General features: G+C 44.5%; 6 protein-coding genes, 3 non-coding genes and 1 pseudogene across 12 annotated transcripts in view; 3 read left to right on the top strand and 7 right to left on the bottom strand.

The window, feature by feature from the left end:
* The first annotated feature begins 8,455 nt into the window (after positions 1 to 8,455).
* LOC109748115 (uncharacterized) lies at positions 8,456 to 9,536 on the top strand. The gene is made up of 3 exons (XM_020307163.4): positions 8,456 to 8,777; positions 8,869 to 9,059; positions 9,163 to 9,536. Exons 1-3 carry the CDS (start codon positions 8,666 to 8,668, stop codon positions 9,325 to 9,327), a joined length of 468 nt encoding a protein of 155 aa, XP_020162752.1. The 5' UTR covers positions 8,456 to 8,665; the 3' UTR covers positions 9,328 to 9,536.
* Positions 9,537 to 9,553: 17 nt separating this feature from the next.
* Positions 9,554 to 13,545, top strand: LOC109748114 (uncharacterized). Its single transcript, XM_040400037.3, has 2 exons — positions 9,554 to 9,655; positions 9,748 to 13,545. The coding sequence occupies exon 2, from the start codon at positions 9,956 to 9,958 to the stop codon at positions 11,885 to 11,887; it is 1,932 nt and encodes a 643-aa protein (XP_040255971.1). The 5' UTR covers positions 9,554 to 9,655; positions 9,748 to 9,955; the 3' UTR covers positions 11,888 to 13,545.
* A 2,772-nt stretch (positions 13,546 to 16,317) lies between these two features.
* On the bottom strand, positions 16,318 to 20,440 carry LOC109748107 (N-terminal acetyltransferase A complex catalytic subunit NAA10). Its single transcript, XM_020307155.4, has 2 exons — positions 19,713 to 20,440; positions 16,318 to 16,630 (listed from the first exon to the last, which is right to left on the bottom strand). The coding sequence occupies exon 1, from the start codon at positions 20,305 to 20,307 to the stop codon at positions 19,717 to 19,719; it is 591 nt and encodes a 196-aa protein (XP_020162744.1). The 5' UTR covers positions 20,308 to 20,440; the 3' UTR covers positions 16,318 to 16,630; positions 19,713 to 19,716.
* LOC120975100 (small nucleolar RNA Z221/R21b) lies at positions 17,257 to 17,348 on the bottom strand. Its single transcript, XR_005770938.1, has one exon. It is a non-coding gene; the product is annotated as a small nucleolar RNA Z221/R21b (small nucleolar RNA).
* LOC120975102 (small nucleolar RNA Z221/R21b) lies at positions 17,585 to 17,676 on the bottom strand. The gene has a single exon (XR_005770940.1). It is a non-coding gene; the product is annotated as a small nucleolar RNA Z221/R21b (small nucleolar RNA).
* Positions 17,996 to 18,087, bottom strand: LOC120975101 (small nucleolar RNA Z221/R21b). The gene has a single exon (XR_005770939.1). It is a non-coding gene; the product is annotated as a small nucleolar RNA Z221/R21b (small nucleolar RNA).
* Positions 20,441 to 34,973: 14,533 nt separating the features above from the next.
* Positions 34,974 to 37,102, bottom strand: LOC109748116 (sm-like protein LSM7). The gene is made up of 5 exons (XM_020307164.4): positions 36,942 to 37,102; positions 36,774 to 36,855; positions 36,040 to 36,111; positions 35,672 to 35,724; positions 34,974 to 35,382 (listed from the first exon to the last, which is right to left on the bottom strand). The coding sequence occupies exons 1-5, from the start codon at positions 36,942 to 36,944 to the stop codon at positions 35,290 to 35,292; spliced, it is 303 nt and encodes a 100-aa protein (XP_020162753.1). The 5' UTR covers positions 36,945 to 37,102; the 3' UTR covers positions 34,974 to 35,289.
* A 120-nt stretch (positions 37,103 to 37,222) lies between these two features.
* On the top strand, positions 37,223 to 43,171 carry LOC109748112 (double-strand break repair protein MRE11). Of its 4 annotated transcripts, none has more exons than XM_020307159.4 (23): positions 37,223 to 37,499; positions 37,747 to 37,802; positions 38,019 to 38,154; positions 38,262 to 38,419; positions 38,661 to 38,751; positions 38,862 to 38,981; positions 39,053 to 39,121; positions 39,241 to 39,332; positions 39,445 to 39,547; positions 39,632 to 39,739; positions 39,824 to 39,886; positions 39,958 to 40,029; positions 40,195 to 40,272; positions 40,350 to 40,412; positions 40,500 to 40,566; positions 40,648 to 40,730; positions 41,208 to 41,321; positions 41,435 to 41,512; positions 41,662 to 41,730; positions 41,838 to 42,061; positions 42,293 to 42,380; positions 42,501 to 42,686; positions 42,775 to 43,171. In XM_020307159.4, coding segments are annotated over exons 2-23 (2,100 nt in total). In that variant the 5' UTR covers positions 37,223 to 37,499; positions 37,747 to 37,800; the 3' UTR covers positions 42,811 to 43,171. The 4 variants fall into 4 exon arrangements, with proteins under 4 accessions (XP_020162748.1, XP_073365397.1, XP_040255968.1 ...); XM_073509296.1 differs by having other exon boundaries at positions 37,236 to 37,655; XM_040400034.3 differs by having other exon boundaries at positions 37,236 to 37,655; positions 41,835 to 42,061.
* On the bottom strand, positions 43,142 to 45,956 carry LOC109748113 (uncharacterized; annotated as a pseudogene).
* Positions 45,957 to 67,572: 21,616 nt separating this feature from the next.
* The window catches only part of LOC141041829 (uncharacterized), a 10,596-nt gene continuing 9,076 nt past the window's right edge, over positions 67,573 to 69,092 (bottom strand). The window contains exons 3-6 of the mRNA XM_073509295.1: positions 68,822 to 68,962; positions 68,431 to 68,724; positions 68,138 to 68,352; positions 67,573 to 68,037 (exon numbers count right to left, since the gene is read on the bottom strand). Coding sequence (XP_073365396.1) covers positions 68,314 to 68,352; positions 68,431 to 68,724; positions 68,822 to 68,962 — 474 coding nt within the window. The 3' untranslated portion in view covers positions 67,573 to 68,037; positions 68,138 to 68,313. The remainder of the gene's footprint in view (positions 68,038 to 68,137; positions 68,353 to 68,430; positions 68,725 to 68,821; positions 68,963 to 69,092) is intronic.

The following is a 69,092-nucleotide window of genomic DNA, read 5'->3' as shown; positions in this document are numbered from 1 at the left end:
TGCGTGTGGAGGACGAAGGGATCGTGTGCGTGATGTCTTTGTTTGCTCGTAATATGTAACCTGGTGGAGGCACTATGCTTTCAGGAGGAGTCATGCCCGTGCTCTCTCCTTCGAGGCCCAATACAATCCTGGTGGCCCAATCGATCGAATCGTCATCTTTCTGCGACACTTATCATTATTATTAGAACCACCTCACGTATTAGTACCACCTCACGTATATGTTTTAAATTCAAACTGAAAGCGTAAATTCATAGAAAGAAAGCGTATTGTGACGGTGAACCCGACAAAGTCAATATGTGCTTTATTATTAGGAAAAGATATATATATATATATATATATATATATATATATATATATATATATATATATATATATATATATAAGGGAGAGATAAGAATCCTAGTACATACTGACCTGACAAAACTAAAATAATAATAAAACACTAGCCTTTACACAAATGAACACCGGTGGCTTGTGCATTTGTACATGACACTCCAAACTTTGGAGCTTACCTGTATGGATCTGAAAACGTATCTAATTCATTATTATTATTTTTCTCATGTCCAAATTGCAATTACTTGGTCCATTGCGCTCTCGATTCGAAGAAGCACTTTAACATTGCATGCTCTGGCTATCGCAAGCCAAAAGCAGTGCAAGCTAGTTGACCATCAATTTATTATTATTATTATTATTATTATTATTTGTTAGTCCTCTAACCTATTAATAATATGCAGAGCCATGCAAAGCTCCCTACAAGTAACAAAAATCACAACTGAGGTCCATTGACCACTTAGCGATGATCATAAGCACTAGAACAAACCTGAGGCATGCCACCATCGCCATCCTCCCTCGCTGGAGCCGAGCAAACCCTTTTGTAGAAGACGGTCAGGAAGTCGTAGTGCTAAGTCCACAAAGGGCTAGGGCATCAGAGCAACATCTGTCACTATGACAAGAACGTACTCCCTCCGTTCCTAATTAAATATTTGTCTTTTTAGAGATTTCAAATGGACTATTACATACAGATGTATATATACTACATACATGGTCCTTACTCACTCCCGTGGACTCCAGGGAGCCTTTGGTTACTGGGTGCAATCAGTGGAAGATGGTAGCACGGGCTATATTCAACCGGTTCGGATGGCGGTCGCATAACCGGATAGGAGTCTAGGGGGCTTATCCTTAACCGGTTGTAATTTGGAGCTTATACTTTCATTTTCTTTGTTTTGCTCCGCTTGCGAGCTGTAATACCTTTATGACTTCGTGCTATTTGAAGACTTTTTAATAAGATGGCTGCATGCATCATTATGATGCAGAGGCCGGGGGTATGCCTCCATTTCCAAAAAAACTCATTTTGCTCCATATGTAGCCACTTGTTGAAATCTCTAGAAAGACAAATATTTAGGAACGGAGGGAGTAGGAAAGAAGGGCCATGCCTACAACCACACTAATGTACACGCCAGCCTAATCCATTGTGATGTATATCTGAATTATGTCTGTTTCTTTATTTCCCTGGTCAAAGATTTGACATTGTTCTATCCACATTAGATCTCCAGTGTGCTTGTTTGTTCTCTACACACCAAAATGCAGAAATTTGGTCCATATGGTAAAGATCCAAATTGGCTCATCAATGCTTTTGGTTCGTGCCATGATTTTTTAATTATTTGATTTGGATACCACAATTTTGAACTTGAGCTTTTTCATATTATTGGTGCCGCGTATAACAAAGGTACACATTGTTTCAGCTATGAAAAAGATGTGGAATATGAAAGATTTATGAACTTTCGAATGTGCAAAAGATTTAAATGCGAAATTATGAACATTGAAGATGATAATTCTCATGACGACGAATTATGAACAATGAAGTTTTAGAATCTTTGAGTGGCGTATATATTCTGTTGTGAAAAATATACATGTCTGATTTTCCTCCTCTGAGAACAATTACTATTGTTCGAACACAATACTTAAGGTGTAAAGGTGAAATCGCCATATTAAGTTAACCATTTGTCTTCTCTTTAAGGCTCTCAATAGTACTCATTGGATGATCATCCACCATCCACCGCATGCGAATGAAATGTTGTATTTTTTTCAGTAATGCATTTACTTTTTTTGCAACATGGTGTTATACAAACCTGAAAAGTTAATCTGGGTGGCTAGGATGGCATGTATGAATACCTTTGTAGGATCAACAACTTTGTAACACATCATATCTCCCCGCAAAAACAACATATCATTCAACTTGTACACTCCGAGGAAGTCAAGTTTTTTAAAAGAATTATTTTAACTATGACATAAATAACGGTATAAATTCCATGGGTGATACATTTGGATTATTACATATTAAAACATTAAGCAGTCTTACTAGGGACACATTTTGTTTGTAATTCAAATCGGTGTTGGTACAATACGAAGAGCGGGGCGCACCTGCTCTAAAATATATTTTCGCTATGCACTGCTCTCCTTTCTCTGTGGCCATGTGAATTAATCATCACAGGTTTCATCATGCCCTGAAATCTCAGTGGGATTCAGGTTCCACGCTAATAAGCTTAGTCGAGTTCCATCAGTGCTAAGAAATCAAGGTGCCATTTACTGAACCTCTTCATCCCCTTTTTGAAATAAAAGCTTCCTTCTTAACAATTTACACAATGTCTGTGTATTCCAGGTGAAATACGAGAAGTTGGTGATTGAGAAGGAAGGCGCTACGTCCGCTCTTGTAGTTGAAGCCGCCGCAGACAAGCACTACACGAGGTATGATATACTCTGTTTCTTGCAAATACAGACATCACAGGTATGAGACGTTGCGGCTCGTCTCGTCGAGCAAGTAGGAAGCTGATGCCAAGCTAGATGGTCGATGTGTTTCGCCGTGTAGTGTCTACGTCAGATCGATCGCTGGATTACCTAGCTCGCTTTATGTCCTTGTCATGCAGCCGACGTACTAATTGATCAGAGGTTTTGCTGGTACAGCCGGCCGAAAAGTATTCGTCCGGATCCGAACTACTTTGTTATGACGTATTGGCATGTGATGTCGTCCAACAAATTGCTGTCATACGCTATCCATCGTGTTTCAATTTTTTTCTCTTGCATCGCCCAAACTGCTTGAGGGAAGCTCCTCTAAGCTAACCTTCCGGCTGCTGTGGCAAGCATGTCCATGTTCGGTGCTTTCAACAGCAAACAATCTTCTAACGGGTAGGTCTTGTAAGTGGGAGCATAGTAAATAAATACTCCCTCCGTCCCACAATATAGGAGCCTTTTTGACACTACATTTGTGTAAAAAATGCTCTTATATTATGGGACAGAGGGAGTATGATTTATCTAATCCATTGTATTAAGGAGTTCTATACTTCTGCTTCATGCAAAGACTATTCTGTTATTAATTTGGCTATATATAGTGGAAAAGTCAAAAAGTATCCTACTTAAGTAGTTGCCTTATTTGTAATAACAACACTAACCTGAAAGTTAAGCACACCAACTAAGCTTGATTTTTTCTCTAGACGCAGTTCAAAGAGCTCAAAGGGATATTTTCCTACGTAATCAAACTGTAAAATGTACACTGTCAAATTGTTGTTATCTTCGTCATCTCCTCCAAATTGCACAATATTTCTTTATTATTAATTTCACCACAACAGAATTATTGTACTTTTCTTACTTGAGAATTATTTCACCACAACCGAATTATTGTACTTAGTATGCTAAACAATACGTTATTTCTAATCCTCAAACCAGAGTTCGGGTAGTTCCTAAAACTTTACTTCTCGCGTGGTCATGGCTTTTAGTAAGATGTCATCTTGTAGTTAGTTTCACAATAAAAGAAAAAGTTGTTATCCTGAAATTTATTTTACTTTATTTTTGTTCAGCAGTGATTATTTTATTTTTGTTCAGGGGTATCTCTCGTGTGTCTCAAAATATTTTTTTAAAGGTCTAGGGGCTATTTTTAGTCACCACTAATCTATCTAGAAGTGAGTCAATATGTGTTCATGAGTGATTATGCTGTAGGCGCTTCCCCTCTATCGAGGCTGGTATGTATAAATGGAGTATTGACCTTAACTTTGAGTGTGGGTTCCGGTTTTGAGTGAATGGACTAATTGCATTGTTGTTAAGAGTGGGCTGGCCTGCTTGAAACACCAATGTGCTATAGATACAAGTACCCTTCCCTTGGGGATCAATTAACGGATTACTCAGTATCGGATGGGTGAAAGCCTCGATCCCCCACCCTTGTCGTTGATCCTTGCCGAGCTTCAAAGATCCTACCACAAAACGCCAGTTCACTAAAGTATTCTATTCTCTTTTCTGCTTTTGTGTCTATACTGTAATCACATGCCATACAATTCCTCTCAAAAAATTACTCCCTCCGTTCCTAAATATAAGTCTTTTTAGAGATTCCACTATGAACTACATGCGAAGTAAAATGAATGAATCTACACTCTAAAATGTGTCTATATACATCCGTATATAGTTTGTAGTAGAATCTCTAAAAAAGACTTATAATTAGGAATGGAGGGAGTAGATAATAACACGCACCTTCTTATTTTTATATGTTTTGTTATCTGGTTGCTCTGGTTGATAAAGGGGAATTTGCATAGGTGCACTTAAAATGATTACTGTTATAGCTGATGTATGACTTGCATGATTTAATTTGGTACATTTTTTTTGCGCCTAAACATTAGGTATATAAACATGCTCATCGAGGTTGAGAAGTCATTATCGAATTTGAAATTATCAGGATCTCATGCATTGTCAGGTTGTTGTACGTCATATAGAGCAAGAAGAGTGCCAACCAGGACATGACAAGATCAAAACAAGCATAACCCTTTCGGGTTTTCTTCCTTGCTCAGTTCGATGCCACAAAAAAAAATTAACACTGTATTCCCGTTGCAACGCACGGGGAATTTTCTTATTGGATTTAAGTACACAGCAGTTTTATCTCCCGTTGCAACGCACGGGCATGTGTGCTAGTACATTTCTAAGACGAGGATGGGGTCGATAAATTTAGTTGATGGAAATGGTAAGTATGCAAAAATAGGGTCAATTCTAGGCTTAAAGGCCACCCCAAAAATGGCAGGGCAAAATAATATTGACAGACTAATTTCACTCGGCATTTGGGATACACGGCAAACAAGATGGTGCACACTTAAAAGAGATTTTCTAGTGTTTTGAGGAGAACAAAATTAACATTCATTTACTCGAATAGCAGGAGATGTATTTCTACAATTGAATCTTGGGATCTCTGGCGGTGCCGAATTCAACGTCATTACATTTCCTACAAAATGAAGTGCGAGATAAAATGTTATGATGGCATATGATGCTATTCTGACCAACGTTGATTATTTTCATGTGTTATTTATGAATATGGATTAAGCATCTCTTTGATTCATCTCATTGCATGGATAATACATGCTTGATGTTTTTGTGATGCTCATAATGTTGTCTCCTTAATGTTGAGACTTAACAATTACCCTGTGATTGATAATGTGTGTGAATGATCATCTTAGAGGCTTGCGTGATAACGAGCTCTAATGACATATGAAACTCAATAGATTTTCCTTGGCGAGTTATTGTGATGCTTGGGTTATCATTATAACATGCTATTGTGTTGACTAAGTTAAGAATGTATGTATGACTGAACCGTAAGGTTTCGTCAAATATATGAAGTTAACATAAGGTATGTTGCCTCAAGAAATTCAATTATGAAATAAGAAGAGCATTGGGGCACTCATACTATAAAACGAGGGGGATTAAGTTTACTACCTTGCGAAGATGGAATTTTTTTGGCAGGTCAAGAAATTTCTATCTTCTCTTTACGACATAAAGGATCATGGTGATGCCTTATACTTTGTTTGTATCGAGTTTCCCCAAGATATAGGTCCAGAAGGAGTCAAAGTTCTATTATGACGACATACGTCAATAGAGTACGAAAGAAAATATTCCGTGGTATTACTCTATCGCACCTGCTACTAAAGTTAAGGGCAACAAAGGTGGACATTTTAGTGTCCAAGGAACCATTATGTACTAATTAGATAATGTTTGTTCCTTATGCTTCAGCTATCAGAAGCAATGTGTGTATTTAAATATGAACGTGCCCTTGTTTGTGATCGGGATAATTGGTAAATATACAAGTAAGTCCAGAAATGGACCACTAGAAAAGCCGCTAAAAGTCTTGCAAATATGTACACAAGACATAATGTCATAATTGTATACCTTAATGCCATAAGAGCACTAATGTACCTCGCAAATTGTACTAGAAAAGACATTGCCTTTGCAGTAAATTTGTTGGCTAGACATATCGCAGGTCCAACAAAATGACATTTGGTAGGAGTAAAGAATATCTCAGATATTGCATGGTACTAAAGTTATTAGTTTATTCTATAGGGAAAAAAACAAGAAATGGCCCCGATTGGTTATACTGATGATGGTTATCTTTTTGATCCCCATAATTAATGTCATCTCACAAACAGGGTTTGCATTTTTATATGGTGAAACTGCAATTTCATGGAAGTCAACAATACAGACTTTAGTAGCAACTTCCACTAACCACTCTAAAATAATTGTATTATATGAAGAATCGTGTGAATGTGCATGGCTTCGCGGAGTAATCAATGATATTCAAACATCATGCGTATCGGCTCATTAGAATCACCAACCATTATCTATGAGGATAATGTTGTACATGTGTTACTCAAATGCATCTGGGGTATATTAAAAGTAGTATCACAAAACATGTTGCTCCAAAACTGTTTTTTCCTCATGAATTATTAGAAAATGAAGAAATTGATATTTTGCAAACAAAATCGTGTGATAATCTTACAGATTTGTTCACTAAGTCTTTACCAACAACAACATTTCAAAAATGCATCATGGCATTGGCATGAGCCGACTACAGAATTTGCAAAGTTCGGGGGGAGAAATCTCCTGGAACTTAACTTATTAATTATCATCTCGTCAATAAAGTATTGTACTATTTTCCTTATGAGTTTTCCAAAGGGTTTCTCATATAGGTTTTAATATGACAATTGATTATACACTAATGGTATATTAAATTTCTGTAGTTCTCCTTATACTTTTCCCACATGATTTTGAAGGACATTACTAGTACAAGATCAAAGATTCGTGAAGTTTCAAGAGCAAGGACTATCAATAAAAAGGCAAGACGATCCAGCACTCTCAAGACAGTGAAGCTAAGAAACATCGTTGTCCAAGGGGAGTGTTAGGAAATATTAATAGTTAGAAGTCAGCGTTACTTTTATGCTAACATAGCAGTTAGGATTTCCTATGTACTGACTACTTATAAGTCAGCTTTGCCAAAGGTTGTTGATGTTGAAGGGGCATCATGCCTCTTAGAACAGATGGAATCATTGTAACCAACGTATGTACATGCCTGTCGGGGAGATATAGATACCCAACTCGACATTAATATAAGTCACTTGATTTACTTAAATCTCTATTTCTCTTCAACACTTAGCCCTTAGTGACATTTCACATTGAGTCGAATATCCCGAGGAGAAACTGAACTGGCGCGGAGAAGGATGGGGAGGGGAGCATCGTGGCGCCGAGGGTTATTTTTTCACCCACGAGCATCTCCGTTGAAATCAGCAACTACAGGAGTGTTGTCGACGTCGGTGTACACGCATATATCATGCCACCTTGCATTTGCGCTAAGGGCATTGCCAACCGCAGATCACCAAATTGCCCGCAAATGTCCAGACCGAAGTGTCCGGACACCTTTGGCCACCCAACGAGGGACACCTAATTTGTCCGAAAAAGTTTGGACGTTCGAAATCCCACGATCTGGCACCAAACTGGGGGGGGGGGGGAACGGTGACATTTGAAGTTTTCTCCAAATGCATTACCAAATTCGCCATCGAGGAACTTATGCGCAACTTCGAAATGATCAAATTGAGCATATGTGAGCATTGCAAGGAGACAACTAGAACATATGTTCGAATAAGTTGAATTCAAATCTGGAATAATTCCCGAACTTTATGTTTGGATTGCAATATTTACATTTGAATTATTGTTGCATCGGAATATTTATCTTCGAATCACCGAAGAATCGTGCTATTTATGTTTGGTTATTTTCAATACTCCAGGCATAGGAAAAAAGATCGAGCAGGCGGACATTTCGTGCCTATGGTTGGATGGCCGATCGGACCCCCGCGCGCTGTCCATGGACACGTCCGGACGTGTTCACAACCATTTGGTGCCGTCCGTTTGGTGATTCGTGTTGGAGCTGCCCTGATGCGCCGCACACCCGATGTATAGCAAACCCTCCGGCCCCTTTTCTCTCCGACAAATTTCTTTCTGTTTGCGTTTGGTTTCGCCGATTTGTTCTGTAAAAAAAAATACGATTCATTTGTGAGTTCGTGAAAGTAGGTGTTCACATTGGACTAGTTGTTGCAAACGGTGTCTGTCACCCGTTACCTAGCTTCGTTTGGTAAAACTGAGGGTTGCATGGCTCGGGGTCAGGGCCAGCGGCTGGCTGGCTGGCTGCTAGCCTTGTGTTGTGGATCAAGCATTCTGGTTCAGGATTTGTTGTTTTCTTCCGGAGCGTTCTCGGTCAGAGGGGTAGGAAATCCGGACGTGGCGATGGAACGTTATCTGCTCGCACCGGACACCCATCGTCGTCGTCTTCCAACTCCCTCGGCTCGCCTCGCCAGGAACCTCGTGAGCTATCATGCAGCAGCAGCAGCACCACATGGTGGCGCCGTGCAAGCCCCACGCAGCGCGGCGGGCGGCGCTCCCGCTGCCCGGGCCGTCGCTCCGACGAGCTTTCCTTTGCAGTCCAGGTTAGTCGACCACCCGCCGCTCTGCACCGGCTTAAATTCGTGCCTGCAAGTACGTGCCCGTGACTGACTGCGTGCACCACCGCGCTCGCAGCGAGGGCGGGAGCGGCGGCGTCAAAGCGGACGGCGGTGAGGACGAGGTGCCAGGAAGAGAAGCAGCAGAGCGGTGACGGCGAGAAGAAGCAGCAGGAGAAGGAGAAGAGGACGTTCCTGAGCCTGGAGGAGGCCGGGCTGGTGGAGATGTCCGGGCTCAGCACCCACGAGCGCTTCCTCTGCCGCCTCACCGTGAGTTGTTTGCAGTTTGCAGCCATGTGTTTACCTGGATTTTATTAAGAACATCATGGTTAGCATGTGTTGATACGAATGATTCTTGGGAGGAATTGGTCAGATCTCGTCGCTGAACCTGCTGCGGGTGATCTCGGAGCAGGAGGGGGTGGCGATCGAGGAGCTCAACGCCGGGCGGGTGTGCGACTGGTTCCTCAAGGACAAGCTCAAGCGGGAGCAGAACCTCGACACCGCCGTCCTGCAGTGGGACGACCCGCCGCCCATCTGACCCCGCCGTCTTTGGTTTGGGTGCTGCTCTTTCCTTTCCTGTAGTTGAGACAAGTATGTAGTGCAGTTGCACGATTGCATCATCGCGCCTGAATGCCTGATGACCATCTGTAATGCTTCCATACACGCATGACAGATGATGCTTCATTGCCTTTTTTGTGGATTGCACTGAAGCTACGGATATACTCTACTTACATTATGTTCTTGGCATGAAAATTCTCTTGCAGTAGGTCGATTTCGCCAGGGTAGGAAGATGGAGCTTTCAGGACGTATCCTGCTAACCGGCGAACGTTCGTCAGGGAGGGTGGCATTTGCAAACATTTTAGATGGTATTTTTAGTTGGTGACAGATTCTTCAGACATTTTCTTCATGGAGGGCATTTTTCGATTTAAAACTGCCGTCGTTTGATCGCTCCTCACAGATACAACTGCTATCAAATGGCGTTCGCTTGCCACCCCTCTCCCAGCGAACGTCAGATGGGTCCCCTTACAAAATTTTCAATCTAGCAAAGTTGTCGCTGCGATTATGTGCGAAAATTCCCTGGGAAAAGTAAGCGTGACAACTGACAAAGAGCAAAATCTAGCCTCAAGAACGCCTCCACGCTCTCTTCGTCCAACACCTCTGCAGCGATGCGAAGGTTCTGCAGCGTCCCGCGCGGCCGGCGGGCGTCGGGCCCCCACGGCGGCGGCCACCCTCCGCCGGAGTGGATCGAGCCGTACACCGACCTCGCCGACCCGAGCCCGTACACCGCCTCCTCGGCCGCGCCGCCCACCCCGTCGCCGTGGCTGCCGCGCGTCGTCTCCCTGGTCCTCCGCGCGCCGCCTGCCACGCTCGCCGCCGACCTGCGCGCCTTCTGCCGCACCTTCCTCCTGCGCCTCTCCCCGGCCTTCGTCGCCGCCGCGCTGCGCTCCCCGCAGCTCCTGCCCCACCCGCTCCCGTCGCTCCGCTTCTTCCGCGCCCTGCCCGGCGGCACCGACGACCTCGCCGCCCACCCGCAGCACCTCCTCGGCTGCTACGTCTCGCTGCTCCACTCCTTCGCGCGCGCCAGGGAGGCCACCCCCGACGCCGCCGGCCACGCGGGGCGGCTCGTCGCCGAGCTGCGCGCCCGCGGGGACGGGGACGGCCTGCTGCGGCACCTCACGCCGCCGTCGGCCGCGTCGCTGGTCCGTAGCCTCGCGGCCCTCGGCCTCGCCGACGAGCTGCTGTGGGCGTGGAACGGCATGCGCCTCGCCGGCGTCGAGCCGTCCAGGGTCACCTACAACTGCCTCCTCGACGGCCTCGTCAACGCGGGCCTCCTTGACACCGCCGTCAACGTGTTCGACGCAATGTCCACGGAAGACCCGGTTCGCCCTGACGTGGTCTCCTACAACATTCTCATCAAGGGGTACTGCCGCGCCGGGAGGGTGCAGGATGCGATGGCTCGGCTCGATCACATGAGGGAACAGGAGGAGCTGTCGCCCGACAAGATAACGTACCTTACACTGATGCAGTGCCATTACAGCGAGGGCACGTTTTCACAGTGCGTGGCATTGTTCCAAGAAATGGAAGAGAGGGGAATTGGCAAGGACATTCCGCAGCATGCATATGTGCTGGTGATCGGCGCGCTCTGCAAGGATGGGAAGCCGTTTGAGGGGATGGCCGTGTTCGAGAGAATGCTGAAGCGTGGTTGCCCAGCCAAAGCAGCCATGTACACTGCGCTCATTGATTCAATGGGTAAATTTGGAAGGGAGACCGAGGCAATGTCACTCTTTGAGAGGATGAAGAGTAGCGGGCTTGAGCTCGACGCCGTCACATATGGAGTGATTGTTAACTGCTTGTGCCGGTTTGGGAGGCTGGATGAGGCCATTTCATGTTTCAGGAGTTGTGTGGAGAAAGGTATTGCAGTGAACCCTATCTTCTATACAAGCCTGATTGATGGCTTTGGGAAAGCTGGAATGGTCGACCAAGCACAGGAGCTCTTCGAGGAGATGAAAGTTAAAGGTTTTGTGCCGGACTCATATTGCTACAACGTGCTGATTGATGGTTTAGCTAAAGCAGGAAGGACGGATGATGCTTGTGCCTTGTACAAGAGAATGGAAGATGATGGCTGTGATCAGACTGTTTACACGTATACCATACTGATCGATGGTTTGTTCAAGGAACACAAGAATGAGGAGGCACTGAAGTTGTGGGATGCGATGATCGACAAGGGGATCACTCCCACAGCTGCAGCTTTCAGGGCCCTTGCCAACGGGCTATGTCTTTCTGGCAAATACAGCCGAGCATGCAGGATATTGGATGAACTGGCTCCAATGGGTGTGATTCCTGAGACGGCACACGAGGACATGATCAATGCTCTGTGCAGGGCCGGCAGATTCAAGCAGGCCTGCAAATTGGCAGATGGCATCGTAGGAAAGGGCCGTGAGATACCTGGCAGGGTTCGAACAATGATGATCAACGCACTCAGGAAAGCGGGGAATACTGATCTAGCTGTCAAGCTGGTGCATAGTAAGATAGGCATTGGGTATGAAAGATCTGGCAGCATCAAGAGAAGAGTGAAGTTTCAGACGCTGTTTGCCTGAGCCGCTGATGTTTGTTCTCACTTCTCAGTGGTGCAAAGACATGAAGAGGTGCGAAAGATTTACTGGAAGTGCGAAGACATGCCATAGGCTACACCGAGGCATCGCATCATGCTCTAGACCATGTTCTGAAAAGGCTCCACGCCAACAGGAATGAATTTTGACATTGTTCTGGAGCCAAAAAGCTTAAAACTCTTCCAGATTTGAGCAGTCAAGGGGAAACAAAATTGCTTGGTACATGAGTCTCGCACACGAGAGATCTTGTGTGCTACTAGATTCCAGGAAATGTGGGCCGCCCATTGTTGTTCAAGGGACAGGATCAAAACATAAGTCCCAGACTACTAAATCAAGCGGTCAGGGTGTTGCTGGAAAAATGTGCAGTTGCAGAGGCTGCAACTTATCTGGCTAAACTTGATGCAAAACAGCTGTCACTTGATGTTTCGACGATTTTGTTAATCGTGTCTCCCTTCTCGGGGAAAGGGAAATTAAGGGAGCACATAAAATTGCTTCCGGTAAAGTACCAGCCTTGTGAGAATTTCAGCTGACAATTGATACAGTATGCTTTAAACTTCGTACTGAAAAACAAGGTGGTATTCACTCATAGCTGCTGTTTGATGATGCCACATTCAAAATTAAAATGACAAGTTTGAGGCCTGAGGGTCAGATGAGTTTCCCCCTTTTTTGTTACACATCACATATTCAGGCCTATTCAGAGTATCCAAGTTTGTGGCCAAGTACTTGGCTGCTTGCCTCTGGGAATACCCAATCTCAGCGTTTATGCATTTATGCAACAAGAAGGCGTGACCAAGGAGTGCAACACAAACCAGATATAAAATAGTTTGTTTAATAACTGTGAGATAGTTGATGCACTGCATTTTCTCTCTGTCGATGATACTTAATATTTTGTTCACTCTTAAAATTTCAACTAACCTATGATCTCTCTCTCTCTCTCTTCATAATGTTACAGAAAACTAGGATTGCTCTTAGTTAAATGCTTGCATCTGCATTTTGAAAATTTAGCGACCATTGCAAGAAAACCCTATTTGATTTTACTTCAGGGCTATTAAGCATGTTTTGTGCCTCTCCCAGGAACTGCTGACTGTAAAAATACATTGCACATGCCTCGATCTCTCCTGTAAAAAAATATTTACCTTAATTCATCGTCTATGTTTTTTTTTCTGCTCCAGCTAGAGCCATCAAAAGAAAGATGAACAGAGCGTGAAGGATCAGTGCTATACTGCTGTTGGGATTCTCATCCAGAAACATTTACCATGATGCATTCCAGGGCGTTGTGCAGTTATTGTGAAGACAAATTTTAGATAAAAAGTTCTGCAATCTGGAGGCCACCGATGAATACTTGGAAGTACCAGTATGCGGGAAAGTGGCTGCTTTGGTTGAAACACAATGCTTGTCAATGAGACCAAACAAATGCTGCAATATTTGAAAGAAGTAGGTAAGGAACTATCTAACAAAGTATGCATTTCCAAGAGAACATGATCGAGCTTCCTTCTCGGGCTCGCTGTGAGCAAAGAAATATTCTGATGAAACCGAGAAGAATGTTGTGCGTCTATGTTAAAACTTTCAGTTGGCTATGTGCACAACCAAATAAAGGTCTACATAAAATAATTTTGATTTTTAATGTATGAGTAACATTTCTGCAATGCTGCTTGCTTTACTCGGAAAAGGTTCATCTAATTTTTTGTCCAGTTGGATTTCTTTTTGAGAGATGTTCACTTGAAATTTTATGTGCAAGCCACACAGATTTGTTTGTACTACATCATTATTATGCATCCCTATTGTCTTTGCAGGGCAACCATATGCTTCTCTCAGACATGACAGTCACAGAACATGACAAGTGCCAGGATGACTTTCATCAAATCACGTAGGCAATTACAATTTGCATCCATCAGAAACAAAGGGCTCCGGCCATGAAAAACAGGAAGCAAAAGAAGAGAACAATCTCGCATCTTCAACAAAAGCTATACCAATATATTCATCTTTTGATGCAGAGTAATACAAGATGTCAATATGTTTCTCTCCTATTACAGTTTACAAGATGCCAACATCCCAAGGCTCGCCGACGTCCGCCGCGGTTGATCTCCTCTGGTGGCTGCGACGCGGTGCCGACGTGGGCGACAAGGCTTCTAATTAACACCATGGGCAACAGAGGCAGCATGCTGGGCGTGTAGTCCGGCGACGCGGCGCCGCCAGAAGGAGGCGGCGGTGTGTGATACGGCGGCGCGCGCGACTCGGCGCCGGAGAGCAGCACCAGCACCAGGGGGGCGGAGACGGCGTATTGGGCGTGTAATCCGGAGAAGAAGCGTGCGGAGGAGGAGTTGACCAAGTGTAGTAAGGTGATGCAGCAGCAGCGTGCTCTGACGGCGTGTACTCTGGGTCTGGGGACGCGGGTCGCGGAGAAGGCGTCGTCGCCGGGGAAGCGAACCGAGCAGCAGGCTCTGGTGACCAAGTGTAATCCGGCGACGGCGGAGGGCACGAGGGAGCGTAATCCGGCGACGGCGGACGGCCCGAGGCAGCGTAATCCGGCGACGCCGGAGGGCCCGAGGGAGCGTAATCCGGCGACGGCGGAGGGCACGAGGGAGCGTAGTCGGGCGACGGCGGAGGGCACGAGGGAGCGTAGTCGGGCGACGGCGGAGGGCCCGGCGAAGTGTAATCCTGCGATGTGTACTCCTCGTAGTGCCCGCCATACGGCCGGCTGCAGCGCTCGTCGCCCACGCCGAAGCCACGGAAGAAGGGGTGGTCTGCCAGCATGATGCCGCAGCGGGACGGAGGCGAGCGCGCGCCCGGGGTGTACGACGGCGGCGGCGGCGAGGGCGAGCAGGACCGGGATGCGAGCGCCGTCGTCGCCGGCCGTCGGGAACTTGGGCGCGCGCGTAGGCACGTACGATGTGGCGCCATCTGGAAGCGGGGAGAGGCGGAGGAAAATCGTTGGGGGGCGGGGAGAACTCGGTTCAAAACGCAACTCGGATGATTGATGAAGCTTCCATGCATTGCATTCCCTAGCTAGCCTCGTGCATCCGCTTGTGCTGGTGGATCGTCGCTTTTATTTATTGTTGAGCAGCTGAAGAGAAGCATATTGTTCTTGCTAAATCAACGCGCATCCGGCGTTTGTCCATTTAAATAACTAAGAAGAAAAATATTGCACGGTTAATTACAAAAAATCTGGCGAAAAACGATACAAACATGACCAAACCTACTCGAGCAAAGACTCCGCATGGCCGCACCCGCTCTCGGCACATGGCGAAAGCCCACTCAAAAACAGACATAATGGGGCCACACCCACTCTCATCAACGGCGGGACAAAACATCACAGAAACACGCCAACAAATTACAATCAAACCAACGGTGACCCACTCCACCAAGCTAGTCGGCCTCCCACCGCTGTCAAAGAGCAGACACGAGACACCCCTGCAGCGGTGAAGATGCAAGCCCATTCACAGGACTCTGCCAAATGCGACGACCAATGTCGGGAGCAACCTCGCCACCCACGCGACATGAGGTCAACACAATCGATGTTGCTGAACTCTCGGGGCTACTGCCCCCACTTCCATCCACTACGTCCTGCGCGGTTCACCAACACCGTCTTCCGGGGCCACCACCCCGACATGCCGCCGCTCGACCTCGAGCTGCAACTCCGCACGACCTAACCACCCCAGCACAAGCCGCTCAGGGCAACCCCCGCAGACACGACCGCTACCCCACCACATCTGGAGCCATCGCCCGGACATAAAGTCAAACCGGGTGCGTCGACTGAGCCGAAAAACCTACCACCCAAGTAACGAAGGGTGCCACCCAAGCGAAGGTTGAGTCTTTACCCCGCCTCGTCGAGCCGTCTCCCCACATCATTGCCCGAGGCCATAGCCTGGACGCACATCAGCCTCCCGGGGTCCCCGACATCCTTCAAACTCGACGAAGGAGAAACCGCGCGCAACAAGCAAACTAGCTCTCCCAAGCAACTCCTCTAAGGGGGAGACGATGAAGACACCGCCGCCGCCCGCTCTGAAAACTATCCAGAGCTTAGGTTTTTACCCAAAGAGCCGCAATGCCTCCAAAGGGAAAAACGATTGCCTCCAAAGGGAAAAACGATTGCCTCCAAAGGGAAAAACGACATCCAAAGGCACCACCAAAGAAGGCACTGACACGAGTCGGTTCAAAGCTTGCGCACAGAACTCATCAATCCCCCGAGCACGGTTTCTCCATCCCCTTCGGTCCCAAACAATCACCGCACCGACGATGTCACCAAGCGGAGTGGGAGTTCAATGCAGGGCTCCAGGTCCAACATTACATTCGAAGAGGCGACAACTCAGTTTTGGGTTCAAGGCGTGCTCTGTTTTGTTATTTAAGCACCATATACGTTCAAGGAGATGACCATTGCATGTATGTTCAACAAATGTGATCTTACACCACAATGCTCATTTTGATCATAGAAGAGGGCATCAAAACAAATTTTATTGAGTGCTCGTCTAACCGTCCACACTTCAGGCATGGTTGCCCCCAAAATTTCAGGCACAACAACAAATGGGAGGTAGTTAAAATATGTGCATGTCAATAATTCTCACAAGAATTACAAGAGACTATGGCCAACATGACCAGGCAAGCCTACAGATCACAGTACAATGTTCCCTCTGTATCATTGGTACAAGGCTACAATCATGAACCAGAAGGAGAGCACCATATGCTTCATATCATCCAGTAGGTTCAGCAGCTCTTTGCGCATGAAATGGCTTTCTGCAATCAGGAGAAAGAAAATACATTTGAGAAACCACATGTAAGCAAAGCTGATACATGATTGGCGTGTACAATTGTCAAAAAAAGAAGAGATGAAACACTTAATTAGGAAATACAAGCTCCAGTAGAAGTTTTTTGGTTTTACAATGCCTCAGGTTTGTCGATTGATGTCATTTTCTCGAGAGGTTCTCCCTGGAAACAGGGGCTCGAGCGTCCATTTTGCAGACAGAAACATCATTGGCAAAACCGCAAGTAATTCAGTGAAAACAGGGACTTGAGCATTCCTCTACAATGCAACAAGGTTGTCAAAACTAGAGGGCACTCCATTTGTTTTGAACCAAATTCCCAGTACATTCATAACAATGAGGAAAAACCATTGAAAGATATGGAGGATTGGGAAGAAGAACCATCAGCGGCAAATGTTTTGACCTCAATGTAATTCAGTCCGCATCATGGTACGATCGCTCACAGGCAACCCTCATCATCTGGTTCTATACATTATTCCTCCAAATCCAGTTAATATCCAAGACTTACAGTTTCAAAACTACAGTATTCTCACAAAGGCAAAAGCTGAAAACAGTTTCTCAAAACCAATAAACAAATCAGAAAATACGAAAGTCATGAGATGGCTCAGAATTAAAATGGGTTGTAAGTTTGTTTATCAGCACAAAGAGATAAATCTCTTCAGAGTGGTGCATGACTTTTCTCATCATAGCCATTATCATCACTGGAAAACCAAGGGGAAAATCCATTCAAGATTTGGGGGATTGGAAAGAACCATCAGCGGCAAATGTATTTGACCTCAATGTAAATTCAGTCCGCATCATGGTAGGATCGCTCATAGGCAATCCTCATCATCTGGTTCTGTTATTATCCCTCCAATCCAGTTATTACCTTAAAATACTTGGTTTCTCAAAAACCAATAGACAAATCAGAAAATACAAACACGTAAGGCGGCTCAGATGTAAAATGGGTTGTAAGTTTGTTTATCAGCACAAGGAGATAAATCTCTTCAGAGTGGTGCATGACTTTTCTCATCATAGCCTTTGCTTCTACAAAGCACCTATTTTGCAGACATAAATATCAACAGAAAACAAAGTAATTCACATGCAATGCAACAAGGTTCACGAAAGAAGTTACCAAGAACTGCGCTGGCATTCAAAATATGCGGGATTGTAAAGTAAGAACCATCAGCGGCAAATGTATTTGACCTCAATGAAATTTCAGTCCGCATCATGGTAGGATTGCACTTGGGCAACCCTCATCATCTGGTACTGTACATTATTTCCCCAAACTGGTTTATAAAAACTACCATCTATGGCATGAAAAGCAAATGAAGAAATACGAAAGTAGGTATCCAAGAGGTGGCTCAGATGTAAAATGGGTTGTAAGTTTGTTTATCAGCACAAAGAGATGAATCTCTTCAGAGTGGTGCATGACTTTTCTCATCATAGCCTTTTGCTTCAGCAGGAAGCACAATGTCATGGAATACCTCAGATTTGTCGATTGATGTCATAATACTAGGAAGCACAATATGGAATACCTCAGATTTGTCATTTGATGTCATTTTACATCTGCTTTCTCAAGAGGTTCTCCCTGAAACAGGGGCTTGAGTCCACAGGGCATCCATTTTGCAGACAGAATCATCATAGGAAAACGATATATAATTTATACATATCATGCAACAAAGGAAGCTAAATAAAAACTCAAATCTCAATTAAATTAACTAGCACAAACTAATGTCTCAGATTTGTCAATTGATGTCACATTATATCTGCTTCATCAAGAGGTTCTCCCTGAAACAGGGGCTTGAATCCACAGAGCATACATTTTGCAGACAAAATCATCATTGGCAAAACTTATGAAAATGATGGTTAAGGCAACAAAGATAGTTGCAAAATCAGAAGTCACACCTCAATACATTCTAACTACAAAAATAACAAGGCAATAAGCAGAACAATGCTATACTATTGTCTCAGATTTGTCAATTGATGTCATATTATATCTGCTTCATCAAGAGGTTCTCCCTGAAACAGGGGCTTGAATCCACAGAGCATACATTTTGCAGACAGAATCATCATTGTCATAACTTCAGAAAATGATGTTTAAGGTATCAGGCAATAAAGATAGTTGCAAAATCAGAAGTCACAAACCTCAAATACATTTAACAACTAAAATAACGAGGCAATAAGCAAAACAATGCTACAAGATGTCTCAGATTTGTCAATTGATGTCATATTATATCTGCTTCATCAAGAGGTTCTCCCTGAAACAGGGGCTTGAATCCACAGAGCATACATTTTGCAGACAGAATCATCACTGACAAAACTTGGCAAGATGCAACAAATTCAAGCAACAATAGTTTTACGTAACTTAATTGCACATAACCACTATATTCACAATACAATGAGAAGAAAAGTGATTTAATCCAACAGATGTAGCGAGAGATTTTGGAAGCATAACCATAAAGAGTAAACTCCCACGTTAAACTCACCAAGAATTACTATGTGCCACTATGACTGGGCAACTTTGAGAAAGAACAATCTCAAGATGCCAAAGGTGAGAGAGGCACCAGAGCACGTTATAGCTCCAGTTAGCACAAGGTCAGAACTGAAAAACGTATATCAAACCGCATGAGATGTGGCGAGAGATTTTGGAAGCCTGGCAACAAACTGCTAGCTCCCACGTTAAACCGGCCAGTGATTACTATGCGCCTCCATGACTGGGCAACTTTGAGAAAGGACAATCTCAAGAAGCCAAAGGTGAGAGAGGCGCCGCACACACAAGATCCAACAGAAAGATTTGGGTATGATGGTAATCGCACGGCACTATTCAATTCATCAGTAGGAAAGCAGAGTTGCCACAAGCATCAACTTAATTTTCCTAGCAAAATCCAAGATCCAGCAGAGAGATTTGGCTATGATATTTTCCTAGTAAAATCGCCACTAAATAACAGGGAACACGCTCATCACATAGCAGTATTCAATTCAGTATGATAAAAGAGTTACCACAAGCATCAATTTAACTTTCTACAGTTTATATTGTGCAAAAATTAACAGATCGAGAGGAGGCAACAGCTTACCATCTCACGAGTCGGCCTTCTTCTCCGGCGAAGCAGAAGTCGGGGACGAGCCGGCCGCCGCGGCAGCGGGGGCGTCGTGGGAGCAGCAGCCCCCGCCGGCGTGGTGGTGGTGATGGTGCTTCTTGGGCACGGGCTGGCGCAGCATCTTGCGCATGTCGTAGGCGTCCTCGCCGTCGGCGTAGTACTTGGCCTCGATGTCATGGATCTGGTAGCCGAGGGTGGAGGTGTAGAGGTTGAAGGCGGCGCGGTTGGAGCGGCGGACGTGGAGCGACACGTACTCGGCGCCGAAGACCTGGTCCATGGCGGCCTGCGCGGCCGACATGAGCTTGGTGGCGAGGCCGAGCTTGCGGTGGGATCGGAGGACCGCGAGCGAGGTGATGTGGCCGTGGCAGGGCTCCGAGGGGTCCTCCTCCATCTTTGCCAGCACGTAGCCGACGATGCGGCCGCCGTAGTCCTCGGCGACGAACAGCAGCTGCGGCCACGACAGCATGTGGTAGAAGTAGTACTTCATCTGGTAGTTCTCCGGCAGGCACATCAGGTTGCACGCCTGCATCGCCAGCAGGTCGTCGATCGTCGCCTGCCGGATGCACACCATCTTCGCCGCCGCCGCCGCCGGCGCTCGAGATCGGATCTGACTGGTGGAATCTAGGGTTCGGTGGTGGGGAGGCTTCGCCGGCGGGATGGGATGAGGTGATGGTGATGGAATCGGCGGCGGTGGAGGGTATTAATAGAGGTGAGGTGGGGAACGGAGGAGAGACCTTGACCTAACCGGCTAACCCTAGAGGAAAAGGGCCGAAATTGGCCCATGGGCCAAGGCAAGTTAGCCCAAGACAGAACCGTATTATAACAAAAAAAGTCCATCCCCTAAAAAAAGTCCAAACTCTTAAAAAAACTAAATAAATAGAGTAAAAAACGATGTGAGTTGGCAAAAACTTTATGACCAAGCGAAAGCTTTTAAAAACTCTTCAAGATTGACAAGTGGTGGTGAAGGTACATTATATGACTATGCAAAATGTTACTCTCTTAGTTAAATAGTATGTAGTATTTGGTATTATATATGTACATACATTTTTGTATAAAGTTGATCAAAGGCCGCGGAGTTGACTCTAAAAAAAATTATATTAGCATTGTATTTTGTAATGGAGGGACCTAGCACACACACTATCCCCCATATGGTTTTTGTTTTTCGGCTTTTTTAGTTAACTTATATATTCCCCTAATATTTCTTCAAGCGAATACAAGATGGATGAAGCACAATACAGGTGCAGATTCTCCAAAATGAAGATACATGCAACCATTTTTGCTCTCAGAGGATGTTTGGAGTACCTCAATAGAAATTACAAGTTCATCGACACATGTCAAATACGGGCATAATTACTTCTTCCAAAAGAATATAAGCTCGTTTGGAACATGTTTTGTGTAACACAGTTTTGAACCAATCGACCAGTACAAAGCTTATGACACCCCGTCCGCCGCGAGGAAGGGGTTGGCAATCTCATCGGTTCCATCAATTGGTGACACCAACATGACAACAGTGCCTCTACATTTTGATTCATCATGTTGGTTGGACACGGTTCGGAAGATGAATTTCATTTTCGCATGTTCCAATGTTGAATTGCGGTTCACTTTGCTTTTTGTTGCATTGATGAATTGTCAAACTGGTGATGAATTTGTGCTATCTAATCAACGTTCATGGATTTGAGGGTTTTGAAATGAGGAGTGTGGTTGTCTGGCAGGACTTTTGAGGGGTTGTTCGGCGCTGTCCAAGATCGCACCCGCCTGCCTCCGTGAAATTTTCCGGGGGGGGGGGCAGATTTGCCAAGTCAGTCTGTAGATGCTCTAACTGTGCAAAATGTTACTACTTTTGTTCCATAATGTAGTGCTTAAGGATATTTTTAGAAGTCAAACTTTATAAAGTTTAACCAAATTTATTGATAAAATTATACTATGTATTTTCAATTAATTATGTAAATATATTATGAAATAAATGTCTCATTACGCGTCTATATATTTGGCATTCGGTATTGCAAATGAAGATAACCTTTTAAACGACCAAGTTTTCAAAGTTCGACTTAAATTCAAAATCAAATTTCAGGGACAAAAAAGTGACACAGTACATGTACTGAGATCCAGCCGCCGTGCCTCTCTGCCACGGTCATTCGAGCACGAATTGATCATGCCTGAGCACTGTACTGAGATTCGGGAGCTCCCGCGAGGCCATCTAGCGGCTTAGCTCGCTCGCTTGCAAGTTGTAACTCGGCGCTCGCGCAAGCCCGAGCTCCGACACCGCCCAACTCGCCATCGTCAACGCTACTGGCCACCCTAGCACCTTAACGTCGGCGGTCCCTTCCCGCTCCTCCCCCCTTTCCCCTCGAAGGCCATCTCCCGCCAACATGCCCGTGTGCTTGCCTCCGGTCCGGACCAACCGCCGAAGGGCAGAGTAAGAGAGGAGGAAGAAGAAGGTAAGAGGAGTAAGACGATGAGTGGTTGGCTGGTGGGTCCTCCGTCCACCTCAGCGGGGCAAACATTGACTTGGATTAGTCATTTCCACGTCGGCTCGACAAGCGGGGCCCACCTATCAATTTTGTTGTTTCCGTGACCAAATTACAGCATCAGTGCTCCACGTTACGCATTAGGCGCGGGTTTGGTGTTTTTTTGTGCCATGGTTTAAATATGGTACTAAGTTGTTACCCTAGCCTCAAGTGTGGTGGTTTGGGGTAAATAACTCTCGGATGTCATTTGACCACGAAAATTTGCAAGCATCTCTAACATTTGTTGATGATTATTCCCAGAAAGTTTTAGATTTTTTCAAAATGTTTTGGTATGTTTTATTACGTGGGTGTGATACGTCTCCAACGTATCTATAATTTTTGATTATTCCATGCTATAATATATTATGTTTTGGACATTATTGGGCTTTATTATACACTTTTATATTATTTTTGGGACTAACCTATTAACTGGAGGCCCAGCCCAGAATTGTCGTTTTTTGCCTATTTCAGAGTTTCATAGAAAAAGAATATCAAACGGAGTCCAAACGAAATGAAACCTTCGGGAACGTGATTTTTGGAACGAACGTGATCCAGAGGACTTGGACCCTACGTCAAGACATCAAACAGGAGGCCACGAGGTAGGGGGGCGCGCCTACCCCCCCCCCCCCCCCGGCGCGCCCTCCACCCTCGCGGGCCCCCTGTTGCTCCACCGACGTACTTCTTCCTCCTATATATACCTACGTACCCCCAAACTACCAGATACGGAGCCAAAAACCTAATTCCACCGCCGCAACCTTCTGTACCCGTGAGATCCCATCTTGGGGCCTGTTCCAGAGCTCCGCCGGAGGGGGCATCGATCACGGAGGGCTTCTACATCAACACCATAGCCTCTCCGATGATGTGTGAGTAGTTTATCTCAGACCTTCGGGTCCATAGTTATTAGCTAGATGGCTTCTTCTCTCTTTTTGGATCTCAATACAATGTTCTCCCCCTCTCTCGTGGAGATCTATTCGATGTAATGTTCTTTTGCGGTGTGTTTGTTGAGACCGATGAATTGTGGGTTTATGATCAAGTTTATCTATGAACAATATTTGAATCTTCTGAATTCTTTTATGTATGATTGGTTATCTTTGCAAGTCTCTTCGAATTATCAGTTTGGTTTGGCCTACTAGATTGATATTTCTTGCAATGGGAGAAGTGCTTAGCTTTGGGTTCAATCTTGCGGTGTCCTTTCCCAGTGACAGTAGGGGCGGCAAGGCACGTATTGTATTGTTGCCATCGAGGATAACAAGATGGGGTTTATATCATATTGCATGAATTTATCCCTCTACATCATGTCATGTTGCTTAAAGCGTTACTCTGTTCTTATGAACTTAATACTCTAGATGCATGCTGGATAGCGGTCGATGTGTGGAGTAATAGTAGTAGATGCAGGCAGGAGTCGGTCTACTTGTCTCGGACGTGATGCCTATATACATGATCATACCTAGATATTCTCATAACTATGCTCAATTCTGTCAATTGCTCAACAGTAATTTGTTCACCCACCGTAAATACTTATGCTCTTGAGAGAAGCCACTAGTGAAACCTATGGCCCACGGGTCTATTTTCCATCATATTAATCTTCCAACACTTAGCTATTTCTGGCGCCTTTTTCATTTTACTTTCTTTACTTTGCATCTTTATCATAAAAATACCAAAAATATTATCTTATCATATCTATCAGATCTCACTCTCGTAAGTGACCGTGTAGGGATTGACAACCCCTTATCGCGTTGGTTGCGAGGATTTATTTGTTTGTGTAGGTGCGAGGGACTCGTGTGTGGTCTCCTACTTGATTGATACCTTGGTTCTCAAAAACTGAGGGAAATACTTACGCTACTTTGCTGCATCACCCTTTCCTCTTCAAGGGAAAACCAACGCAGTGCTCAAGAGGTAGCAAGAAGGATTTCTGGCGCCGTTGCCGGGGAGTCTACGCAAAAGTCAACATACCAAGTACCCATCACAAACCCTTATCTCCCGCATTACATTATTTGTCATTTGCCTCTCGTTTTCCTCTCCCCACTTCACCCTTGTCGTTTTATTCGCCCTCTCCTTTTTCCGTTCGCCTCTTTTTTCGCTTGCTTCTTGTTTGCTCGTGTGTTGGATTGCTTGCTTGTCACGATGGCTCAAGATAATACCAAATTATGTGACTTTACCAATACCAACAACAATGATTTCCTTAGCACTCCGATTGCTCCTCTTACCGATACTGAATCTTGTGAAATCAATGTTGCTTTGTTGAATCTTGTCATGAAAGATCAATTTGCCGACCTTCCTAGTGAAGATGCTGCTACTCATCTAAATAGCTTCGTTGATTTGTGTGATATGCAAAAGAAGAAAGATGTGGACAATGATATTGTTAAATTGAAGCTATTTCCTTTTTCGCTTAGAGATCGTGCTAAAGCTTGGTTTTCGTCTTTGCCTAAAAATAGTATTGATTCTTGGAATAAGTGCAAAGATGCTTTTATCTCTAAGTATTTTCCTCCCGCTAAGATCATCTCTCTTAGAAACGATATTATGAATTTTAAGCAACTTGATCATGAACATGTTGCACAAGCTTGGGAGAGGATGAAATTAATGATACGTAATTGCCCTACGCATGGTTTGAATTTGTGGATGATTATACAAAATTTCTATGCCGGATTGAATTTTGCTTCTAGAAATCTTTTAGATTCGGCCGCGGGAGGCATTTTTATGGAAATCACTTTAGGAGAAGCTACTAAACTCCAAGATAATACTATGGTTAATTATTCTCAATGGCACACTGAAAGATCTACTAATAAAAAAGTGCATGCGATAGAAGAAATTAATGTTTTGAGTGGAAAGATGGATGAACTTATGAAATTATTTGCTAATAAAAGTGTTTCTTCTTATCCTAATGATATGCCTTTGTCTACTTTGATCGAGAATAATAATGAATCTTTGGATGTGAATTTTGTTGGTAGGAATAATTTTGGTAACAACGCGTATAGAGGAAACTTTAATCCTAGGCCTTATCCCAGTAATTCCTCAATTAATTATGGTAATTCCTACAAAAATTATTATGGAATTTTAATAAGATGCCCTATGAATTTGAGACTAGTGTTAAGGAATTTATGAATTTGCAAAAGAATTTCAATGCTTTGCTTGAAGAGAAATTGCTTAAAGTTGAGTGAATTGGCTAGGAACGTTGATAGAATTTCTCTTGATGTTGATTCTTTAAAACTTATATCTATTCCTCCTAAGCATGATATCAATGAGTCTCTCAAAGCTATGAGAATTTCCATTGATGAGTGCAAAGAAAGAACCGCTAGGATGCGTGCTAAGAAAGATTGCTTTGTGAGAGCGTGTTCTTCAAATCTCTATGAAAATAAAGATGAAGATCTAAAAGTTATTGATGTGTCCCCTATTGAATCTTTGTTTTGCAATATGAATCTTGATAATGATGGGACTGAATATGATCCAACTTTACCTAGAAGGCGTTCCAGAAATTCGGAGTTTTTAGATCTTGATGCTAAAATTGATAAAAGTGGGATTGAAGAGATCAAAACTCTAGATATTAATGAACCTACTATTTTGGATTTCAAGGAATTTAATTATGATAATTGCTCTTTGATAGATTGTATTTCCTTGCTGCAATCCGTGCTAAATTCTCCTCATGCTTATAGTCGAAATAAAGCTTTTACTAAACATATCGTTGATGCTTTGATGCAATCTTATGAAGAAAAACTTGAGTTGGAAGTTTCTATCCCTAGAAAACTTTATGATGAGTGGGAACCTACTATTAAAATTAAAATTAAAGATCATGAATGATATGCTTTGTGTGATTTGGGTGCTAGTGTTTCCACGATTTCAAAGACTTTATGTGATTTATTAGGTTTCCGTGATTTTGATGATTGTTCTCTAAACTTGCACCTTGCGGATTCCACTATTAAGAAACCTATGGGAAGCATTAATGATGTTCTTATTGTTTCAAATAGGAACTATGTGCCCGTATATTTTATTGTTCTTGATATAGATTGCAATCCTTCATGTCCTATTATTCTTGGTAGACCTTTCCTTAGAACGATTGGTGCAACTATTGATATGAAGGAAGGGAATATTAGATTCCAATTTCCATTAAAGAAAGGCTTGGAACACTTCCCTAGAAAGAAAATAAAATTACCTTATGAATCTATTATGAGAGCCACTTATGGATTGCCTACCAAAGATGGCAATACCTAGATCTATCCTTGCTTTTATGCCTAGCTAGGGGCGTTAGACGATAGCGCTTGTTGGGAGGCAACCCAATTTTATTTTTAGTTTTTGCTTTTTGCTTCTGTTTAGGAATAAATCTTTGATCTAGCCTCTGGTTAGATGTCTTTTTATGTTTTGATTAGTGTTTGTGCCAAGTTAAACCTATAGGATCTTCTTGGATGATAGTTATTTGATCTTGCAGAAATTTCCAGAAACTTTCTGTTCACGAAAATAATTGTTAAAAATCACCAGAACGTGATAAAATATTGATTTCAATTGCTGCTGATCAATAAACAAATTGTTTAAGTCGTCCTATTTTGGCTGAATTTTTGGAGTTCCAGAAGTTCGCGTTAGTTACAGATTACTACAGACTGTTCTGTTTTTGACAGATTCTGTTTTTCGTGTGTTGTTTGCTTATTTTGATGAATCTATGGCTAGTAAAATAGTTTATAAACCATATAGAAGTTGGAATACAGTAGGTTTAACACCAATATAAATAAAGAATGAGTTCATTACAGTACCTTGAAGTGGTGTTTTCTTTTCTTTCGCTAACGGAGCTCACGAGTGTTTCTGCTAAGTTTTGTGTTGTGAAGTTTTCAAGTTTTGGGTAAAAGATTTGATGGATTATGGAACAAGGAGTGGCAAGAGCCTAATCTTGGGGATTCTCATGGCACCCCCAATATAATCTAAGGACACCTAAAATCTAAAGCTTGGGGATGCCCCGGAAGGCATCCCCTCTTTCGTCTACTTCCATCGGTAACTTCACTTGGAGCTATATTTTTATTCACCACATGATATGTGTTTTGCTTGGAGCGTCTTGTATGATTTGAGTCTTTGTTTGTTAGTTTGCCACAATCATCTTTGTTGTACACACCTTTTGGGAGAGGCACACATGATTCAGAAATTATTAGAATACTCTATGTGCTTCACTTATATCTTTTGAGTTATATAGTTTTTGCTCTAGTACTTCAGTTATATCTTTTTAGAGCACGGTGGTGGATTTGTTTTATAGAAACTATTGATATCTCATGCTTCACTTAGATTATTTTGAGAGTCTTAAATACCATGGTAATTTGCTTAAATAATCCTAATATGCTAGGTATTCAAGATTAGTAAAAACCTTCTTATGAGTGTGTTGAATACTAAGAGAAGTTTGATGCTTGATGATTGTTTTGAGACATGGAGGTAGTGATATCAAAGTTGTGCTAGTTGAGTAGTTGTGAATTTGAGAAATACTTGTGTTGAAGTTTGCAAGTCCCGTAGCATGCACGTATGGTAAACGTTATGTAACAAATTTGAAACATGAGGTGTTCTTTGATTGTCCTCCTTATGAGTGGCGGTCGGGGACGAGCGATGGTCTTTTCCTACCAATCTATCCCCCTAGGAGCATGCGCGTAGTGCTTGGTTTTTGATGACTTGTAGATTTTTGCAATAAGTATGTGAGTTCTTTTATGACTAATGTTGAGTCCATGGATTATACGCACTCTCACCTTTCCATCATTGCTAGCCTCTTCGGTACCGTGCATTGCCCTTTCTCACATTGAGAGTTGGTGCAAACTTCGCCGGTGCATCCAAACCCCGTGATATGATACGCTCTTTCACACATAAACCTCCTTATATCTTCCTCAAAACAACCACCATACCTACCTATTATGGCATTTTCATAACCATTTCGAGATATATTGCCATGCAACTTTCCACCGTTCCGTTTATCATGACACGTTCATCATTTTCATGTTGCTTTGCATGATCATGTAGTTGACATAGTATTCGTGGCAAAGCCACCGTTCATAATTCTTTCATACATGTCACTCTTGGTTCATTGCATATCCCGGTACACCGCCGGAGGCATTCATATAGAGTCATACTTTGTTCTAGTATCGAGTTGTAATCATTGAGTTGTAAATAAATAGAAGTGTGATGATCATCATTTTCTAGAGCATTGTCCCAAGTGAGGAATAAAAAAAAGAGAAAGGCCATAAAAAAAGAGGAAGGCCCAAAAAAAGAGAGAGAAAGAGAGAAGGGACAATGTTACTATCCTTTTTCCCCACTTGTGCTTCAAAGTAGCACCATGATCTTCATGATAGAGAGTCTCTTGTTATGTCACTTTCATATACTAGTGGGAATTTTTAATTATAGAACTTGGCTTGTATATTCCAACAATGGGCCTCCTCAAGTGCCCTAGGTCTTCGTGAGCAAGCAAGTTGGATGCACACCCACTTAGTTTCTTTTATTGAGCTTTCATACATTTATAGCTCTAGTGCATCCGTTGCATGGCAATCCCTACTCCTTGCATTAACATCAATCGATGGGCATCTCCATAGCTCATTGATTAGCCTCGTTGATGTGAGCCTTTCTCCTTTTTTATCTTCTCCACATAACCCCCATCATTATACTCTATTCCACCCATAGTGCTATATCCATGGCTCACGCTCATGTATTGCGTGAAGGTTGAAAAAGTTTGAGATTACTAAAGTATGAAACAATTGCTTGGCTTGTCATCGGGGTTGTGCATGTGAGAGCATTCTTGTGTGAAGAAAATGGAGCATGACTAAACTATATGATTTTGTAGGGATGAACTTTCTTTGGCCATGTTATTTTGAGAAAACATAATTGCTTAGTTAGTATGCTTGAAGTATTATTATTTTTATGTCAATATTGAACTTTTATCTTGAATCTTTCGGATCTGAATATTCATACCACAATTAAGAAGAATTACATTAAAATTATGCCTAGTAGCATTCCACATCAAAAATTCTGTTTTTATCATTTACCTACTCGAGGACGAGCAGGAATTAAGTTTGGGGATGCTTGATACGTCTCCAACGTATCTATAATTTTTTATTGTTCCATGCTATAATATATTCTGTTTTGGACATTATTGGGCTTTATTATACACTTTTATATTATTTTTGGGACTAACCTATTAACCGGAGGCCCAGCCCATAATTGCTGTTTTTTTGCCTAATTCAAAGTTTCGCAGAAAAAGAATATCAAACGGAGTCCAAACGGAATGAAACCTTCGGGAACGTGATTTTCGGAACGAACGTGATCCAGAGGACTTGGACCCTACATCAAGACATCAAACAGGAGGCCACGAGGTAAGGGGGCGCGCCTACCCCCCCCCCAGGTGCGCCCTCCACCCTCGTGGGCCCCCTGTTGCTCCACCGACGTACTTCTTCCTCCTATATATACTTACGTACCCCCAAACTACCAGATACGGAGCCAAAAACCTAATTCCACCGCCGCAACCTTTTGTACCCGTGAGATCCCATCTTGGGGCTTGTTCCAGAGCTCCGCCGGAGGGGGCATCGATCACGGAGGGCTTCTACATCAACACCATAGCCTCTCCGATGATGTGTGAGTAGTTTACCTCAGACCTTCGGGTCCATAGTTATTAGCTAGATGGCTTATTCTCTCTTTTTGGATCTCAATACAATGTCCCCCCCCTCTCTCGTGGAGGTCTATTCGATGTAATCTTCTTTTGCGGTGTGTTTGTTGAGACCGATGAATTGTGGGTTTATGATCAAGTTTATCTATGAACAATATTTGAATCTTCTGAATTCTTTTATGTATGATTGGTTATCTTTGCAAGTCCCTTCGAATTATCAGTTTGGTTTGGCCTACTAGATTGATCTTTCTTGCAATGCGAGAAGTGCTTAGCTTTTGGTTCAATCTTGCGATGTCCTTTCCCAGTGACAGTAGGGGCAGCAAGGCACGTATTGTATTGTTGCCATTGATAACCCATAAGTATAGGGGATCGCAACAGTTTTCGAGGGGAGAGTATTTAACCCAAATTTATTGATTCGACACAAGGGGAGCCAAAGAATATTCTCAAGTATTAGCAGTTGAGTTGTCAATTCAACCACACCTGGATAACTTAGTATCTGCAGCAAAGTGTTTAGTAGCAAAGTAATATGATAGTAGTGGTAACAGTAACAAAAGTAACGGTAGCAAAAGTAATATTTTTGGTGTTTTGTAGTGATTGTAACAGTAGCAACGGAAAAGTAAATAAGCGAAGAACAATATGTGAAAAGCTCGTAGGCATTGGATCGGTGATGGAGAATTATGCCGGATGTGGTTCATCATGTAACAATCATAACATAGGGTGACACAGAACTAGCTCCAATTCATCAATGTAATGTAGGCATGTATTCCGAATATAGTCATACGTGCTTATGGAAAAGAACTTGCATGACATCTTTTGTCCTACCCTCCCGTGGCAGCGGGGTCCTAGCGGAAACTAAGGGATATTAAGGCCTCCTTTTAATAGAGTACCGGAACAAAACATTAACACATAGTGAATACATGAACTCCTCAAACTATGGTCATCACCGGGAGTGGTCCTGATTATTGTCACTTCGGGGTTGCCGGATCATAACACATAGTAGGTGACTATAGACTTGCAAGATAGGATCAAGAACTCACATATATTCATGAAAACATAATAGGTTCAAATCTGAAATCATGGCACTCGGGCCCTAGTGACAAGCATTAAGCATAGCAAAGTCATAGCAACATCAATCTCAGAACATAGTGGATACTAGGGATCAAACCCTAACAAAACTAACTCGATTACATGATAGATCTCATCCAACCCATCACCGTCCAGCAAGCCTACGATGGAATTACTCACACACGGCGGTGAGCATCATGAAATTGGTGATGGAGGATGGTTGATGATGACGACAGCGACGAATCCCCCTCTCCGGAGCCCCGAACGGACTCCAGATCAGCCCTCCCGAGAGGTTTTAGGGCTTGGCAGCGGCTCCGTATCGTAAAACGCGATGAATCCTTCTCTCTGATTTTTTTCTCCCCGAAAGTGAATATATGGAGTTGGAGCTGAGGTCGGTGGAGCGTCAGGGGGCCCACGAGGTAGGGGGGCGCGCCCAGGGGGGCAGGCGCGCCTCCCACCCTCGTGGACAGGGTGTGGGCCCCCTGACGTGGATTTTTCTTCCAGTATTTTTAATATTTTCCAAAAAGATGTTCCGTGGAGTTTCAGGTCATTCCGAGAACTTTTGTTTCTGCACATAAATAACACCATGGAAAGTCTGCTGAAAACAGCGTCAGTCCGGGTTAGTTCCATTCAAATCATGCAAGTTAGAGTCCAAAACAAGGGCAAAAGTGTTTGGAAAAGTAGATACGATGGAGACGTATCAGCCATCAGGGATAACAAGATGGGGTTTATATCATATTGCATGAATTTATCCCTCTACATCATGTCATCTTGCTTAAAGTGTTACTCTGTTCTTATGGACTTAATATTCTAGATGCATGCTGGATAGCGGTCGATGTGTGGAGTAATAGTAGTAGATGCAGGCAGGAGTCGGTCTACTTGTCTCGGACGTGATGCCTATATACATGATCATACCTAGATATTCTCATAACTATGCTCAATTCTGTCAATTGCTCAACAGTAATTTGTTCACCCACCGTAAATACTTATGCTCTTGAGAGAAGCCAATAGTGAAACCTATGGCCCCCGGGTCTATTTTCCATCATATTACTCTTCCAACACTTAGCTATTTCTGGCGCCTTTTTCATTTTACTTTCTTTACTTTGCATCTTTATCATAAAAATACCAAAAATATTATCTTATCATATCTATCAGATCTCACTCTCGTAAGTGACCGTGTAGGGATTGACAACCCCTTATCACGTTGGTTGCGAGGATTTATTTGTTTGTGTAGGTGCGAGGGACTCGTGCGTGGCCTCCTACTGGATTGATACCTTGGTTCTCAAAAACTGAGGGAAATACTTACGCTACTTTGCTGCATCACCCTTTCCTCTTCAAGGGAAAACCAACGCAGTGCTCAAGAGGTAGCAGGGTGCACCGTACCAAGGGTGGGTGTAGAAAAACCACTCTCTTAACCATATTGATCAGAAATTGGTATAAGTCTTTTCTACACCTTTCCTTGCTCACTGTGGTGAATTAAACACCATGTCGATAATATGATATGCTTACATATAGACGTCACTCAATTGTTATGACTGCATGAGCGCGAAACAAGCAGCAAGTCAGAGCTTCGATGACAAGCTGAGGGTTAACAGTTGAGTGGTATTTTGCTTAGATGTATTTCTTTCAATTTTGATCTGAATAGCCATGAATATTTAGCTGCAGATGGTATTTAGCAAGCTACTGGGAGTCCTCGAACAAACATCCAAATTTACCTGCTCTATCTGAGCTGCCACCTTAGACTCAGAGGACTCTCGGGATGCACGCAACGGCTTGCCAGACTAATGGGTTGCTATTCAATTCTCAGTCTCGATTGGATCAGAGTCTTCAAGGCGTGCATCTTTAACACATTATTCCGTGTGTTTGTTTAGTATAGTTGGATTGAGTTACTTTATGTGCTTATTCCCAATTGACTATGCGCAGTTCAGTTAATAGAATTTTTGGATTTAATTTTCTGAAATATTTCATATGCACAAGAACCGAGGCACATGTGTGGTCATAGGGTGACTGATGTGCCAAGTTGTGAATCTTCAGGTGTTTAGATAGGTTGATATGAGGATGTGCTTTCCAATGCATCAAGTAAGGAGCTGGCGGATTTGATTCATGGTGATTTGTGTTCATTAATGTCTGAGTGCCAAATGAAACTAGGTACTTGCGTACATTGCAAGACATTAGTTTGTCTCCTCCAGAGATGTGTTTTATACTCTTCTGATGAAACTTTACACAAGGTTCTTCATGTCAAATGACATGGAGAAGCTTCCATCATATTAGAATAGCTGTGTTATGTCTAAAGTTCATTTCAGTTCATTTTTACACATCGTGTTTGAAGCACTGAGAGAATTACCTATGGTATGTTTCATAAATTGATGTTAACTATGTAAGTTGGAATAGAACAATCTATTCTCGTCTTATTATGCTTTCGTCACACATACACTGCATTGTTATATAGTAGTATATGAATGTCATGAGGAACCAACATCTCAGTTAAAGCTCTCTGATGTGCACTGAAGAAGTCTTCTCAAACAAGGTCAATAATTCTTATTTGTATTTCAACACATGCGATGTGATTCGTCGGGTGATGCCAAGTGTTCCCCTTGCACATCGCATGCCTTGCGTGGGTTGAACTGCGGAATGACCAGTGTAAGAGGTTTTACTTGAACAAGTGTGATAGTGACAATCACTGTACCTATGAGGCTACGAGCACCATGAGGAAAACACTCGGATATTTGGAAGAGGCCGGTGATAATGTAAAAAGGTTCTAACTTGACACACGAGTGGCAATACGAAGATGGTCTATTTTGACACATGAGAACGAGACTTTGACCATGGAATATCAAGGAGTGATTACGTGCAATCTTACTAGTGTTCTACTAACTTTTCACTGCTCCAACGAAGGTTTTTTATTTTTATTTTTTACAATTGATATTGAAGATCAGATTCTCAGGGGCAGGAGCATATCCTGTCACCCAATTGTTCGTTGCCCGACGCGGCTCTGCCTCTGCCTGGCACTAAGCATCTACAGATTGAGGAGAGCAGCAAAAGACGCCCACGAAAAAGGAGCTGCTATTTTTCCTGACGCGGCTCTGCCTCTGCCTGGCACTAAGAGCATCTCTAGCAGACCCCGTAAAAGCGGTCAAATCCGCAAAAATCCGCGTTTGCAGTTTCGTGATGTCAAAAAACGTTCCGAATAGACCCCGCAAAAGCGGTTAAACCCGTAAAAAATTTGCAGGCCCCTGGGAATCCATCCCCACGACCCTTAATTTTGCAGATTTGGAAGCAAAATATAAGGGGAACTGCAAACCGGTCAACGCTACGCGACAAGAAAATTCCTCCGTGCGCACACGTGCTCCGGTGACCTTCCGTCACAGAACTCGCCGGAATCTCGTCGTTTACCGCTACCGCGGCATCGGCTTGCGGAGTAGATCACAGGAGCAATGGCTGAAGACTCGAGCAGCTACCCGGCCACGAACGAGCTAGCTAGCTAGCTCGCTCGCAAGGTCCTCGATCCATCCGGCCACGAACGTTGAGGGAGTAGCTAGAAAGCTCCTCGATCCAGCCGGCCATGGAATAGCTAGCTAGCTCCCAGATCCATCCGGCAACACGGAGGAGCTGCCTCCTGGATCGATTCGGCGACTACCATGAACGACGGGAGCTGACTATGAACACAGGCGAGAGGAAGAAGACACGGGAAAGAATATACGCAGATATTCTTTTTTACGGGTCCGTTATGCGGGGTCTACATCCGCGGCCATCCGCGCCGGCCCGCAAAGCCGTTTTTTCGTAAACTGCAAACGCGTTTTGCGGGCCGGCAGAATGCGAGGTCTGCTAGAGATGCTCTAAGCATCTACAAATTGAGGAGAGCAGCAAACGACGCCCACGAAAACGGAGCTGCTATTTTTCCTGACTAGCAAGTGGGCAGGCTGGATCTTTTATTGGCCATTTTTTTCTTTCTCTCAAGGGACTGAAGACTTTCCTCTATACTGACAGAAACAGAGAGGCTGGTAAAAAAGGAAGCAGGCCTGGGCACACATGGTAATAGAACCCACCCACTGGAGATCATTCAATCAGGCGTCTTCCATGGTATTTTGTCTGTGAGCAAATCTGGTAAACTTGTATCTTCACCTGATATTTCATCAAGCTAGAATGCAAGATAGATGCAGCCATTCTCCTAGAACCATGACAACATTCTCCAGCAATGAAGATACATGCAACCATGGCTGCTATGGAAGGATGTTTTAAGCAGCTCGATACAAATTACAAGTTCATCAGCACATGTCAAACACGGGTACAATTAGTTTTTTCCAAAAGAACAGAAGCTCTTTCGGCACATGCTTGAGTAATACAGCTCTGAACCAATTGCCCAGTATAAAGCTTATGACGCCCCCTCCGCTGCGAGGAAGGGGTTGGCAATCTCGTCGGTTCCATCAGTTGGTGACACCAGCATGACAGCAGTGCCTCTGCACACCTGCAACACAAAGTATCATTGTGTCAATAGATGTATGGCATATGTACTCAACAATAGCAAAGCAAAACACACAAAAGGATTTATGAAACAATCAATTCATATCCAGCATAACAACTGATGAGCACATGGGTAACTAATTGCTGAGAAAGATTAAGGGCCACATGGTATATATGTTAATATAACGTCGGTAAACAATGGAGGATAGCATCCACTATCAAGATATTCAAAATGATAGGCAGAGGATTGAATCCACATGTTGACTGATAGACAATAGTAAAAGAGTACTTACAATGAGACCAAGTTGTCTGGTCTTGGTTGACAGCTTCAACGGGTCATCTTGCTCTAAAAAAGAAAATTGCAACATGAGGATTATAAGACATGATACTGTAGAAGAAAGGAGGGGCATTGTTCTCTTTATTAGATGTCCAAGAGTCACGATGATCATGCTGTTTATAGAAAACATATTTGTTGTAATCTACTACTCCATGCAGTGCTCTAGTACAAGGTCAGCCTTGACGAAATTTTAGTAGAACAAAAGATTCTATGCTGAACAAATAAGTCATAACTCTCATCCTAAGCTCTAACTGTAGACACTGTCAATGATTTAGGAAAAAGAATAGATGGTCAGTAAAACCCAAAGGAAGGAAGCCTAAATACCTCTTTCAGACTCGACTGCTTCATCCAGCACTAAGTTGAGCAGCTGGTCATATCCCTTCAAGGTTCCTGTAACTGCAAACATGCTTATGTCACGTCAGTATACGACTGCAAGCAAGAGCACAGGAGGAGACAAACAGGTACATGGGTTTCATAGACCTGGCCACCGTAGGAGCTTAAATACTTCTCAACTACGTAGTAAGGTAAGAGACGACTCATACGAGCTGAAATACTTGTCAACTACTAAGGTAAGAGACACCTCATACCCATACCCATCAAAATCTGTAGACAAACATGCCCAACAAAAAAGAGGTGCAAGCAAGCACAAGCTTGTAAATGATTTGCCATAAAAATCCGTACATCACGCTAACACACGATGAATTACCATGAACCAGCTTAATTTTGCTTTTCCCACCCCACCCGTTTGCTCACTGTAGGGACTAGATAAACAACTTACACAGAGGCATTTGTTTGCTGACTAGAATGAAAACAGCAAACAAACCCACAGAGAGGCATTTATCAGCATACTACAGGAACACAAGATGCAACAACTGAATCAGACGAAGACCAAACTAACAAGTTGTGTCGGTGACATTTGTACACCCATCTCTGCACCAAATACTCCACCGGCGACAGAGCCTAACGCAAACAAATCGGGGGCGCCTCTAGCGGATCTGACAATGTATCATAACACAGGGACAGAAGAAAAAGAGGGGTTTCGGCTGTGCCAATCAAACCTTGGCGGCCGCCGGTGAGCTTGACCTGGACGCCCTTGTCGACGAACTTGGCCAGGTCGAGCGCCGTCTCCTTGCGCCCCGCCTGAGCAGAAACCAACAGCAAACCATCAACGGCACGCCCGCACCAACACGAATCGGACCACCGAACCAGCCCGCGCACCAGCTTACCATCTCACCAGCCGAACCCTGCTCTCGCCTCGAGCGCGCGGACCGGGCTTGGAGTTTGCCCTAGAAATCGATCGCCGCCGCAGGTCGGGAAGGAACACTCTCGTCTCGCGTAGGAGGAAGCCGGGAGCAGCTCGTGGCTATGGCTATGGGCTACGGACGGGCAGGGGAGAGACCGAGAGAGGTTCTATCCTGGGCGGCCCAGGTGGAGCTGCCGCGTGGGCCGGGGTTCCAGGCCCAGGGCTTTCGGGCCGGTTTAGCCTGGCGAAGTGGCGACCCAGGAAGGAAAGTAAAGCCGCGACGGACCCCGCGACCGGCGCGTCAATTCTTTTCTTTCCTTTCCTCCCGCTGCCTCCGGTTCGTCCGCCGCTGACACCGGTGCTGCCGCGCCGCGCCGCCCGGGGTCGTCAGCAGCCGCGACTCCGCTGCCGCGGCCTGCGCGTGCAGGGGTAGGTTGCGAGCGGTCCGTCGCTCCCGCCGGCTGCGGCTTCGCGCCAGGTCGGTCGCCGCGGTGGGCTTCTCCCATCGACGGCGGTGGAGGCGGCCACAGGAGAAGCGAAGGTGATTGCTGTGCTTCTCTCGCCGTAGAATCCGACGTCTTCGCGTTTTCTGCGTGCCTTGTTTCGTGGCGGCTTGCTGCGTGCGAGGTTGGCTCTGGTTTGGGTGTGCGGGGTAGCTACTCTGGCGCCTTGCACGTGTTCGACGAAAAGCCTCCAAGTCTCCATCCTGCTCCAGCCACTCTCGTCGTTGGTATATTCGCTTGTCAACTAACTAATTAACTATTGTTGCGTGTCTGTTGTCGTTGCAGTGAGCCGTTGATCGGAGACGAGTGCTTTGGCTCTAGTTAGAACCAGCAGAGGCAATGTGAGTCCACCTGATCATCATACTGCCTTAGTGGAACGATAATCTGGATAAATACATAGTAGTCAATCCCTATTGTTTGCAAGTAACTGCCCGTTGCATAGAGAGAACTACCTTTGTGCATTGGGGCATTCGATTGACCGCCACCTGCCACTAGGTTGACAGCGGCATGATGCTGTCCTCTCCACCTGACCTGTTTGCTGTTGAATGCCACTGCAGGGAAGACGACAAGGACACGCTCCGGATACTTGTGGCCACCGATTGCCATCTGGGCTACATGGAGAAGGACGAGATACGAAGGTTTGATTCGTTCGAGGCTTTTGAGGAGATATGCTCATTAGCAAAGCAGAAGGAGGTTCGTAGGAGCAACACTTTGTGCGCGGTTATTTCGATCCGCCTGTTCGTCCTGCCGTGGGCAGCCCGTTGTTGGTGTGTAATAACTGTGATGAGACTGTTTCGCAGGTAGACTTTGTGCTTCTCGGTGGTGACCTGTTCCATGAGAACAAGCCTTCACGTTCAACCTTGGTGAAGACCATTGAGATTCTACGTCGCTACTGCCTGAATGACCTGCCAGTGAAGTTCCAGGTTGTCAGTGATCAGACAGTCAACTTCCCAAACAGGTTAAACAATGAATCTCAAAGCTCAACGTTCCATTTCATAATGGTCCTCGTATTTTGGTGATCACTCGATTTAAATTCAAGAAGGACAACCACATGAGTTTTCATGAGAAAGCCTGTTACTTTGAACGTATTGTGATCTTATTTATCTCTTTATCATGCATGAAAACCGTAGGAAAGATGTGTGCAGTTATATTCTTGTATACTTCATGTTCTCAGATAAACTTTCCTGTTGCATTTCCAGATTTGGCCATGTAAACTATGAAGACCCACATTTCAATGTTGGCTTGCCTGTGTTCACTATCCATGGAAATCATGATGATCCTGCTGGGGTGGTATGAGCTTATTTTTATGATCTTTTGAATTGTATGGGTTTCTACTGAAATTATCTATATTATGTCTCTCGACTTTCTTTTATGCATTCATTCATTTTTCCTCATTGTAGGATAACCTCTCTGCTATTGATATCCTTTCGGCTTGCAATCTTGTAAATTATTTTGGGAAGATGGACCTTGGCGGCTCTGGTGTTGGTCAAATAGCTGTCCATCCAGTACTTGTTAAAAAGGTGAACTACTTCAGTCCCAGGCAATATCATGAGCTGTCAGATGCCAAATCTGCAATTTCATATCATTTCAGGGTACAACTACAGTTGCACTATATGGCCTTGGGAACATTAGAGATGAGCGACTGAACAGAATGTTTCAGGTGCCTTTCAATTCTGCTAGTTTGGTTTGGAGCTTTTTATAGAGCATTTTTCTTATCTTTGTACATCTGCAACGCAGTCACCCCTTAATGATTTCATATTCTGTATCTCAACACTTCAGACACCACATTCAGTACAATGGATGCGACCTGAAAGCCAAGAGGGTCTGTCAGTATCTGACTGGTTCAATATCCTGGTACTTCATCAGAACAGGTATGCGTAGCAAGTGAACAGCAGCAAAGTAAATTATTTTACTAATTTATTTCAGTCCTTAATCCTGCACGCTGGAAAGCAATTTTACATCTGAAGTTCTGAACACATACAGGATAAAGACAAACCCGAAAAGTGCCATCAATGAGCATTTCTTACCACGTTTTCTAGACTTCGTGGTATGGGGCCATGAGCATGAATGCCTTATTGACCCCCAGGTAATAATTTGGGATTTCTTTTTGAAATTAATTTTTTTTCAAGGAAGAAACTTACTGTGCTGACTTCTGATCAATTGCCTGTAGGAGGTCCCTGGAATGGGTTTTCACATTACGCAGCCAGGCTCATCAGTTGCAACCTCCCTGATTGATGGTGAAGCAAAACCAAAGCATGTTCTTTTGTTGGAAATCAAGGTCAATTTTCTTCTTCTTTTATGTTAAGCATTATGTTGTTGTGTTGTTCAGAGTTTTCTTGTTCCTTACATATTCCTTAAACAGGGAAACCAGTATAGGCCAAACAAAATACCTTTGATGACCGTTAGACCTTTTGAGTATGCTGAGGTATGCCACTCCTTACTTCATGCTTATATAAGTAAGTGATTCTCAGTTTCTCATGTTGTTCAAATGTGTAGGTTGTGCTGAAAGATGAAGCAGATGTCGACCCTAATGATCAGGCCTCTGTTCTTGAACATTTGGATAAAATTGTGAGTTTTAAGTTTCCTGTTTTGTGTTTAGAACTTCAGATATTGTCCCTTTTCCTATAAGCGTATGGCCTTGCTCGTGTGAATTGATCAAGAATTCTTATTTGCCAGTTTCTTTAGTCTGGTGAAACTCCCTTGTTAAATTGAAACGATTTACCTCAATTTCAGGTAAGAAATCTGATCGAAAAGAGTAGTCAACCAACAGCCAGTAGATCTGAAGCCAAACTTCCATTAGTTCGAATCAAGGTAAAATATCAAGAGAAGTTCCGTGAAAAATAATGAAGATATATAAAACACATTAAAGTCTGGGTACTGTTTTGCAGGTAGATTACTCTGGGTTTTCAACAATAAACCCGCAACGATTTGGTCAGAAGTATGTCGGCAAGGTACCTCGGACACTAATGCATTAATTATTTAAGTGTTCTTCTCAAGCTTACCTGAACGAACTCATTTCATGGCCTCTTGTTGTAAAGGTTGCGAACCCCCAAGATATTCTCATTTTCTCAAAAGCAGCAAAGAAGCGCCAGACTACTACAGGAGGTATTTTGCTGTGTTTAAGAAAACAGTGCTATGAGAAATTTTGAGTAAACGTTCATTGACGTTGTCTTTAATATGTTGTAGAGAATATCGATGAGTCCGAGAAACTTCGTCCTGAGGAACTAAACCAACAAACTATTGAAGCTTTGGTTGCAGAAAATAACTTGGTATTTCTTGAAACTACACCTATTACATTTCTTCTTTCAGAAGGGGATGGGATACATATTGGTATCTGTTTTATTCTTAATGTCATGCCCTCTACTTGTATAATACATGATATCAGGAAAACAATCTACTAAGCATCATACGTTAAACCCGTTTCAAATGCTCACTGTTAGTTTAGGTATTGGAGAGAAATGTAATATGCTTCATAAAATCATAAATATAATGAAAGATTAAATACTTTTGGCTAGAAGGTAGAAGCTGCATTGTGATAGGCATTGGACCATTGATCAGTTAATATGATGCACCTACATGGCTATTCGGCCGCGTTATAACTTTACATGAGCTGAAAGTTGATAACAGTATTGTGAGACGATGGATGATTTTATTGTCCAGCGGACTTCCAAATTTTGTTCTACAGATTTGAACACATTCCAACTTTATTTTTTGTTTCTACAATGGCGCACATTTCTTGTTTGCAGAAAATGGAGATTCTTCCAGTTGACGACTTGGACATTGCATTGCATGACTTTGTCAGCAAGGATGACAAGACCGCATTCTATGCCTGTTTGCAGCGAAATCTGGATGAAACAAGGGTATGATTTGCTACCGTTCTGTAGTCTTAGGCATATAGAGTTAGTCCTCAACTTGACCGCATGATTCCTGAGAAGTTATGTCTAAGCTCCAAACGTTTTGTTCGAAATTGCAGAAGAAACTGAATTCTGAAGCAGAGAAATTTAAAATCGAGGAAGAAGATATAATAGTCAAAGTCGGCGAGTGCATGCAGGTATAAACCCTTGTACTATAGTTTTGGGACGAGGTTCTGGCAGAAAGGTTTATGAATCGCAATAAATGCAAAGATGGAACATCTTGGATACGGTATTGAAGGAGTTGAACCAGGATTTCCAAATGGTTGACCATTTTACTCTCTACTAGGAACGTGTAAAGGAAATATCCCTCCGCTCCAAGGGAGACACAGGGCTTGCATCAAGCACTCAAAATTTGGTGATCACATTTATTTAAGCCCTTGCCATCTGCTGCACCTCCTTATGCTGTATGCCATTTTTTTTTAGTTTCTGACCTGCTTATTGCTCTGATGGTACTCAAAGCAGGATACTACTAGAGGTAAATCTGTAGCAGCTGAAAGTAGCCTGAACACTTTTAGTGATGACGAGGACACCAGGGAGTTGCTTCTTGGTACGAGATCAACCCGATCTACAGCTGGATTTACTAGACCCTCTAAAGATGCTACTGGTGCCGCTAGAGGTGGAGCTTCCAAAAGAGGCAGGGGGAAAGGCTCATTGAAACAAACCACCCTTAGTTTCAGTCAATCAAGGTTTGTTAAAATTCCTTGCCATTTTTGTCTTTTCAGCACTAAAAATTTCTAGTCTGGTGTGAACTATATGTTACCTTGGAGAAATCTATGGATTAACACCATGCATGTGGAGCTCATGGACAAAGGGAACTCTAATCAGTTGTCTGCCATTTACCAATGTTTTAGTTTTTGAATGTCGTAGAACTTGTGTGTTGGAACTTCAACATTGATCTGACCGAACAACATGTTCAGGTCAAGTGCTGCTATTCGCAGTGAGGAGGTGGACTCTTCCTCGGATGAGGACGCAGCAAACGAAGCAAATGAAGTTGTTGAAAATTCAGTACGTCTGTTTCCTCTTTATACTTACGCAGACTTTATACATCCATGACAAATCGGCAATCTGGACCGCCTTTGACAAACGACTTCATGAAGTGTTTTATGGTTCCTCGAATGCTCGTAGGATCCTGAGGACAGTTTCCCACAAAGTGGACGGAAAAGGCCGGCTCCTAGAGGTAGAGGTCGGGCCAGAGGCACTAGCACTGCGAAAAGAGGGAGGAAAGCCGACACTGGTTCCATGCCAAGCATGGTGATGAGCAAAGACGATGACAGCGACGAAGATGACAAGCCTAAGAAACCTCCGCCTCGGGTAAGCGAAGTCACCTCGTAATTGTCGCGTGAGGATGTTGTTTGTGTTGTGTTACATGATTGATATTAAGAGTTCTGTTGTTTTGCAGGTCACGAGGAACTACGGGGCCGTCAAGAGGAGATGATTCTCGTTCTCATGAAGCGATTCGGAGAATCAAGGGCACGGTTATAATAGCTGATGTGTTCCCATGGACCTGGCTGGCGGTCTGTTTGCGGTGAAAGACAAGTGGAACTCGATTACCCGATCTCGTGTACTGTAATTTATATGCTTGTGTAACTGCTAAACGCTGGTAGTTAGTTTGCCAGTTACCATTGGGAACTATTATCATTGACATATACTGTTCCAGGCTAGTCGGTCGTGTGATGCCTATGGCATCCACAGAAGTCTGTTAAGCAAGGCATTGAACTGAAACTCATCAGAGAATCATTTTTCTCGAGCAATGAGGGAAACAATGCTGATAATGCAGGAAAGGCCATCTTCTCATACTTGCAAAACTATACATAATGTCACAATCCAAGAAACAGTTTCCTGGGAACCTCAAAAGCAAATTACAGAGGCATGTAGTAACGGCCTGGCTGCGCATTCATGTAGTAGGGAGGAGGGGGAGGTGCGGAAAGCGGCGGCCCAGCAACTGGATGCAGAAGAGCTCTGCGCGGAGGCGGCATGTGGCTTGAGCTAACTTGGGTGTATGTAATAGAGTTAACTAAAGTAAGAGCCTGGGGCTTGAGCTAAGCGCTTACCAAGAGGCTGCTGTCCATATGGTCCATAACTGCCAGAGCTCCATGACGAAGCACCATCATGACGCTGATGAACAGCTTGAGGCAATGGCTGGGCATGGACTGGAGTTGCAGGTCCATAGCCGGATCCCACGTAGTCTCCCACTGGCTCAGGAGTCTGGTAGATGTTCGTCGCGTAACCAGGGCTGCTGTATGGACTTGGGTACCCTTGGGAACCATATGCATTTTGTGATCCATATCCAGGAAGCGGGGTGCTTGGGTAGCTTCCGTAGGCTTGATGTTGGTTCGCGGTGCTTGCGTAGCTTGTGTGAACTTGATGCTGGTCTGCGGTGCTTGGGTAGCTTGCGTGAACTTGATGCTGGTCTGCGGTGTTTGGGTAGCTCGGATTCGGGTAGCTTGCGCATGTCTGTTGCTGATATGGGGCATTCGAGTAGCTTGACTGGATCTGATGTGGAGCACTTGAGTAGCCAGACGGCGCACACGGAGCATGCACGCCTTGTCCATATGAGTAGTTCATTGGTGGTTCAAAGCTTGACGACGGAGATGGTCCTGCCGCAGAAACACTCCCGGTATATGCTGAGCTAACCTGGAAAACAATCTCAGAGAAGTCAGGGCATTGCTGTTGTCACTTAGGATCGTTATATGGAAAGACGCATGGGCAGAACAATTTCAGAAAGAATAATGACACCGTACCATCTGGTTACTGAAATTGCCATGGCTGGGAGTTGAGGCTCTTGGCAGCAAACGTTTCATCTCGTCTAGGTCTCTCTGGGCATCATCCCTGGAAAGCTCCACAAAAATCACCTGTGCACACATGAAGAAAAAATGAGTTGGATAAAAACATGAAGTGGCCAAACGATGCATTGCATTATCATGATTTGTAGTATACCTCATCGAAAGGCTCCTTTGAACCAGGCATATCCTTTGACAGTGGCAAGACAAAATTGGCTGAAAAGAGAAGCATTTAGCAAATTAGTGACTTATAAAGGATGTAGATAGAACAGGGATAAAAAACACCCAAAAGTTTGTCTAGATAGTTACCTGTCATCTGGTCAACTGCTTCAGCTGGTACATCTTTCCCCATCTCCTGGAATCGTTTTGCTGCCCGGGAATTGAGTTCAGTTGACGATGGGAAAACGACCACAGCAATCTGTTCCGTATAAGATATAAGCCATCCAACATTAGCACTCTATTAATTTATTTAATAAAAACTCCTGAAAACAGGGTATGTCTCTTTTTCGGCGGCTTACTTTACAGTAGTTTGCAAATGGCCTCAGCTTGCGAATGCGGGCGCTTTTGTACACATTTGTTTGGTCGAGAATGTAATTGCGGGGGATCCTTGCGGCTCTGTCCAGCAATGTGTTGAAAATCTGTGTGGCATGATCCATCAAACGGTCAAAGCGCTCACCGTAGTTGTTCTTACGGAGCAATCCTGGCACCTGCAAACAGCACAACAAGATGAAAAGCAAATTCCGAGAGCACAAACAGTGCTTGTAAGATGGGCGGCGGGGTTGCGGTTACCTTCATTTGGTCCAATGCAAGGTTAGTTCCAAGAAGGACGAAGCGTTTCTCCGGATGTTCCTTGACCCACTTCTCTGCCCAAGTAGTCTTCCCCGACGCCGGGAGGCCGACCATCATCATAACCTCACACTCCTTCTGTTCCGGAAACACAGGCCCGAACACCGCATTGCCATCGACGAGAGCTGAGGACCAGGGCTCGTAGCCATCGACCAGCTCCAGCCCATCCTCCCTGCTAAACTGCATCTCGACGACGACATTCTTCAGCAGAACGTGCGGGAAAATTGCCGACCCACTGCATTGGCCTGACAGGAGCATCAACCAGACCAAACCCTTTGTGGCCGGCATCAAAGTAGTGAGCAATGCCGAGCCACTCGCCGTTCTTGGCGAACCCAATCGAGGCCATGGGCTTGGAATCGAGGTCCACGGCGCAGACGACGGTGTCCCCGACCCCGAACCCGGCGCCGTAATCGAAGAACCTGCCCCGGTGGGAGAGCTTCCCCGTGCCCCCGAACCCGAAGCCGCGGCCGCCGGCCTCCCCGAGGCCGCCCACGGGGTCGTCCCCCCTGGAGACGCCGACGCGGCAGAGGTGGCGCTGGGCGGCCTCCGTGTCGCCCATCTCCACGGCCTGCTCCGCCACCACCCTGCACCCGAAGCAGTAGCGCCCGCCGCGGCGGACCCCCGCCGTCGCGCGCGCGCCCGACCAGCAGTAGGCGAACCCGCCCCCGTGCAGCGCCTCCCCCCGCAGCCCGCCGGCGCCGACGTCGAAGTCTGGAGAGAGAGAGAGAAGCGGGACGCGTGTCCAGCAGTCCTTGTGTGAGCGAGGGTTTGCAGACAGTTTTAATTTCGGCGGGTGTGCGCGCTTACCGAGGTTGCAGTCCGCCGGGTTGAGCTGCACGCGCGGCGGCGCCGGCGCCGGCTCGGGGTCGGCTTGGTCGCCGTCGTGGCGGGGGCGCTTCGGCGGGGGCTGCGCGGCATCGTCGCCCGGCCTCGTCGCCATTGGTGGGTCGGTGATGTTTCGGTTGAGCCGAAGTCGCTCGCGGTCGATTCGATTGGGACGGAACGGAGTCGAGTCGGTACGGAAGGTGCGGCAAAAGGCGAGAGGATTAAAAAGGGAACGTGCTTTTTTTTAGGAAAAAAATACTGCCGCTTTATTTAAAACACGAAGTTTGGAATGTCATCCGAAATTACATCAAAAACAAAATCCGGGGGAGCTTCTAACCAAACCTTACATAGTTCGTCTCCCACCCCTACTTTAGCGAACTTGTGCGCGGCAACATTAGCAGATCTCCTAACCCAAGAGACTTTAAAACCCTGAAAAGAATGCAGCAAAAGCTTTAAATCTTCCACCCATGGAACAGTGACGCCCAGGTTCTTCGTGGGCTGTTTTAGCATCTGCACCAAGGCTTGATTGTCCAACTCCAGATGTATGCGCTATGCATTGATCTCCCTGGCCAGTTCCAAAGCCCTTCTGCACGCCAAAATTTCAGTCGCTTCCGGGTCAGCAATATTCGGAAAGTGATGGCACAAACCCACCCTGAACGCTCCATGGTGATCTCTCACCACAGCGCCCCCTCCACCCTTGTCCCCATGCCTAGACGTAGCACCATCAGAGTTGATTTTAAGCCATCCATCATCAGGTGGCTGCCATCTCTGGCGCGGTGTTGGGGCTGCATGTTGTCTCCCCTCCATGTGCACGCTCTTCCACTCCTTCATATGTGCTACAACAGTAGCCATTACTTCATGTGGCGCTGCTATTTTCCATCCCTCCCTTGCCTCATTTCGAGCCAGCCACAAGCCGTAAGTCGCCTGTATCATCGCCTCCCTTTCGTCGCCAGAAGCACCAGAGAACCAGTTCAGAAGCCAGCTAGCTAACGCACTTTGGGAGCCGAGCTGAGGCGGTGGGATCACCACCGCAACTCCCCTTGCTAAGTGTAGTAGCTGCCAGAATTGTACTGAATGTTGACACGCCCAAAATCTGTGATAGATAGTCTCCTCTCGACCGCATGCAACACAAAAAACTCCGGGTTTAATCCGACGTCGGTGAAGTTCAGCTCCGACTGCCAAGCCATTTCTAATTAGTCGCCACATGTGAATTTTCGCCTTGGCTGGCACTTGTGTGTCCCATAATGCCATGTATCCTCTATGCTTCGCAACTGAGCTAGACGTATCTGGCTGTCCAGACCTCGCTCTTAACTTTGCCATGCACATGTGATATGCTGATTTGACCGTGAAACAACCATTCTTTGTATAGTTCCATGCGAGATAATCTGCCCGGCCGGGTCCTCCCACCGCAATTTGCTGTATATCATGCACGTCCTCCGGCGTGAACATTGCCTGCAGCCTTCCCAGGTTCCAACTCATTCCATCCGAGGACAGTAGATGTGCAACCCGTGTGACACCCGGCATATAAACCTGACCAAGCGGTTTCATGCTGTTGCTTCGTGGGATCCAACTGGCATGGTGTATGCGTACTTGGGACCCGTCCCCGATGCGCCAGATCAGTCCCTCCCTAAGGAGATCACGCCCGTGCAGAATGCTACGGAAAGTGTATGACGCCGTCGATGGACAGGTTGCTGTAAGTATTGAATCCTTGCTGAAATACCTCGCCTTAAGGACTCGAGCGCATAAAGAAGTCGGCACCTGCAAGATTCTCCATGCCTGCTTTGCGAGCAAAGCTTGATTAAACGCCTCCGGGTCTCTAAAGCCCATGCCACCATATCTTTTTGCCTCACACATCTTCTGCCATGAGATCCAATGTACTTTCCTTTCACCGTTCGCCTCGCCCCACCAGAATTTTGAAGAGATAGAAGTCAGATTCCCGCACATCTTCTTTGTAAGGCGAAAACAACTCATGGTGAAAGTAGGTACAGATTGTAGACCTGATTTGACAAGTACTTCCCTCGCAGCCTTAGACAGTCCCTGCCCCTTCCATCCACACACCTTTCCTTTAGAGCTCTCCGTCACATATTTGAAAGTGCTGTCCTTTGTGAAGGAAATATGCCCTAGAGGCAATAATAAAGTATTATATATTTCCTTATATCATGATAAATGTTTATTATTCATGCTAGAATTGTATTAACCGGAAACATAATACATGTGTGAATATATAGACAAACAGAGTGTCACTAGTATGCCTCTACTTGACTAGCTCGTTAATCAAAGATGGTTATGTTTCCTAGCCATAGACATAAGTTGTCATTTGATTAACGAGATCACCTCATTAGGAGAATGACGTGATTGACTTGACCCATTCCGTTAGCTTAGCACTCGATCGTTTAGTATGTTGCTATTGCTTTCTTCATGACTTATACATGTTCCTATGACTATGAGATTATGCAACTCCCGTTTACCGGAGGAACACTTTGTGTGCTACCAAACGTCACAACGTAAATGGGTGATTATAAAGGTGCTCTACAGGTGTCTCCAAAGGTACTTGTTGGGTTGGCGTATTTCGAGATTAGGATTTGTCACTCCAATTATCGGAGAGGTATCTCTGGGCCCACTCGGTAATGCACATCACTATAAGCCTTGCAAGCATTGTGACTAATGAGTTAGTTGCGGGATGATGTGTTACGGAACGAGTAAAGAGACTTGCCAGTAACGAGATTGAACTAGGTATCGAGATACCGACGATCGAATCTCGGGCAAGTAACATACCGATGACAAAGGGAACAACGTATGTTGTTATGCGGTCTGACCGATAAAGATCTTCGTAGAATATGTGGGAGCCAATATGGGCATCCAGGTCCCGCTATTGGTTATTGACCGGAGACGTGTCTCGGTCATGTCTACATAGTTCTCGAACCCGTAGGGTCCGCACGCTTAACGTTATGATGACAGTTTTATTGAGTTTTGATGTACCGAAGGAGTTCAGAGTCCCGGATGAGATCGGGGATATGACGAGGAGTCTCGAAATGGTCGAGACGTAAAAATCGATATATTGGACGACTATATTCGGACTATATTCGGGTATTTTCGGAGTACCGGAGAGTTACGGGAATTCGTATTGGGCCTTAATGGGCCATACGGGAAAGGAGAGAAAGGCCTCAAAAGGTGGCCGCACCCCTCCCCATGGTCTGGTCCGAATTGGACTAGGGAAGGGGGGCGCACCCTTCCTTCTTTCTCCTTCCCCCTTCCCTTCTCCTACTCCCACAAGGAAAGGAGGAGTCCTACTCCCGGTGGGAGTAGGACTCCCCCCTATGGCGCGCCTCTCCCCTTGGCCGGCTGCCTCCCCCTTGCTCCTTTATATACGGGGGCAGGGGGGCACCCCAGAGACACAACAATTGATCCTTGTGATCTCTTAGCCGTGCGCGGTGCCCCCCTCCACCATATTACACCTCGATAATACCGTTGCGGAGCTTAGGCGAAGCCCTGTGTCGGTGGAACATCATCATCGTCACCACGCCGTCGTGCTGACGAAACTCTCCTTCAACACTCGGCTGGATCGGAGTTCGAGGGATGTCATCGAGCTGAACGTGTGTAGAACTCGGAGGTGCCGTACGTTCGGTACTTGATCGGTCGGATCGTGAAGACGTACGACTACATCAACCGCGTTGTGATAACGCTTCCGCTGTCGGTCTACGAGGGTACGTGGACAACACTCTCCCCTCTCGTTGCTATGCATCACCATGATCTTGCGTGTGCGTAGGAATTTTTTTGAAATTACTACGTTCCCCAACACTTTGATCTCCCAACCAGTGTTGGAAGACCCAAATACCGCTCACTCAGAGCTTCCGTCTGTACACCCAAAGTGTTCTTCAACTCCACCTTCATCACATCTTGACATCCTTTGCCAAAGAAAATAGAAGACTTTTGCAAGTTAACTCGTTGACCGGAGGCCACCTCGTACTGTGTTAATATATCCTTAAGCGCCTCCATATTTTCATTTGTCCCTTCAAGAAAGACAATGCTATCATCTGCAAAGAGAAGGTGCGTGACATGGGGGCCAGTGCTCCCGAAGTTCACTCCCTTAATCCTTTTGTCCCTTTGCGCCTTCCTTAGTAGGGCTGAGAATCCCTCCACACAGAACAGAAACAGGTAGGGTGAGAGTGGATCACCCTGCCGTAACCCCCTGGAAGGAGAGAAACACCTTGAACAGTCGCCATTTAATTTAACCCGGAAGCTTGCTGTTGTTACACACCTCATTATCATAGCAATCCATTCAGGAGCAAAACCATACCGTCCTAGCATTTGCTCCAAGAAAATCCACTCCACCCGATCGTACGCTTTCATCATGTCCAACTTCACCGCACACAATGCCTTCTTCCTCTTCCGCGTTCGAATAGCATGAACGCACTCATATGCAACCAAGACATTGTCAGAAATAAGCCTCCCTGGCACGAACGCACTCTGCTCCTCAGAGATAAGGATAGGGAGGATGCGCTTCAGGCGGTTTGCCAACACCTTTGTGGCGATCTTGTAGAGAACGTTACAGAGGCTAATAGGTCGAAATTGCGATAACAACTCTGGCGAGTTCACCTTGGGAATCATAACAATAACGGTAGCGTTGAAAGCACCCGGGGCTGCTACCCCATTTAGAAAATCCCTCACTGCTCCACACACATCCTCCCTTAACAACGACCAGTGTCGCTGATAGAATAGAGCCGGAAGGCCGTCCGGTCCCGGGGCCTTCGTCGGACCCATTTGAAACAATGCCTCTTCGATCTCCTCATCTGAGACTGGGGATACAAGGGAAGCATTCATGTCCTGTGTGACCGCATGTGATATATTCTGCAGTAATGCGTTTGTCCCAGTTGATCCCTCGGATGTGAAGAGTTGTTCATAAAAACCTGCGGCCATCTCCCTCATATCGTCATTTACTGTACACTTTGTACCATCATCCCTCCTCAGTGCCTTGATAGTGTTTTTGCGCTTCCGATGTGAAGCCCTATTCTGAAAGTATTTTGTATTTTGGTCCCCAACACGCAGCCAATCTACCCTCGACCTCTGCCTATACATGATTTCTTCCCTTGCATAAATTTCTCGTAACTCTTCTTCTATTGCCCTGACCTCCAGTGAGCAGCCCGTCTCCAGCGCTTTATTTTTAGCTTCAAGTAGTTGTGATTTCAGCTTGGCAATTCTCTTCCTAATAGAGCCAAAGACCTCACATGCCCAACGTTGGAGGGAACCAGACACACGTCCCAGTCGCTGCCAAACTGCTGCCAGCCCATGATCGCCCGTCCCGGCCGCCTCCCAGGCTTCAGTAAGCATCTCATCGTACTTCTCATGCCGCGTCCATGCTTCTTCAAACCGGAACTGTCGAGCACCATGTTTGTCATTACGTGGAGCCGTCTCCAACGCCCTGACAATTAGTGCTTGATGATCAGACTCCTCAGTGAGTATGTGTTCAACACTTGTTTCCGGGAACAAATCCAAAAAACCATCATTGCATGTTGCACGGTCCAGGCGGACCTGAATATTTGCTGCACCATCTCGCTTATTGTCCCACGTATAAGGATATCCCGAGAAACCAAGATCCGCTAGCCCACATTCAGCTAAGCAGTCCCTGAAATCCTCCATCTGCTGGAAACATCTTGGGTTGCCTCCTCGTTGATCAGTTTGAAAGAGAGCCTCGTTGTAATCACCTACACATATCCAGGGGAGGCTGTCCTGACCCCTTAGATAGCGTAGCGCATCCCAAGATTTCTTTCGCAAATCTGTTTTTGGTTCACCATAAAATCCAGTGATTCTAAAGTTTTTTCCTGTCCACTTCAACCGCCGCATCAAGAAAATACTGACACCATGGCCGTATGGTGACATGAACATGGTCTCGCCACCACAAGGCCAAACCTCCACTCTGACCCACACTATCCACTACCACTCCATTACGAAAACCTAGGCTCCATTTAAGTTTTTCCATAGCCCTAGTCTTCTTTTTTGTCTCTGAAAGAAACACCACCGCTGGGTTGTAGGACCGTATCAGGTCTCTCAATTCGCCTACTGTCGATTCCAACCCCAGTCCTCGACAGTTCCAGGCCAGAATATTCATGGCGTCCGGCGGCCCCGCACCTCGGGGTCCGCCGATATATCGTCCGTCTCAGTGATGTGGTCAAACACCGAAGACGTCTTCTGTCTTGTGTCGCGAATGAACCCATCATTTGTCGTCTGCCTGTCAGGGTCGTTTTTTGCCACCCAATACTGTCTTGGCCCTCTCTTTCTTCCCCCCCATTCATACTTAGGCTGGTTGGTGTCATGTTGGACTTCTCTGTATCCCAGCCGTGGCTTTCGGACATAGTGTCCCTTCGTCCTTCTTCGGTCACCCGAGTCTCTCTCTCCGAAACTGGGAGGCTCGCTTCCTCTGTTATCACCCGTGTATTGCATACCTCCACCATACTTTCTGTCCCTCTCCCAGCCCCTTGAGCTACTGCCGCCGTGGTGCTTCTGATTCTCATAAAGTTTGTTCCTCAAGTCTCTCTCCTTCTTCTGTATTACTCCCTCGTTGAATAATGTGCGTATAAATTTTCGGAAAAGTCAAAACTCAACAACTTTGGTCAAGTTTGTGGAGGAAGACATTTACATCTAGGATCATTAGATTCATCAAAAGACGTCGTTTCATATTTATATATATATCTGGTTAATATTTTTCTCTATAAATTTGGTCAAAGTTTGACTTTAAAAAAAAATTATACGCAGTACATTGTGGAACGGAGGGAGCATTAGTATTTCGAAAAATTAATTTCTTTCTAAGCTCCCTATAAGAGATTTAACCCTTTTTTTTGAAGTGGACAGCGTTTGTAACCGTCTGGTCGGGTCATTTGTCTTGCATAACAGTATCAGAACCAACATCCATTAACATACTTTTAAAATAGGAATTTTTTATTTTGTGAATTTCCAAAATATTCATTTGTTTTGGAAAAAACATTGAATTTAAACAATCCTAGTTACAATTACTAAGCTCCCTACAAATAGAGGCCCAAGAAAGCTTTAAAGTTTTTCCTTCAAAGTGGACACTGCTTGTAAGCGTCTGGTTGGGTCACTGGTCTTGCATAACAGTATCAGAACCAACATTCCATTAGCACAAGCATTCATTAATTTTATTTTATTTGAATTTCCAATAATATTCATAAAGTTAGAAAACATGTACGAATTTAAATTTTTTTCATAAATTTTAAAATTGTTCATGAATATGAAAAGATATCAATGAATTCTAAAAACTGTTAACGAGTTTTATAATTGTTCATTACTTAATAATGTTCATGGACTTAGAAAATCTCCGTAAGTTTTTAAAAAGTTCATGAATATGAAAAAATCTTCAAGAATTTTAAAAGAATGCTCACAATTTTGAAGAAAACATTTTTTATTTGAGGAAATGTTCAAAAGTTCAAATTATGTTCCTGATTTTCAAAAACAACTCATGAATAAACAATGAAAAGTAAAACAAATATACAAGCTAATAGGAAAAATCTGGTAGAGAGATTATTTTCTAGGAAAAATCGAACGAAATCACAAACCTGCATGGCCAACCCAGTACTGCCCATGAGGTTCGTGTTTGCTCGCGTCTTGCGGGATTAAGTCGGTGTTGGTATTCGGTGGATCCGTTTTTGATCCAGTCTTTGTCCGTATGTTTATAGGTTTAATCCTTTTGATATACGATTCTCTTCATCGGTGATGGTTGCTGCTCTGCTACTCTAGTCCTGTAGGGCTTAGCACGACGAGTTTTTTGACTCTCTATTACAATAAGGTTTGCCGGCTTCGGTGAGGGATGGACGAAGAAGGCGACATGTCTTTTATCTTGCTCCAGTGCTTATAGTCGTCGCTGGTGGTCATATATTTTTGGTTGTAATTTTTGTACATCTGGTGTTCTTTGCACTGCCACGATTGATTATAAATAGGTTGGAAATTCCCCGCAGGAAAAACGATGATCACCACCATAGTGCTAAACTGACACATAGCATATCATTAGATAGCATAAAAAATAGCAAGTTCATCTTACCCATCGATAACCTTATAGGGCCCACACTCTTCCACATCCTCCTCTTAGATGCTGGGGCTATTTCTCGCACATTGTGAGACTTAACTCGGCTTTGCCTTTGGCTCGGCCCAGTATTATAATCAGAGAAGAAAAATAAACTAACATGCAGGAAGCTACTTGGGCCCGCCCATTACTAACAACGCCTGAGGCGATACGAGCTTGTGTCTCGCCATAAATGAGACAAAGCAGCTCCCCCTATTAGACACCGCTTGGATGTAGATGTTGGGCCTAGAATTCAACTTTGGCGTTTGGGTGGCTCAAATATCATTGTTTGAAAAGCCATGACATTCTTTGGCAATGAATATATGACGTCCCGCGACAACACTCACGGGCTCCAGCCATCAATTTGGAGACAAAACCCTAAGTTTTCCCTCTTAGTTGGCAGCCCTCCCCCTCCGCGTGCGCCTCGCATACCCCTTCGTCTTGCTCGTGACGAAAATAAAAGTGGTGTTAAACAGTCCTCGACGCATTGCGCAAGTCAGTCGCCTGTCTTCGCCCTCCTCCTCCGTCTCTCACCTCTCCAGCGAATCTCCGACACCCCATAGCGAGCGCCTCCTAGAAATGAGCAATTCCAATTTGGGCAATGACCATCCAAACAAGCATCATGATTCATAATGGAGTCTGTCCTCCGAATTCCAAGTGCCAATTGCTGGAACATCCAAACAACAAATTTTGAGTTCAGTCTCATTATCAATGTCCTTGGTTGGAACCAATTCAATTCCATGGCCTCCAATAACAAAGCCTTGCTTTCCCATTCACTTAGCGCTGATCCAACACCTAATGTTTCTGACGCTAAAACAGACAGCTAATGCTTTTTGTTAGACTAGGCACTCGACTCTCTACAGTCTACACTCTACAAGTACGTACTTAAGTTGAGTTGGAGGGCTTACGTTGAGATGGACAGTCGGGGCAGCTGTCTAGCATGGAGAGTTGGCCATGGCCTTATTCAACCGGAGAAGGATTGGGGATGGAGGGCGACAAGTAAAACTCCACTTGCTCCCAGTGAATTTCCTTATGCTATTTTCACCCTTTTTTTTTCATATAAAACTGTATTTTAACATCGTATTGATTCATGGATGCAATTTTCAAGTACAACTTTGCAGCAAAAGGAAAATACATTCGCCTTGTTTTCATCACGGCCAAAGCACCGCAGTGATCGGAGAGAGGTCGTGGGGGAGGTGGGAAGGTGTGGGGGATGCAATGCAAGGAGAAGATTCTTTGCATCGCCGGAGTTCAAGGCCGTGGCACGTCTTGGGAGATGGGGTGGCTGGCTAACACATGCTTTGGATGTGGCACAGAGACAGAGCTTGCGAAGGACGGACGGCGATGATGCCTCCCTGGAGCACTGACAGTGGGAGGCTTCGGTTAATTCACATGTGGCAGCTTCTGCGACGGCGGGGAGAGTCGGTGAGGGAAGGATCAAGGAACACAAAAAGGCGGCAGCGGCGCGCCTCACACACAGGAGGTGTGCCTACGACAGAGAACAGAGGCAACCGGAGGCGTTGGTTGGACGGTGAAAATTCCTCCGACCAGGTGTTTCTTTTAGAGCTCTTATTATTAAAATATTTCAAGAGTTTCCCGCAAAGGAAAGAAAACAGTTAAACATTTTCTTCGATTGTTTTCTGGAGTGCTTATGTCTTGTGATCACTGAATGCAAACCCATGATCAAGACAACTACATCAGTTTTCCTACGAAAGTATCCTATTCCTACGTTTTGCTTGCTTATTTCACCTGTCTTTCTATGCAAGCGCAAACATATATAATCTAAGACTTCATTTTTTCTGTTGGCTAGCTTGCATGTCTTCACCATCATGATCATGATATGCGTCCCAACCTGCTGCTGATATGAGGTTCTACTTTCTATCTGAACTGTGTGTATTTACTGGACCCAAATAAGAGACAGTAGGAGTATAATGCAAACTGTCTCGCTTGAATCTTAACCATAAGGAACAGCCGAACAGGGGCATTGGAAGAATTGTCATGCACACAAGAAAGAGCCAAGTACTAATCTGACAATCATATATAATGCCTCAGAGCCAACAAAAAATGCCACTTTTCAAACACCTAGCGCATCAGCACAACATACACAACACACCGACGTTCAAGAATGGCACTGATATATACTCCCTCCGCCCGAAAAAGTTTGTCCCTCAAATAGATGTATCTAGCACCAGGGACAAGTTTTTTCGACGGAGGGAGTATCAAGCATCACATGCTCACAAAGCAGAAAACTTGTCCAACAGAAAAACACCCATATTTCTTTCTGCCATGTAGTACCAACAAAACCACAACTTAATAGTACAATAGCAGACAGAGGGACATAACTGGGTGAATCAGTATACTATTATTATTCAAGGTGTTCATCAAGAGCTAGCATGGCTTTATTAGCACATCAAGTCGACAGAGCTGTGCATGGACACTTAGAGTCTTAGACAGATAACAAAGATGTGCATGAAAGTAAATCCTCATTCTCAGGGTCGGAGCATCCTTTGCCATCCAACGAGGAAGTCGTCGTCGACCTCGACGTAGCCGCGCTTCTCTTACTCAGCACGGACAAGTGCGTGGTACTTGGCCAGTCTCTCTCGAAAGGCGAACATAGCGCGGGCAGCATTATAGAGATCAACCTTGGACCTGTCCATCTGCTCCTCCGGTGAAGGCAGCAAGCTAGGGTTTTCGCGCCTCAGGGATTCGTAGTGATGGGAGACCGGACCATCCACCACAAAGGCAAGGCTCCAATTGATCACTTCCTGCGGCAGCCGCGTCAACCTTTTCTCGCGTACGGCCTCCACTGCCGGCTTCAACGAATCTGCGGCGACTTCCGGCGCCGCCTCCGCTTTGCACACCTTCAGCGGACACTCCTCGCCGGCCGCCGCAGCCTTCCGGCACCGCTGACCGGCCATCGAGGAGCACTTCCCAACACTGCAATTTTGGCACCCTTCATGGCCGGACATCCCCTTGCTCGCCGACTCCTCATCCGCCGCCATAGGTCCCCCGCTTGGAACCGATCTACCTCTCGTGATCTTATAATTTGTTTGTGTTGTTAGAGTTTTTCTTTTTCGAGACAAGTTTTGCATGCGGCCCGTGCGACGGCACAGGGCGTTCAATTTTTAGGGTCCCCGGATTCCCATTGCAGCATTTTTTTTTTCCAATGGCACGTATGCGCTATTTCTGTCGGTTGCCCATTTTTTATATCAAGCCCTAAAATTTGCTACAAGTACTTCTAGCGGCTGCCGTAAAAATACAAACTCTGCTGCACGAACCCAACCGCGCCACAGAAACTTTCCGTTACCGAGTCGCCACCCAGCCGCCACCGCTACCTGACATCTACGCCATGGAAGGCACCTCCAATGCGACCGCCGATGCCACCGACCTCCCCTTTCCCCGTAATTTTCAAAACAAATATCATCCCGGTCGTCCCCGGAAAGAAATTTGGGGCTTGTTATCTTCAAAACCCAATGATAATCTTATCGGACCCACGCTCTCCCGTATCCTCCTCTTAGACGCTAGGGCTGTTTCTCGGACGATGCGATAGTTAACTCGGTCTTGCCTATGGCGGGGTGTTACTGGGCCGACCAAGTGTTGTAACTGCCGCGAAGTTTTTCCTCCGTGGTTTTCTTTATCCCTTTTTCACTACTTCCATCAGTTTCCTTCGTTTTTTTCTCTATTTTTCTTTGTTTTTTATTTTTCTTTTTCCTTTTTATTTTTTTCTTCGTTTTCATTGTTTCTTTATTTTTTTTATTTTTTACCTTCTAGTTTTCCTTTCTATTCCAACACAGTTTTCATGCACACTTACCTTTTTAAATAAATTATAAAAAATTTACAAATATTTTTTTGATACCTTATTTTCTTTACTACACATTGTATATTTTTGGTATACATCTGAAACATTATTTATGTACATGTTTAAGATTTTTCAAAGAAACAATTAACCTTTTTTCAAATTCATGTTTTTGAACATTTTAACTGTTAAATATTTTTCTTTATTTTTTTGCAGTTGAACTGTTAAATATTTTTTAAATAGACACTTGAAACATTTTTCTGAATGATATGGTTTTTAAAGAATGTGAACACATTTTTAGATTGTATAAACAATTTTTTTAATTTCATATTTTTGAAAAGTGTGAGTATTTTTTAAATTCTAAGGTACATTTTTTGAATGGTATGATTTTGGAATCACACTAACATTTTTTACATTGTATGAAGCTTTAAAAAAAATGCACATACATTTTATGCGTGAACCTTTTTCTTAAATGGTATCAACATTTTCTTAAATTAATTTTCAGTTTTTATTTTTTTAGGTAAAATTAAGTTTTGAAATATATGTATTTAGAATGTTTTCAGAAATATTAACAAAAGAAAAAAGTGAATGTTAAAAAAACAAAGAAGAAAAATAAACTAACCTACATGAAGCTACTTGGCCCGGCCCATTAGTAGCAATGCCTGAGGCCGAGACGAGCTTGTATCTTGCTATAAGCGAGACAAAGTGGCTCCCTAGACACGAGCTTGTGCCAAAGTTGCTAAACCCTAGGCACGGCTTGGATGTAGATACTGTGCCTAGAATTCAAGAGCCATGCTATGCACACGATAGAAATCAGACGATGATTAATTCAGGTCGGACATGCGTATGATTGAAAGAGCCCCAGCCGCTGGATTTACATGTCGTGCAGACGTCGGGCACAAGTATCGTGCACAGAGTAGTTTCGAGAATTCAACTTTGGCGTTCAGGAGGCTCAAATATCATTGTTTGGAAAGCCGTGACATTTAGTCTAATATATTTGATGCCCCACCACAATAAGCATGTGCCCTAGCCTTTAATTTGGAGGCAAAACCCTTGGTTCCCTCTTATGTGGGCAGCCCCCCCGCCCCCCTCTGAGTGCGCCTTGTATACCCCTTTTGTCTTGCTCGTGGGGAAAATAAAAGTGGTGTTAAACAGTCCTCGACGCATTGCGTAAGTCAGTTGCCCGTCTCCGCTCTCCTCTTCCGTCTCTCACCTCCTCGGTGAATCTCCGTCAATCCTTAGCGACCGCCTCCTACAAATGAGGAATTCCAATTTGGACAATGGCCATCCAAGCAAGCATCACAATGGAGTCTATTCTCCAAATTCCAAGTGCCAATTGCTCGAACATCCAAACAAATTTTGAGTTCTGTCTCAGTACCAATATCCTTGGTTTGAACCAATTGAATTCCATGGCCTCCAGTAACAAAACCTTGCTTTCCCACTCACTCGTCTTTTCCCTGATCAACACCTCGTTGTGGTACCGATCAAAGTCTTATCACAAAGCCAACACCTAATGCTTTTGTCAGGCTCTCTACAAGCACATACTCCCTCCATTCCAGGCTATTTTCACCCTTGTTAATATAAAACTGTATTCTAACATCATATTAATTCATTGATGCAATCTTCAAGTACAACTTTGTAGCAAAATGAAAATAAAAGAAATACATTCGCCCCTTTGTCCAAATAATTTACGTTCATCACGGTCAAAGCACCGCCATGATCGGCGAGAGCTCGTGGGGGAGGTGGGAAGGTGTGGGGGATGCAAGGACCAGATTCTCTGCATCGCCGGAGCTCAAGGCCACAACATGGCTCGGGAGACGGGTGGTTGACCGACACATGCTTTGGATGTGGCGCAGAGCTTGCGAAGGACCACACCTCCCTTGAGCACCGGCAGTGGGGTGCTTTGGTTCACATCACATGTGGCAGCTTCTCCGACAGTGGGGAGAGTCCGTGAGGGCAAGGAACACAAAAAGGAGGCAGCGGTGCACCTATGACAGAGAACAACGGCGGCCGGAGGCGGTGGTTGGACGTTGCAAATTCCTCCAACAAGATTTTATTTTTATAAACGATTTTCTTGTTTTGTCAGTTGGATTGGGAGGTCCCAAAGTACGTATTAGAAGAAGCCAGGATGTGTTTCTTTTAGAGCTCTTAAAATATTATTGGAGTTATTATTTTTTGATTATTTCCTAGAATGCTAAGTCTTGGTGATCACTGAATGCAAACCCATGATCGAAGACAAACATCAGTTTTCCTACGAAAGTATCCTACCTTTTGCAGATTTCACGAGTCTTTGTAAGTGCAAACGTATATAATCTGAGACTTGGTTTTCACGTGTCTTTGTAAGTGCAAACAAACATAATTTGAGACTTGCAATCCTTCACCATTATGATCATGATGCGTCCCGATCCGCTAATGACATGAGGTTCTACTTTCTATCTGAACATTGTGTAATGGAATTGGCCCAAATAAGAGGCACTCACACCTCTTTTCCGTCTCTCTTTTATTGCCTAGTAATGCAAACTTACTATAAGGAACATGCAGATATGAAAGCAATTGAGACAAGTGATAATCTGGCAATCATACTGTCCAGTTCATCAGAGCCAACAAAAAATGCCGCGTTTCAAACACCTAGCGAGTTAGCACAGCATACACATTGAAGTTCAAGAATGACACTGATATATGATCACAAAGCAGAAAACTTGTCCAACAAAAAAAAACACTTACGAACAGGACATGACTGGATGAACTAGTATACGATCGACTTCCTCCGCCCGTTGTAGATTCAATACGGACAGGACATAACTGGATGAACTAGTATACTACTTCCTACGTATGCTTCAATACGGACTACATACGGATGTATATCGATATATTTTAGAGTGTAGATTCACTCATTTTGTTTCGTATGTAGTCTATATTGAAATCTCTAAAAGGTCTTATATTTAGGAGAAACTGAGGGAGTATTATTCAAGGTGCTCATCAAGGAATGGCTTCATCAGCACATCAAGTCGACGGAGCTGTGCACATGAAGTGGAATCGTTCATTCTCAGGAGCATCCTTTGCCATCCAACTCAATCTATTCTTCGTGGGCTGCGGCCAGCGACCAAAAGTTCGCCGGTGTCAACCAAATGGGCGACATATTTCATTGCCTTGGCGCGTAGGACATCGTTATACGCACGGAGGTGCGCCCTGCGGGTCAGGAAGTCGTCGTCAACCTCAACGTAGCCGCGCTTCTCATACTCAGCCCGGACAAGTGGCTGATACTTGGCGAATCTCTCTCGAACGGCAAAGAAAGCGCGGCAACCATTATAGAAATCAACCTTCCAGCTGTCCATCTGCTCCGCCGGCGAGGGCAGCAAGCTGGGGTTTTCGCGCTTCAAGGACTCGTAGTGATGAGGGACAGGACCATCCACCACATGGGCAAGGGTCCAATTGATCTCTTCCTGCGGCAGCCGCGTCAACCTTTTCTCGCGTACGGCGGCCTCCACCGCCGGCTTCAATGAATCTGCGACATCGTCCGGCGCAGCCGCAGAAAAGGCATCAGAACGGCCGGCCGCCGCCTCCACTTTGCAAACCTTCAGCGGACACTCCTCGCCGGCCGCCGCCGCCTCCTCGGCCTTCCTTTTGGTGGCGCACCGGCCGCCGGTCAACGAGCAATTCTGAACGCTACAATTTTGCTGGCACCCTTCATGGCCGGCCATCCCCTTGCTCGCCGACTCCTCATCCGCCGCCATAGGTTTAATGGTGCGCCGCTTGGTGATACTTCCTTACTCCCGTGAAATTTGGGGATTTGGAACCGACCCACCTCGTGATCTTATACTTTGTTTGCGTAGTTGGAGTTTTTTTTGGAAAACACTTCTTTTTCCACTCATTGATTTCTCGTATTCTTGGTAAGCAATCCAAACAATTAAAAAAAACTCGTCTACGTCTTGCGCCACGTGTCCCGGTGGGACCGACGCATCGCTTCCCTCTCCCTTCCTTATCTTCTCAGGCGAATCATTCCCATCAGATGAGTCAATTACATTGATGGTCCTAAAACTTGGCGCAAACGGTCACTTTAGTGCTAGAAGTTGAGGTGTACATCTAAGTGGTGCAAAAACTTGGCTGAAACGTGCAAATACAGTGCTAATCGCGTGGGTAAACAGAATTAATCTTACAACGTACACAATGGATAATGAACCTATATGTTTTCACGAGGTTCTTTTTAGCAACATGTATTTAATAGGTACGCATCTGAAGTTTGGATGGGCTGCAGATATTGCGGCCCATTTTGCACTGATTTTTAAAGATAAATACAAACCATGGTTAGTAAATAAATAAAATTAAATACACATGCATGTACTATATAAAATATTTAGTTAATACAGAAATTTAAAATGTATACTAAATAAAAATGTTCATGTGTTATTTTCAATACAATGGTATATTTCTTTTAAAAATACCATGTATCCCAACGAAATAACTTATATTGAAAACATCTTCATGCATTATTTCAAAACACCTTCGTTTATTTAAAATAATATTTATGAATTGTAAATATATTTATATTATTTAAAATGATACAATTTCTTTTAAAATTACATTTAAAATATATTTTTATTATACAGAAAATTCAATAATTATAATCACATTTGTATAGTTCAATTTTTATAATTAGAAATATACATAAGTCATGAGTAAAAATATACTATTAAAAACTGTTGATATGGATATTTAATCGTGTATAATACTAAAAATATATACTGTTTTCGAATATAAGTCATTAGTAAAAATATACACTTGTGAATAATTATAGTTGTTAAGTAAATGTTTGTATTCATGATTTTAAAATTTAAATACAAGCCAGGAGTGTATACTTTTTTTGTATTCATTAAACACTGTATATAATACACATTTTAAATGTCCGTATTAACTAAATATTTTATATATACACGTGTATATATTTCATTGTTTTTTATTTACAAATTATTGATAACAAACATATTGGAACATAATTTTTATTACTTACGTTTTAAAATATCTTTTAAAAATTGCTTGTGCAAAATGAGCTGTAATATCTGCAGCCCACTTAAGGTCCACATGTGTTTTCACTAAATACTTATACGGTTGTGATCATTAGACAACTAATATGTGTTTAGTTTGGAGTGGTTAGCTAGTTGTTTTGGTAACCTGTGGTCGTGGGATCAAAACCTGGGTGAAATCTTTTTGTTTTAATATTGACACAGGCGGGACCCACTGGGCATAAATATATTTTTTGAGGGGGTTTTCGAAAAAAATATTCTGCCTCGTCCACGGGCTGACAGCGGACCCCACGCGCCTAGTCAGCACAGATTATGTATACAAAATGGGATATGCACTGTATTTGCACGCCCAAGCCAAGGTTTTGCACCACTTCAATGTACACCGCAACTTCTAGCACCAAAATGACCATTTACGCCAAGTTCTAGCATCGCCGGTATAATTGACTCCCATCAGATCCACACGCTCGACCCCCTGTGCTAGCTCCCGCTTTCTCTCTCTTTTATCCCCAATCAACTCCGTCATCGGCAAGCATGTGCTCCGAGGTCCGTCCAGCCACCACTCATCGCTGACGCTTTCATGTTGCAGGGACTCCGCAAGCTGCCGGATGGGGTGCGACGCCGTCGGGGGCATCTCCCAGCTGAGGCGCCGCATGCCGATGCTACAGAACGTCAATGGCGTCGCAGAGGGGGGTGCCTGGCGCGCTGCATTGCAATATCCACCGTGTTGCATGCCGGATGGGGCGCAACGCCGTCAGGTCATCGGTGCTGCGATGCCGGCGGGGCTGCAATAGCCAGTGAAGCAGAGGGGGCCCACCGCGTTGCGATGAAGCATCGCTGGGGGGACCGCCGGGGCTGCAGTGAAGCGTGCGGGGTCGTTGAAGCTCCACCTAGGTTGCAATGAAGCGCCCCCGGAGTTGCAATGAAGCGCTGAGGGGTTGTTGAAGCTCGTCGACGCTACAACGAAGCATTCGCCGGAGCTGCAATGAAGCTTCCCGCTGCGGCAGCAACACGCTTTGTGTTGCCATGGAGCAGCCCCGGTGGCTCCCGGTGTTGTGATGCAGCAGTCGTCGGTGGCTCTGGGAACTGTGTGCGCTCGTCGGCATGGGTGCGACGACGGGTGCGTCAGTGCTGCGGTTGCTGGTTTTCTTTCGCATCGTCGCTGTTGCTGAGAGGAAGCGGGTGTAGCAGCGGCGGCGGGGGAAGAAGGGTGACGTGGGGGCTGAGTTTCTCTGATCGGGCGGGTCACATGCGCCTAATCGAACGGCTGGCTAGGCGGATGATTTCTCTAGGGAATCATCCGGCTGATCCGTAGCAGCCGCCTTCTTTTTAAAACAAGTTTGCGTTGGTTTGAGTGAGAAAATTTGAAAAATGGAAGCGTGCAGCAATTTCGGCGGGGGGGGGGGGGGGGGGAGGGGTGTTTCGAAATAGGGACAGTAGCGTTGACGAGCTGACATGACTACCAGTATACCGGTCTAACTTTGCTGTTTATTAGCAGGAAACATCACTATTTGACTTAGTATAAACCATTTTAAAAAAGAAACATACTTTCAACAAAACCTGACTCCCTGCTAGCTCATCAGTTGATTCTAAAAAAACCGGGCATCAGTTGAGCACTGAAACTTCATAGTTGACCATGTTGACTTTTAAAAAATTTAAAAGTTCTTAAATTTTGAAAAAAAATCATATATTTGGAAAATGTTCATGAATTGAAAAACATACGGCGATATTTTAAAATGTTCACCGAATTTGAAATTTTTTTGCCGAATTTGAAAAAAGTTCATCGTTTTTTTTTGAACCGGGCATTACCCCTTTCCATTAACCGAATAACGGAAATACAGCAGTTTCAGAACATAGCTAGAAAGGAGGCGGGAAAGGGGAAAGAGAGTTCAACACATCGCCGGGAAACCCACCACAGGAACTCGCCTACGAGACACCTGCTGTGGGGCAAAAACCCGACGACACCTACAGGTCTCAACAACCAACACACACCAGCAACATATTATGCAAAATACATGACCCATCAGGCCACATCCTCGCGCAGGAGTGAACACAAAAGCAGCCCTGTCCTCTTGGACCGGGAAAGATAGATGGAGGTTGAAGACGCGATCTATCAAGTTGTCGCCGAATCTTCTGTCGCAGCGGCGTAGATCATCATCATGTTGCTTGTGCTGCTCCTCAGCATCTGCGACCCACGCTCCATCGCCTCACGATCTGCCCCCTTCAGGAGACCTGCCCAGTAGGTGATGAAGACACAAGCGGCAAACACAATCTCAAAAGGAGTTTTAGGAAGCTTAAACTCGAAGGTTGCTCTGTTTCGAAAGTTCCATACTGCCCAGCAGATGGCAGCAAGACCGAAGGTATAGAATTTAGCACCATCAGGAAGATAGATATAGCACCAAGTGTAATATTGCCAAAGGTTATTGGGACATAAGTCAGTGCCCAGGACCACTCCCACCGATCGCCAGATCACCCTGGCAACTGGGCAGAGGAAGAAAAGATGTTGTGCCGTCTCACGAGCAGCACAAAACGAACAGTTAGCATTACCAGGCCATTTTCGACGTTTCATAACATCTCTAGTCAGGACCGCGTCCTGAAACAACTGCCACATAAAGATTCTGATCTTAAGGGGAATTTTAGCTTTCCAAATCCACCGGTAGTCACACCCTGCAAGGTTGCTTTCAAGTAACTTGTACATGGATTTAGTAGTAAAGCGGCGCTTAGGCCCAGGAGCCCAGCCAACCTGGTCTGGTTCTGTCGAAGAGATAGTATTCAGCACAGTCGTGCACATCTCATTCCACATGTTATCGAGAGGGGGGTTTAGCCTCCTGCGAAACATGTCGCCGGCCTCCACTCCCCCTAGCTTGTCCACCGTAATCTTAGGCATATTACAGATGCTAAACAGCTGTGGGTACTGAACACGCATAGGAGGCATTCCATTCAAAGAGTCCTCCCAAACTTGAGCCACATCCCCCGAGTTAATCTGAACCGATCTACCCCGCATGTATCTTTCACTTTCATAATATCTTTCCAGATGGGAGAATCATTGAACTTGCTTTTCACCGTGGCAACCGTATCCCTTTTCAAGTATTTGGCCTTAACGATATCTTGCAAAAGCCCATTTTGAGTATCAAGTTTCCACCACCATTTTACTAGGAGGCTGATATTTTGTTTACGTAAGTCCTTTACACCCAGACCACCCTTGTCTTTGGAGCGGCACACTCTGCTCCAACGGACCAAGTGATATCTTTTTCGTCCCTCCCAACTTTGCCAGAAAAACCGTCGTCTCCTCTTGTCCAGTTTTTCAATGAAGGTTTTAGGGAGAAGGAACATAGCCATATAGTAAAAGACTATACTAGACAAGAAGGAATTTAGCAGCGTAAGCCTGCCACCCGATGAAGCAGCATTGCCTATCCAGGCTTCACAACACTTGCCAAATTTCTCGTCAACAAAGATCCACTCAAGGCATCTAAGAGAGGAAAAACTAACTGGCACTCCTAAGTAACGCATAGGAAAGTGACCAATTTGGCAGTTAAAAAGTTCCGCATAGTAACTTAGGATACTGTTGTCACCCCCACACACAGGATTTCACTTTTGAGATAGTTTATTTTCAGACCTGACATAAGTTCAAACATATAAAGAAGCAGTTGAGGTTTATTGCAGCAGAGGTGTCATGTTCAAAGCATAACACCGTGTCATCTGCGTATTGCAACACGGCAACACCCCCCTCAATAAGGTCAGAGGCTAAGCCAGTAATCAATTTCTCTTTTTGAGCATTGAAAATCATCTTCGAGAGACACTCAACCGCTAGGTTAAACAAGAAGGGTGAGTGGGGATCGCCCTGGCGAACCCCTTTGCGGCTCACAAAGTAAGGCCCAGTCTCATTATTCAATTTAATGCTCACCGTGCCGTTATTCAGGATATTTTTAATCCATCCGCACCATTTATCATTAAAACCCCTCATCCTATGACATTCCAGAAGGAAATCCCAATTGATTTTGTCATAAGCTTTTCCGAAATCAAGCTTTAAAACCACTCCAATTTTTCTCTTATTGTGAGTGTGATGTAGAACCTCATGCAAAGACAAAACTCCATCCATGATGTTTCTGTTTTTAATGAAGGCATTTTGGTGACGGCTGATCAGCTTATCCGCGTAGATAGCTACACGGTTATCCAACACCTTTGTAATTAGTTTATAGGGGCAGCGAAGGAGGCAAATGGGGCAGAATTGCTGGATTTTCTTAGCCCCTGTCATTTTAGGAATCAGTGTAATTACACCATAGTCCAGCCGGGCAACATCCAATGTTCCAGTATGGAAGGCCTCAAAGATGCGCATGATATCTACCTTAACAAAATCCCAACAAGCTTTATACACTAGTAGAAAAAGGGTCATCTGTCCCGGTTGGTAAGGGCCTTTTGTCCCAGTTGTTGAACCGAGACTAAAGGATCGTTACTAATGCCCTAGCCCGGGCCTCCACGTGGCCGCTGCGGCCAGCGCAGGCAGGAGGACCTTTGGTCCCGGTTGGTGACACCAACCGGGACCAAAAGGCATCCACGCGTCAGCATTTCAGTGGCTGGGGTTTTTGTTTTTTTGAAAGGGGGGAGGGTTTAGGGGGTAATTTAGGGTGTGTAAGCTAGCTAACAGGGAGAACTGTCCTCTCTTATTTCCGTGCTTGATTTACCAACGCTACTGCTATGCCTAAACATGGCTTAGATTAAAGTGAAGGCAACATGTGGTGCATGTCGAAAGTAATATTAATCCTAACTTGATCAAGTTTGGATTGGTACTACTTTCGACATGCACCACATGCTTGTTGCCTTCACTTCATTCCAATCCATATTCATTTCACCCACTGATATATAATAACTCTTCATGCCCGCATCATGCATCATCATAATAACAAGTCCTACTAATCATCATCATACAACTTCTACTCGTTATTAATAACAAGTCATACGATCATCATCCTCATAGTCATCGAACCAACCCTACTTAATTGTTCTTAGCACATGATCATCAGTATTAGGTAGGACCTAAATACCCTCTTTAAAGTAAAATAGCATAAAACAATATAGACCCCGACTCTCCATTATGGAGAATGGAGATCATCATGTCTCCAATTTTTGCGCTTCGCTTCATTTTGCTTCCAAGAACCTCCTTGCGACTGTCCATACATTTTTTCCATTCTTTGATTTTCATGTCTCCACTTCTTTTAGAAATCCGGTATGGATAGTTGAGATTCGTAGGATGACCTGGTTGTATGTTCAAAACATCAAGGCTACCATTCTGATACATCAAATGAGGCACACAATCCTCTGGGATTATCTGTTGAAAAACATAGTAATAACTTCATAGTTAGCAATGATGTACTAGTTTTAGAAGTATGCAAAAGATGCACGGATGTCGTAATAGTAAGAAATCTTACCAGTGTATCTCCATAGTAGTTACCGTAGTTCAACACGTGCACTAGTGGCACGTATTGACCATAATGTGGAGGAGTTTTACAATAGATATTGTAATTCTCAAGATCAGTACAAAATCCGACCAGATGAGTTTTCTCCTTATAAGTTAACTCAGAGCCATCGGTGTAGTAGGTTCTGTCTACCATGTTCCGCACATTGTTTGAACAATCAAAATAAGCTGTCAATGAAAATAAGCTGTCAACTATTTTGAAATGAACAATATAAATTAGCTAATAACTATGTTTGAGAAACTCACATAGCGGTAGAATTGGAGGCGTATCAACAAGGACCCAAATGTCCATATTGTCTTGCTCGATGTCAGGATCACCAAGATCCATGGTGACAAGCATACCCTCATCAAAACCATACATCTTGCAAAATGTTTCCCAATTTTTGCAATCAAAATGGTTACGCTCTCAGAATTATACAGATTTACTTCAAAATCTATATCATGATGGGTCCTTAGGTGAATTTTCTTTGTTTCCATACTTTCATGGTCTTCAAAACCCATCCTCTCCAAGACGTAGCATCTTGCATGGCATGGGATAAGCTAAAGCTAGTCGAATTGTAAAAGATGAAAAGTACACGTTGAAATAGTTGAAGTCGTGCTTAATTACGAAAAAATAACACTTATCGTCGTTGCGTACCGTTTCAACATCGAAGGTCTCCTCCAGCTTAATACTGAAGCGCCGATCTTCGTCCAGGTGAGGCCTGTTGCACAGACCTCGGTCGTCGTGGCACCAGTCGCACTCCCCCGGGAGACTTTTGTCGTCCGAGTACGACATTTCCTATGTTCATAATTCAAATATTAAACGTCTACAATTAAATATATGTACTAAAAACCTAAGTTAGATCATTATTATTCATCACGGGTTGACTATCGGTTTGTCGAGTCTTTTCTTGAAAACTCTCAGCTCA

The sequence above is a fragment of the Aegilops tauschii genome, chromosome 2, assembly GCF_002575655.3.
Source record: "Aegilops tauschii subsp. strangulata cultivar AL8/78 chromosome 2, Aet v6.0, whole genome shotgun sequence".
Classification (NCBI taxonomy): domain Eukaryota; kingdom Viridiplantae; phylum Streptophyta; class Magnoliopsida; order Poales; family Poaceae; genus Aegilops; species Aegilops tauschii.
Note: the sequence above shows the minus strand (reverse complement) of the source record. Positions and strands in the feature narration are given on the sequence as shown.

Excerpts from the sequence above, each read along its gene's own strand:
- LOC109748115 (XM_020307163.4), top strand. The coding sequence starts at position 8,666 with ATGCAGCAGCAGCAGCACCACATGGTGGCGCCGTGCAAGCCCCACGCA. Across the intron at positions 8,778-8,868 it reads AGCTTTCCTTTGCAGTCCAG|CGAGGGCGGGAGCGGCGGCG; the intron begins GTTAGTCGACCA and ends CCGCGCTCGCAG. Across the intron at positions 9,060-9,162 it reads GCTTCCTCTGCCGCCTCACC|ATCTCGTCGCTGAACCTGCT; the intron begins GTGAGTTGTTTG and ends GGAATTGGTCAG.
- LOC109748107 (XM_020307155.4), bottom strand. The coding sequence starts at position 20,307 with ATGGTGTGCATCCGGCAGGCGACGATCGACGACCTGCTGGCGATGCAG.
- LOC109748116 (XM_020307164.4), bottom strand. Across the intron at positions 36,112-36,773 it reads GCTCACCGGCGGCCGCCAAG|TTACAGGAACCTTGAAGGGA; the intron begins GTTTGATTGGCA and ends GCATGTTTGCAG. Across the intron at positions 35,725-36,039 it reads AGCAGTCGAGTCTGAAAGAG|AGCAAGATGACCCGTTGAAG; the intron begins GTATTTAGGCTT and ends TTTCTTTTTTAG.
- LOC109748112 (XM_040400034.3), top strand. Across the intron at positions 39,548-39,631 it reads AATGCCTTATTGACCCCCAG|GAGGTCCCTGGAATGGGTTT; the intron begins GTAATAATTTGG and ends AATTGCCTGTAG. Across the intron at positions 41,322-41,434 it reads GAAATCTGGATGAAACAAGG|AAGAAACTGAATTCTGAAGC; the intron begins GTATGATTTGCT and ends TCGAAATTGCAG.
- LOC109748114 (XM_040400037.3), top strand. The coding sequence starts at position 9,956 with ATGCGAAGGTTCTGCAGCGTCCCGCGCGGCCGGCGGGCGTCGGGCCCC.